The sequence below is a fragment of the Bactrocera oleae genome, chromosome 2 (genome assembly GCF_042242935.1).
Source record: "Bactrocera oleae isolate idBacOlea1 chromosome 2, idBacOlea1, whole genome shotgun sequence".
NCBI classification, from domain to species: Eukaryota; Metazoa; Arthropoda; class Insecta; order Diptera; family Tephritidae; genus Bactrocera; species Bactrocera oleae.
In genome coordinates, this window is record NC_091536.1 from 53,539,868 (window position 1) to 53,602,691 (window position 62,824).

At 35.1% G+C, this 62,824-nt stretch overlaps 2 long non-coding RNA genes across 2 annotated transcripts; both read left to right on the forward strand.

The window, feature by feature from the left end:
* The first annotated feature begins 4,799 nt into the window (after positions 1 to 4,799).
* LOC138858978 (uncharacterized) lies at positions 4,800 to 7,850 on the forward strand. Its single transcript, XR_011398020.1, has 2 exons — positions 4,800 to 5,795; positions 7,535 to 7,850. It is a non-coding gene; the product is annotated as an uncharacterized lncRNA (long non-coding RNA).
* Positions 7,851 to 51,409: 43,559 nt separating this feature from the next.
* Positions 51,410 to 52,227, forward strand: LOC118680011 (uncharacterized). Its single transcript, XR_004975540.2, has 3 exons — positions 51,410 to 51,568; positions 51,655 to 51,852; positions 51,906 to 52,227. It is a non-coding gene; the product is annotated as an uncharacterized lncRNA (long non-coding RNA).
* The last annotated feature ends 10,597 nt before the right edge of the window (positions 52,228 to 62,824 follow it).

Consider the following 62,824-nt stretch of genomic DNA (forward strand, 5'->3'; position numbering starts at 1 on the left):
AGTCATCTCATACCATCCCAGAAATACAATTTAATGTCTCTGGCGTGTTTAGTTCTTGATTTATCGCGCTTTTAGTATTTTTTAACAGTACCGTTATATGGGGAGTGGGCGGAGTTGCCACCCGCTTTCAACTATTTTCACACCGTCAATAGAAGTGCTAAAAACTTTTACTCCCAGTGATTTTGGTTATTATAGTTTTAGCGGTTTGGGAGATATGTACATTAAACCTATTAGGGGCGGGACCACGCCCACTTTAAAAAACAATTTTAACTACAGATGCCCCTCCCTAATGTGATTCTGTGTACTGAATAACAGTATTGTATCTTATTGCGGATCTTAGTTATGGCAATTTATTTGTTTTTGATTAATGGCGTTTTGTGGGCGTGGCAGTGGTCCGATTACGCCAATCTGCAATACCAACAGTCTCACGGTACCAAGAAACATGTCTACCAAGTTTCATAAAGATATCTCAATTTTTACTCAAGTTAGAGCTTGCACGGACGGACGGACGGACAGACGGACGGACAGACAGTCAGGATTTCAACTCGTCTCTTCATCCTGATCATTTATATATATATAACCCTATATCTAACTCGATTAGTTTTAGGTGATACAAACAACCGTTAGGTGAACAAAACTATTATACTCTGTAGCAACAGGTTGCGAGAGTACCTATAAAAATTAATATGTCAGAAAAACGTCAGGGATTTGGTTCAGGAAGAGAGCATACTTGTTGGGTGCATCTTCGGTATTCTTTCAATAAAAATACGGAAAACCTGAATAAAATCCTATAAAGGTTGTTTTTTATGAATAAATTGAACTAGATTGTTAATGTTTTCAATTTGTATCAAAACGGTAAATTTTTTACCAAAATTTGCAAAGAGGCATTCGACCCTACAGTATACATAGTTGGTGAAGGAAGGTATTTATACTCGTTTTAAAATAGTTGCAATTTAGGCGTTAGTGAGTTTAAATCCCTCCCGAGGCAAAAAAAGTAGACTTTTTAATTGTGATTACCAAAAGAAAAAACGTCGCATAAAATGCATACGTTCTTCAACGTTTCATTACGTAAGACTAGTGCCGAAAATAGGCGACGACGTTCGGTCAAACATGACAATATATCTCCACATGAGTAGTCACACAGTTATGTATAAATGCATGTGTTAAACGATAACTTTGTGCAGTTTACTTGGCAACAAAAAATCTGTTAGGTTGCCGCTCAAGGACCACCGTGTATTAAGCGACCGCCTAGTAAACCAAAACATGCTGCTGATGATGAAGCACTCAGAAACATGAAAACAGAAATTAAATAACAACAAAAAACAATGCGTATGAATTATGAAAAAAGTAACTTGGAAAGAAGTCTAAAATGTGGCAGATATGCAACACAAAGAGCGAAAATATAATAATATATTAGAAGCTAAAAAAATATTTCTGAATTAAAATTTTGTCATGAAAAATATAAAAATGAGCATCTACTATACTTTGCTGTTTAATTTGTATGCGACAAACATAGCTGACTGGTGCGGAATGGTCGCATACACGAATGTGGCGAAAGAGTGCGCCAGAGTGGAACGCCAAGTTTACTTACGAGCGGGCAGAGCAGGATCAGTGTGAGTGGGTCGAGCTTTTCGGTTGGTGCGAACAGTTACAATCAAAGCGTTTGCGTGAGCTGTGCGACTTCCCTTGAAGTTGCTAAAGGTGAGATGTCATTGAGGTTGGAGGGCGCTTGGCTTTAATGAAGGATGTGATGTACAACTTTGAGAGTTGGTCGTTTGAAAACGTAAGAATCAGCATAATCAGTAGCACCAACACCAACAACTTTGGAGCCAATTTCATTTGTCGTCACTTCCTTAACGTGCCTCACCCGTCCGCTTTCACCGCTAACTTCTGGCACATTCAACGCTCACACCAACTAATTTATGCATGGCATGTTGTGCCTGTTGGTGCCTGGTGTGTGGTGGGTCGGTTGTCATTGTTCCACCATTTGACAAAGCATTGTGGCTTTGATTTCTGTTGTTGTAAGTGTTAGTACTGCTGGCACGTTTACCACACCCAATGAGGCGGCTGTCACAGCGAATGAGCCACGCGCGTTTGGAAATGTGATGCTGTCAAGCAATTTTGTTGTACATTCCACTTCATAAAAATTATGATTGGCTTTTATTTCGTTTCATCTTTTTTCTTCTTTATCTGTTTCGTGTTTGTTTGGTTTGTGTCACCGCTGACTTTTCCACTCGTGGACAACTTTCAGCTTTCTTTTTAGTTTTAATACTTGATGCTCTTCCACCCCTCCCTATGCTTGTTTGCCTTGCGTCGGTGCCAGGAGAATATTAGCATATTTAATATTTCGTTTGCTGTTGGCACTTTCCGCATGTTAAGGTAAATGAGGTGAAATAAAAGTTTCCTTTTGGAATGTAATTTGCGAAAAGTTTCGCATTTTCCATTTGAATTACTTTGGCAAAGAGTTTTCTCATCTTAAAAATATATATGTATGGTTGTATAGATGTGGTTGTATTTGTACGTTTGAGTGCACAAATGAAATCTTGATATTTGATATCTACAAGACGTTCTGGAACTTTTTCGCATACATTAATAACTTGTAATATTTTAATTCGTATTTGAGTCTTTTTCGAATATGAGATGCATTCAAAGGATAATTTATTCATGCGACTCGGCAATTCGAAGTTTCTAATTGGATAAAGCATCCTTGAAATGTTAATATATTACTAAAGGCGGAAACTACAGGATAGCACATTTAAAGCGTTTGGTAAGCGTTTGGTAAGCGTTTCAAATGTCTTACGAGGCATTATTTTTATATTCAGCTAAACGAGCGGGGAACTTTATGTTCATTATATTATACATATATGTATACAGTTAGTTAATACATATTCAATGAAATTTTATGAATAGAATGAACTCATATATATAGCTGCAGGATGAAATTTTCTGTACTCATCAAAAAAGTCTTGAATTTCTATGAATATTACTTTTTTATTTCGAAATCTGTCATTAATTCAATTAATAAGAGTTGCGTAAAATTGTTAGGTTAGCAACTAAATAACTAGAAAAGTTTGGCAGAGTTAAATATATGAATGAAATATGAAACAAATATTTCAATAAATTTAAGCAGTGATATTAACCGATGAGTTTTTACGTGTAAATATTAAACTTTTCATTATTTTCATATATAGTTCTTTTATGCTTCTGAAACAATATGGACAATGGGCTTTCCTACCATAGGACGCTGATATTACTAGTTTATTCCAATGAATATTGACTGAGAAAAATATGTCGAATGACGTATTCAAAGGATATTTAGAGGGCAACACTAAAATTGTGCTCATGCTTCAAAGATATCAAAGCATTTTACGCACTCTACCACTACTTAAAAATTTGATAAGAGTTGACTCATGAGCGTCAAAATTTAAGCATAAAGGAGGAAAAAACGTTTATGAATGTGGCCGGATACATTCGAAATTTGTAATATAATTAATAAGAATAAAAGAGCTTCCTAATTAATGAAACCACAAAAAACTCAAATTTTTGTGAACTTTTCTAATTTTTAGGTCTTTCTAATGCGGATGAGTTAAGTTCACGTATAATTACTGAAATTTAGATTTAATTTCAGAAACAGAATAAGAATATAATGATAATGATAATGGCCCTTGCATAGCATACTATTTCCACCATTACTGAGATGTCAACCACTCTTAAAAAAAGTTGCTTCGGCTGCACCGAAGTTACAATACCCTTCACAGATGCATTTTCTATAGCATAAAAGGGTATAAAAAGATCATTATCTTGATTTACAATACCCTTCACATGTGCATTTTCTATAGCATAAAATAAACCCTTTAAAATTTATTTATAAAAGATCTTTATCTTGATTTTGGACAGCCAGATTGAACGGTAGCTATATGCTATAGCAGTCTGATCTGAATAATATGTTCGGAGAATGTAGCGTTGCCTTGGGTAATAATCTATGCCAAATTTCGTAAAAATACCTTGTCAATTTTAGAAGATTTCCACGTAAGGACTTGAGTTTGATCGGTTAGATTGTATGGCAGCTATATGCTATAGTGGTCCGATATCGGCGATTCCGACAAATGATCAGCTTCTCGAGAAGCTTGCCATACTAATCATTTATATAGGTTTATGCTTTTTTGGGGCTCTGAGTTCTTCTCGAGAAGCTTGCCATACTAATCATTTATATAGGTTTATGCTTTTTTGGGGCTCTGAGTTTTCCTTCTGTAATTTATAAACTTCGTGGCAAACTCTTTATACCCTGAAATGGTACCCCAAAAATGGCCGCAAAGCAACAGCAACAAAACGTGTAAAGAGATTAACTTAAAATGAGGCGGTGGTGCTGGCGGCATTGACTCGTGAGGACGAAAACCCACCAAAAGGTGTGGCCCGACATAGCGTGTCACTATGAACGCCAGTCAAAGTGACTGCGAACAAATAAACAAACAAATTAAATGGTGAAGCGCGAACATATGGTAAATGTCCTGTGCTTTGCCCAGCAGGATAGCGCGTGCGAAGGTAATTTCCGAAGCAATCGCGAGAAAATCGTTAATATGCGATAACTGTGGCGAAGTTAAAGTGAGCTAACTAACCAGACGGATACATACGCGTTCTACATGCAAAAAGACATTACATAAATAAAACAAGTCAGAAGGCTACGAAAGCAAATTACAATAATTAAATGACTCCTCACTTAATTGGACGAGCTGGTCAAAATATACATCTACATATGTATATACAATTGTACGAATTTTCATATTTATAGAATGCGGGTAACTAGTTGCCAGTAAAATGCGTCAAAAAAGTATAGGAACGTAAGTCAGAGTGGAGAAGAATGCAAAAAAAAAAACTGTGGTGGTTCGATGGAAGACGAAAATAAAATATAAATTAAAATTAAAAGGAATTAGAACTACCTCGAAAATGGATAGCAGTGGTAGAGGAAGAGGATGATAAATATTATATTTGTGTTGGTGCGGCAGAAATCAATGGTGTGCGTGTGCGTAAGGAGCAATTCATTTAACAAATTAGCATAATTGTCCAGAACATAAAATTCAACTTAAGTACAAGCGAAATAAAAATTGTTAATTACAAGCATATATGGTTAGATGACGCATGTGTATATGTTTGGTTGTGTGCGTAAATTTGAGCATGTGTCTATGTTGACCTTTCCTATTCATATGCTGTCCCATGGAGCAAATTAGTGTGTATTCGTTAATTGCGACTTGGCATGCTTGGCGACAATGATGGGCTCGACGGCAAAAAATTTGAAAATTGCTTTGACTTTAGATAAGCGCGTCGAGCAGGGATAGAAATGTGCTAAACTTAAACGGAGACTCAAGTAAAATGAAAAAAATAATAATATGACAATTAAATTTATTAGACGTGCTGAAAAAAAGTGCATTCAGACACAGTGGATCACAAACTCATGCGCCCATAATGCCATATATGTATGTACATATATTTATGGATGTGTGAAAAACTATGACCAGCAAAGCGTGTACTTTCAGGTGTTTGTTGTGTTGGAGGTGCGTGAAAATTAATTATTTTGAAAGTTGAAACTTACCACTAAAAATCACTTGAGACATGGCAATAATGACATCACTTTAGACTGTCACATAACACCTTTCCATGTGTGAGTTCGTGTAATAACAGTTTTTGGTAATGTTTAGACAGTCGGAGAAAGTGGAAATTATGTCATTATGACGGACGGAAAGACAGTCCCCAAATTTGAACGCGTTTCGTCATCTTCGTCATTTATATTGTATATATATGTAAGTAAAATGTTGCGAGAGTATAAAAGCACATAATATTTCAAACTTCTTGTTGTCAAACTTTTAAACTGCCACAGTTGTTCAAGTGACGGCAGATACTGTTATCTATTGTATCATCTATTGTTGATTGTTTCACGATATCACACCGCGATCTCATTCACGCAACTACGATATGTATGACAATAGAATCATTCAGTTCAGCTCAAAATATTCTGTATATCCTACTTTCACGCACAGTTATCGTCGATGAGCCCATGACATTGGCCATATGCGCGGTTCCGTACAAAATACTACGCCTATGTTACAATTTTAATGCTCTGTAATTGATCGACGATAATCGCTGATTTTCAGTTTCTTTTAAGTATGTCCACTTGTAAACGTCACGCAAGAAAGTCTTATTGCCCAGTAATGTTTTTTGCTGTCACCTATTGTCTGTCCATTTGGAGTATTTAGTAAATTGAAATAACATTAATCGACATTAGCTCTGCTTTGTAGTTGCAAAATGGAAGGAGAAAGCACAATACCGAATGCCCCAGCTTTGCTTTAACTTTCTTTTTATGTATAAATGTAAGCGACGTTGAGCTTTAATCTCTTTGCGCTTTATCGACAATCAATTAAGTAAATGAAGAATCACTTGAAAAGAACTTAAGTGAAGGGAACCAATAAATATTCAAAGTTCACTTCCAACAAATGCAATACATATAGATGTATACAATACATACACAATATTTCACAGGTCATCACTTAAACAGGAGCTATTTTCGGTGTCTTATTTTTAAAGTGTAATTCTGACAACTAATTTCAATTTAATGTTACTTAGAAATTGTTATTAGAAAATTCTCTAAATGGTTGTTACTTACTGTTGGAAGAAGTTATGAATCAACATCACTCATTTTTACACCCGAATCGCTTAATGCTTTTTAAAATATTCTCGCTTCACTTTATTGAGACATTTTGAATTTAAACTTAACTAAAGGGATAAATTCAATGTTTGGTATTGTATAATTTTCAACGGTAAATTACACTTTGTATAAAATAACATGGTTACTAAATGTCGTTAAAGTAATATTTACCCATATACCTTAAATTCATAATATCGAGAATGTTTATATTTGATACATGGTGGCTATTGAAGTACTGGACCGATTTTTTAACCCTTTTTCACGTTATTTTTTTAAGATATCTCCAACATTGGCTGATAGTTTCATTGGGTCTAAAAATATATACCCCGATTTCGACCCGTTTTGAATTAGAGATGTCTTGTTTTAAAAGCATTGTTTTTTTCTATTTCGTTCACTTCATTAGTTTAAGTAGTTGTAATCCGAGTTCGATGTCGATTAAATTTAATGCTTCTGAAGTTTTCCGTTAAAGAGCTATCACCCTTCTAATAGTTCCGAAAACAACCAAGTTATAGTGAACTGGTATGACCCTCCGTTCCCTGATCTTCTATACCAAATTGCTATAGAGTGCTAAATAATAAATATACCAAGTTTGTACGAATAGATAGAGGGAAATTAATTGACCACCAATTATTCAAAATTGAAATGGAACACCACAAAATGTACATAAGATTATGTTGAATTGTTATTAGAAATTTACAGTGCGTTCAAAAAATTACGTTTTCGTTTTTGAAAGTGTAGCTAGTATTCATTGGGAAAAATGATGTAATTATAGAAAATACATTGTTTTGTTATAGCTGTTAAAGCAACTTGCAACTAAATTTTCTGCATACTCCACAGAAAGCGACTTCCAGGGACGTTTGATTTACCGATGGAAATCTTTTGTTGACGTTAAATATTTTCTTGATATTTTGGCTTTTATTAAGGATCAAACATTCTCAATTGGATTGGCGTCTGGTGACTGTGTTGGCCGACCTAAATTAACAATATGCTTCGGATCGTTGTCTTCCTGAACTATCCAATTACGATTAGGACCTTTAGGATGCTTCGTTAGAAAGTCCGAATTGTACGCGACAGTTCGCAATTGAATATGTGTTAATTTATAAAAAAATAATAACAGTTTTTCGCGAAAAGATCGCGCAAAGGAAAAACGTTATTTATTTATTTTATTTACAAAAGGTGGAGAATCCCACCGTTCGTTTCTCTTATGGAACGTAAGTTTTTCATTTATGATTAGTATTTGAATGATAGATGTTAAATTAGTAACTGAAACGCGAAAACACTAGTATATTCTACATACCCTCTACCATTTACTACAATTTGTTAATTTAACTACATTTTAAATGTAAACTATTGTTACCTAAATTTCCGGATTCTAGCTACATACTCAACTACTGGAAGAAAGGAAGTAGAAACTAGCAAAGTTGCATGCCAATGCCCACAAAACTCATATCATTCACAGTTTAGCCAAGAACGGAACCAAATTGAAAATCTGATTAGTTTGAAAAGCACTGTATTCAATTAACCTAGCCAGAGCAGAGAATGTAAACAGAGAACGTAGATGAATTTTTCATTTACGTTCTCTGATATTGTTCATGCAACGCACAAAAAAGTGTTGAAAATTTTTTCTTTTAATTACATATTTTATTATAAATTCTGGGACTTTAACCAATAATCCTCTTTTATAATTTGAAGGATTATTTTAAATTACAAAAATTATGATTTTTTGGTAATATGCAAATGTAAATCAACATGCGATAATAATTCATTTTAAAACATTCTTTGTGTCTATTTATACCCTTTTCCCCGTTTCTGATTGCTTTAGAGTATGCATGCTGCAAAACTGCCATTTTTTCTGGGTATTATGTATATTTCTATTAGTCTTTCCAACGTTTTTAAGATGAATAAGGAAGGACTAATTGGTCTGAAATCTTTTGGACTAGTATGTGAACTTTTTAATGCCTTTGATATATGTACATATGTATGTATATATTACCTTGACTTTCCTACATAATGAGGGAATATAGTTTAATTGCAATGTCTCTTTAAAAATAGTTGTTAACCACGTTATTATGTAGTTCTGGGACAGCTATAACTGAACCGGTAATAAACCGTCGGGTCCTGCGGATTTGAAGGGCTTGAAACTGCTTATCGTCCAATATACATTACTTTTGACACTATATCTACATCCTTATATAGCTGGATCGATCGCTCGTTATCAAAAGTTATCATCTTGATTTGGCCCTGGACCGGGATTTGGCCATCAGACATCCGTGCAGAGCAGATTGCCTCCATTTCCATCTGGCGATTTTTCTTTCGAGATCTATCTCATCCCGCACACCAATGTTAATGTGGTTCCGGGCCATATCAGCCCACGATTTTGAGGGCTTCACGGCCTTTGTCTCCGGTCTTTTGACTGAGGGCTTAGCCTCTTCAGATGAACTCTGTCACTTGTCTACCAGTGCTAGTGGTTCAAGCTTAAAATTAGGCAAAGCTTCTTTCGCGAAATCAATGGATTCTTGGAGCTCCTTCGAAGATCCTCATTTGTTGGCGGTTGCAGCTGCACCCTTCTCAGCAGGTAGACAGTACGTCGCTTCTGCGCACACCTTGCCTTCGCATGGTCATCGCCCTTAAAAATAGGCCACCCCTTGGCAGACAAACTAAAAGCAGAAACAATTTTGCATCTCCCTCCCCTCCTTGCTTAGCAGCCATGCTTTGGTTACATAGTTTGATTCCGGCTGCCGCTAGTGTTGTTGCCTTCTTGGAGCTATTCTTAGCTTTAACTCCCTTGCTAGTGCCGCTTTGCACCTATACCAAACTTCGCTCTTGTCCTTGCGCTGGCTGTTTTCGAACTCATTACAAACGCTGTCGTCAACTAGCTCCCTCCGACTTTTTTACAGGAGATCCGGACTCCTTTAAATCTAGTTTAATATTTTTAGTATTTTGATTCCTATTTTGGGCCCACGATTGTAAGGAAAAGCACCCGCTACGCATGTGAGGCTATCTTATGACGTAGGGTGCCAGGTATCCATAAGCTCCGTTGAAGGCTATTTAAGTTCCCCCAGCCGAGTTGATCCTCGCTACGGTCTGTACCCTCAGGCATAGTGAGACTCCCCATATTGTCGGCACCCTCTGGAAGGGTTCAGCAGAGATTTTTGCCAACTCAGATGGAATTTTAAAACTTGTTAAATGAAAAGTGGGCGTAGTTATATTCCGATTTCACCCATTTTCAAAATTTAAGGTAGCCAGGCCAGTATAATGTTACGTAAGGAATTCGGTTAAAATTGGTTGAGTAGATCCTGAGATATGAATTTTCAACTAAAGGTGGGCAGTGTAACGCCTGTTATAAAAATTTTGTCACGGCCTCCTATGAAACCCTTATTACATAACTGTTATATGAGTAGAGGGAGTGGTTACTCTCTATACTACTATTCTACTTACTTTAGTTACTATTTCGCCAACTTACACTTTGAGGAGGTGCAGAAAGAAATCATCATTAGCAAGTTTTGTTGATATAGCTTTGCAAGATTGTGACATACATAGGTATGTATGAACATTAAATAGACTAAAAATTTTAAGCCCACATTTGTCCGTTACTTCTGTGATCCCCTGTAGCAAATTCCAGTTTTATAAATTACCTAGAGGACCCCGTCCACGCGTTGCTGTGGTTAAGGTTAACATTAATTACATACTATTCAATACAGAAAAATTGTATTTATGAAATGAAACGAAACGGAAACGTCAATTCCAATGTAAGAATAACCAAGCGGATCACTTCCAAAGTTGAAAATGATGAATACTAATTTCCTTCGATTCCACAAATAAACATAAAATATAATGTGTTGATTTTTTATTCTATTAATTTTATATTTAAGTATGAACAAAAGAGTAATTTTCAAAGTTGTTAGTAGATAACGTTTGAAATAATGAAAGAGGTTGATCGTTCTTAATTTTTAACAATAATATTTATAGTTTTTAATTATAAACATTTTCAAATTCCATTAATTAAGCTCTATTTGTATCGTACGTTCTGACAGTTGGAAAACGTGGCAAGAGGACTATTTCTCCATTAAATTTTCCAGTCAAAATAGTTGCTACAATAATATCTCTTCTAATCATTTTGATTTTCGAAGTTGTACCGTTGCTTAATTGAGGTGAATTGAAATAGCTCTGAATAATTTTCAACCAAAGATTATGTGATGTCATTCCGAGTATATCTAGATAATTTACGTTTACATTCACATTAACAACAGTAGCGAATTATTTAAAATAGACGATTCTATGCTATCCTCTCATCAATTTAAGGCCAAATCGGTTAAGCCGTTCATAAGTTATAAATATTGTAGCTAACACTTCATTTCGCGCTTCGCGTTGCTCATCAGTTGATTTGCTTTTATATATCTTTGACTTGCAGTATTTCGAGTGCTGCGGCCTAAGTTTGTACGTCTGCTTGGTGGAATTTTTAAAAACGAAAATCCAACTGAAAATAAACAAGAAAAAAATTTAACTTCGGTTGCGCCGAAGCTATAATACCCTTCACAAATAGAAAGGCCCCTTACAAGAACTTGATTCCGAACGTTCAATTTGTATAGCAGCTATATGATATAGTGATCTGATCTGACCAATTTTCGTGGAGAATAATTTGTTGCCTTAAGCAATAGCTCGTGCCTAATTTCGTGAAGATACCTCGTCAAATCAAAAAAATTTCCATGCAAGTACTTTACTCCGATCGTTCAGTTAATATGGCAGCTATATGCTATAGTCGTCCGATCTATACAATTTCTTCGGAAATTAGATTAATGCCTTAAATAATAATACATGCCAAATTTCGTGAAGATAGCTCGTCAAATGAAAGAGTTTTCCATACAAACACTTGATTCCGATTGTTCAGTTTGTATGGCAAACTGAGCAGCTCCGACAAATGAGCAGCTTCTTTGTTAGAAAAGGACAGGTGCAAAATTTCAGATCGATATCTCAAAAACTGAAGGAATAGTTCGCGTATATACAGACGGACGGACAGACAGACGGACATGGCTAAATCAACTCAGCTCGTCACGGTGATCATTTATATACATATATACTTTATATGGTCTCCGACGTTTCCTTCTGGGTGTTACAAACTTCGTGGCAAAATTAATATACCCTGTTCAGGGTATAAAAATTACTCCCTTATATATTCTGTTTAACCATGTATACCAAATTTTAATATTGTGTAGTCATCAAAAGTTACCAAAAATCGATATTAAGCTGTGAACTTACCGTGATTAACAAACACTTATTAGCAAACAACAAACTTCTTAGTCTTTAAAACAGAACAAACTTTATCAAAAACTTAATAAAATTATTGTTAGCGCTATGTTAGGTTATGTGTCAGATTACCACAGATTACTAAATAGGTTATGCGAAGTTTGTATACTGCGTTCTGAAATCTAAGTCATAGTATACATATTTTATTATTATAAAATACTTACAATACATTAAAATAAAATGAACACTGGTATTATTAATATTACAGTCAAAGTCGGTACATTTAATTGTCGCGAGTAATTTTCAAAAATTAGTAAATTAGTGCGATATAATTTAATTAAGTAACCACATTTCCGAACAAACGATGCTCTTTCAATATAGTCTATGGCTGTGAATGACGATGACATTCGTTACGCGCGTTTTTTAAAATATGCAAAATAATATGTAGTTTTTCAATCTTTCTGAGACATTTTCTTAATATTTTTTTCCGTAAGAACCTTCTACGGAGTATTAGAAACCATAAAACAAAAAACAGCCAAATCGGTCTAGCCGTTCTCAAGTTATGGCGTGACAACGGGAAACGGGTTTCATTTTTATATGAGTATATAGATTTTGAGGTCGTGACAGTGGTCCAATCCCACCCATCTGCAATACCATCCTAAGGAACACGTGTACAAGAGATGTGTCAGGGCGATATCTAAATTTTTACTTAAATTACATCCTGATCAGTTATATATAATACTATATCTATCTTGTTTAGTTTTAGGTGATACAAACAACCGTTAGGTGAACAAAACTATTATCTTTGTAGCAACATGTGCAAGAGTATAAGAATGACGTTGCTATAATGGAATACTTCTGAGTGCATGATGAAATGTATTAAACTTTCAAAGGGAGATGCCAGACAACACTAACAAATACCAGTAAAATAATAGCCAACCCTCGTATTTGTATGAAGGATTTGAAGCGTGTGCATGCCGATATTTCCTTTGTGCCACCGTTATATTCCGTGAGTTTGTCTGCTTGCGAAATTTGCATTGAAATAGAAATCAAGACTTGTTTATATGAGTACACACGCAAAACACTGCATCTGAATTGAAATACAATAACTCGATATATGTATGTACTGCATTGCAGCATCCTTGCTAAGGATCCTGTTTGCCGCTTGCTTCGTTCTACTAGTGTAACGTGTGTGTATTATCCGAACGCAAATGTGTGCTATTATGGTGACTCCAAAAACAAAAAAGACCTCGAGCGGGTGATGGCTTTAAAACTCGTGTTTACTCCTGTTTATTTTTTTAAGTCGTGGAATGCCAATATATGGCACGTGAGTGCCTTCCTTCAAATTTTTATACTTGCAGCAAAGCTTAACCTATGTAGCACACTGGCTGAAGAACTGCATAAATTCATCAATAATAATCGTTGTTTTAATTAAACTCGATTGATTAGACAGTTTGACTGTTGAAATTTTTGAAAAATAAAAAGTCGTGAACTAATCTTGTTGGAGGTGAACGAACGTACTACCTTTAGTTAAGTGTAAGTGGGATGATTTAGAAAAATTCTGTGCAATAAATATTATCTACACAAGTTTTAGAACAATAACTTGAAATATCACCTTAAAGTTACTATTTGCGTAACCTTTTGCTCGGATATCTTCGTTAGTGTGTATTTTCTGAATATCTATTGTAATAAATATTAATAAACAACATGGTATTTAGTATTGTGTTATATGGGTAGTAGACTGTATCATAGGAATATTAAGATAATATAATGCACCAAATTGGTAGCACAATTAGTGAGATATAAAATTTCACCATTGCTACGCCAGTTGTCCAATTTATTTACCGATTCATATAAGGACCTTATGTAATTTTAATGCTTCTCACGTGATTCGTGCAAGCGAGAGCAATCGCACTTAAAGACAAGACTCATTAACCGTTGTAAACGCCGTTAAAATTTAACATGCCGATTTAATTTTCACATTTTTGCATTATCAAAAAATGCTCCCACTATTTTGATAAAGCTTGAGTAGTTACATTAAAAAAAAATTTCAAAGCCGATGCTCATCTCTACGGGGAATATCTGTAGAAAATTTTAATAAAATGTGGCTTAGTAATTGCTCTTTATACTTTTTCACTTAACGACATTTTGTGGGTGTGACAATGTTTTTGTTTTCTAGTGGCGGATCAATAGAGGGGGTTTGGAGGGTCAAAATTATAATAATAATTTTAATTTTAATTCAGAAAAATTTACGAAGAACATCAATACTAAAAAAATGTTGGAAAGAATATTTTTTCTGTAGAAGAACCGCCCTACCGCTGCCCAAGAAGGAAATTCTGGATCCACCTCTGTTTATTCCAAGCTCCTCGAAGAACCATTAAATACATGTACCAAGTTTCATCAAGATCAGTATATCGTATTGATCCAGCTCATATTGAGCTGTTAGGCAATCTTTTAAAGGATCATAGATATGGAACAATATATGTTTCATTAAAGTTAAAAGTAGACATGTTTAAGATTTAGCAGCACCAACAACAACAATTCCAGTTTTAATTTATGTTTATACGAAAATTAGCCAATAAAAGCCTACAATATAAAGACGAAAGAAAACTATTTTCATTCTGGAAACTATGAAGTAGTCGAAAAAGTTTTACAACATTCAAACTTTTTCAGAACAGATGTTATTAACATGAGATACCTTATACCTACAAACATTTCATCTGTAGTTCTGTGGGATAATTTTAAAAATCTTGGTTCTAAAAGGAAGTCACTTACTGGATAAAAATTTTAGTATAATAAACAGGTTATCACCGAAACGTGTTAAGGAAGTTGGAATCGCTGGGTCTAGTGTATTGATCTGAGTCTAGGTATGTCGAGGAATAAATGGCTCTTTTTTTTCAAAATTTTCGTTTAATTTTGTAGGTCAAATAATTATTGAACCTTTTAAATAATAATGTATCCAAAGGAATAAATGAATATTTCAAATTATTAACCCTCCCTCGTACTGTATATCTATGTTCAAAAGTCAACTCCTACTAATTAAGAGTAAACAAACTAGACAACCACCATCCGAATCAACCCCAAACCGAAAACTCACACTCACTCTGTGATTGATTTCATAGATATTAAGAGAAGCGCCAACGCCTTGGTCCTAGGCGGCAGTGCCTCAAATGCGGCTGTGGTAACTACTATGTCGGCTGATCGCCTGGTGTACTAAGGTTGTTTCCAGTTACGACGTAATTGTAAAGCGGTGCGAGCGATAGCGAAAACTACAGCGCTTGGGTCAGGGAACGGTTGACATTACAATGTGTACCAAGAATATCATCGACTTCTCAGTATGTAAGTATACACAAGTATGAATGGGTATTTGTGTTATGTTGTGAGAACGTTGCAGAATGTAAGGCGTAAAAGCGTCCGTAGTTACCTTAAAAAAATTAGCCTTGTAAAGTCTTAAATATGCGCTTTTGTTACATGTATACGTGGATACCGCTCTACAAAATATGTTATTTTAGGCTATTTCAAATACCCTCTAAATCACTATGAATTTTTTGTAATGGCTACGATTGCCTTTACATTAGTTATTCACGTAATACTTATCGATTATATTTAACAAAATAAATAATTATTTTAATGCAAATCAGATCGAAGATATCCTCCCAGCCCTCTGCATTAAATTTCCACGTGACTGTATGTTCGTACACACATCCTACGAAATCAACCCCAATTTATTCGCTCTCAGTTAGTAGGTTGCCATGGTGTTACAACTGAGACATACAGTTACTCACTACCTTTAACCTCGATGGGTGCGCAAATGCATACATCCCTTACTGCGGTACTATTCACCATCTATGTACTTGTATGTACATAGGTATGTGGATATGTAACTGTCGCGCAGTACAATAGACTACATGGTATATCGCCGATACCACCTCAATGCTGCCGGCAGTGGAGAAGTAAACGAAGCATCGAGCTGGTCGCTTCTGTGCGCCTAGTAAACCTTGGGCGTTACCTTAAGAAGGGTTAAATAGTGTTGATGGACACGTGTCTAATGTAACGCAGCAGTGCAGCGGCAACACGTTTTAACAAATGCAGCGTAACACTTCTTTGAAAACAACAAGGATTCTTTAGCAAATTGAAATCCATTCAGAGTACAGAAGAGCGTGTGGGAGAGAGCGTAAGGTAAAGTGGTTTGTAGTAGAAAAGATTTCTTTAATAAAACGAGTCAATTATTGTTTAACATACATTTGTATGTACACACATATGTACAAGTATGTATATAATGGATGGCTTTGGAATTGCTGAACGTTCTTGTTACAGATATTAGCAACTGGCTGAGAGGGGAGCAGAGAGAGAGAGAGAACGATATGTATGAATACAGTACTTGGTAAACTAATTTAGTTCCACCCTTTGGGTGGTACCACCACGATCTGTGTCTAACATAAAAGCGAACCAGCCTACTTTCCGTATACTCTCATTGTATTTTCGTTCGCACATATTTTGTACAATGGTGCAGTGAAATTTTCTCTTAAGGGGGGCGATACATGTAAACGCCTGAATTTAGACCAATTTTTGGAGGCTTATTTGAAATGGATAAAATTAATGAATGATAATAAAACTTCAAAAAGTCGAAATGTTCACCCTTTTTCCGAAATTTTTTGGGTCAAAGAGGGTTATTTTTGAAATTTTTGGTGGCATTTTGGTGGTTTAACTAGAAGCTAAGACTACAAAGAAAGTGTGTGCCAATTTTCATAAGAATCGGTTGAGAATTTTCCGAGTTATCTTGCACGCCAGTTTTAAAAAAAGTCGTTTTGAGAAAAACGCGATTAAAGTTTCAACCATGGCCAAGCGTCGAGTTGAGACGGAACTATTAACTGCATTTTTTCTTACTAAATAATGCGATTTTCGTTCCAAAAATTTACAGGCATAATTTTAAGATGTTAAACTAACTATTTATGAAATAAAAAAATCGATTTATTTTTTATATTACATATATCGCCCCCCTTAAAGAGGGTGTACAAAAATTATTAATGGGAGACGACGAATATTAAAAACATTGCATTGCATGCATACTGAGTTTTTATTATAACGGGTTCTCCAATAAGAGTGATGTGATTAAAAAACACTCTAATTGTTAAGGAAATTCAAATATTTTTCGTTTATTGGAATGTTTAAGTTATTAAGTTCGACATCTATTGCAGGAACGAATTTGATGAACCCAATTTTCGAGTACTTTTTCGATAAATCAAGTCTTATGTCAAGAATAACACGTTCATTATTAACTTCTAAAGCTTAAAGAGAGTCTAGTTTATTGCTAAAGACCAATGACTTGAAATAACCCCACAAGAAGTAGTCTAATGCTATTAAGTCACATGTAACAATTTCTTCAAATTATCGAATCTCCAAACTTTTCTAGCAACAATTCGGTTGTTACAGGAATGTGAACTTTAATATCCGTGTGTGTAAATATTTTCTTCCCACCGTTAAAGATCGCCCTAACTTCACCAGCGTATTCTACCTTTTTCCTTACCGATTTACACGTAATTATTTTAAACGGCTGCTGAGAATGCTGAACGCCTGTTGCTAGATTTCAAATCAAATTCTATCGGGCTAGTAGCAAACTTATCTTTCAGCTAATAGTTCCCTGCAAGCAATTTTATAAAGTAGTTTAGGTTTTAGCAATTAAAAATTTTTTTAAAATAGTCTATGTATAGATAGATATAAAATCGAAATCATAGCATTTCCTGCCTGTTTCTACAAGTATGAAATATTTTCTTCGAAAAAAACTTTCATTATAACAGAAAATAGCACCGCCGAATACAAATATTCTCTTTCGATATCTAAAAAGTGCAATTCGAAGTTGAAAATCAAAGTCACAGGATTTTTTATCCAAACATGTCCGTGCGCACAAACATGGTTTACTTTTTCGGACATGAAACATAGATGGCGCTCTATGTCATTCTGAAAATAGCTTATCTCGGTCATAAACCGCTGGACAAAGTTTAGGAGCACTGCTATATATATATATACCCAGCTTGTCATTTATTCCAATACTACGAAACATTCAAAGACTTTAATTTAAAACTATGTGCACACGTACATATGTATACGCAAAAGATGGTGTATTGTATACAAACATTTACCCTAGCTCTCCTCGTATTTAACTCTCAATGAGAGAAAGGAAAAACAATTCTAGTGCTTGTTTAGAAATCGAGATTGAAATCGAATTTATTTTAAGGGAAATTCCAATGGGCAATAATGGAAAGAAGTACAAAGAATATAACTTCTTAATATGTGGCATGATATATCACATCAGTCTAAGCTATTACAATCCATCAAAAACAAAAAGGAATTTAATGTTTTTTTTATTGTATCTAAAAGTTTAACAAAGGGATCTTCATGTTTTTATACTCTCGCAACTTGTTGCTACAGAGTATAATAGTTTTGTTTACCTAAAGGTTGTTTGTATCACCTACAACTAATCGAGTTAGATATAGGGTTATATATAATATTTATAAATGAAGAAACGAGTTGAAATCCGGGTGACTGTCTGTCCGTCCGTCTGTGCAAGCTGTAACTTGAGTAAAAATTGATATATCTTTATGAAACTTGGTACACATGTTTCTTGGTACCGTAAGACGGTTGGTATTGCAGATGGGCGTAATCCGACCACTGCCACGCCCACAAAACGCCATTAATCAAAAACAAATAAATTGTCATAACTAAGCTCCGCAATAAGATACAAGACTGTTATTTGGTATACAGGATCACATTAGGGAGGGGCATCTGCAGTTAAAATTATTTTTAAAGTGAGCGTGGTACCGCCCCCTAATAAGTTTAATCTCCTATAGCACTGAAGCTATAATAACAAAATTCACTGGGAACAAATGTTTTTAGCATCTCTATCGACGGTGTGAAAATGGGTGAAATCGGGTGACAACAACATTAAATAGTGGGCGTGGCACCGCCCACTTTTAGGTGAAAACCCATATGTTGGGATCTTCGTAACCGATTTCAACCAAATTCAGTACATAACATTTTTCTCATATTTCTATATTATAGAGTGAAAATGGGATCGGGTTACAACCATGCCTATTTCCCATATAACACCATTTTAAATTCCATCTGATTCTTTCACCTACCGCTATACAAATCAAGTAACAATGACTGTATCGGGGTAAAACTTTGCGTGAATAATGCGTTCAAAGTATGCCACCTTGTGACCAAAAATTGTCTAAATCGAACCAAAACTGTTCAAACCCCTAGGTACTGATATGTGGACCCCCTGTCGATAGAGGTGCTAAAAATATTTGTCCTGAGGTTAATATAGCTTTCGCGGTTTAGGAGGTAGTTAAACCTATTAGAGGGCGAAACCAAACCCACTTGTTAAAAAAACAAGAAAAACCGTTAACTTCGGTTGCGCTGAAGCTATAATACCCTTCAGCAATATGATCTATACAATTTCTTCGGATATTAGATTAATGCTTTAAATAATAATACAAACCAAATTTCGTGAAGATACCTCGTCAAATGAAAGAGTTTTCCATACAAACACTTCATTCCGATTGTTCAGTTTGTATGGCAGCTATATGCTATAGTCATTCGATCTATACAATTTCTTCGGCGATTGGATTAATGCCTTAAGTAATAATACTCGCCAAATTTCATGAAGATACCTCGTCAAATGAAAGAGTTTTCCATACAAACACTTGATTCCGATTGTTCAGTTTGTATGGCAGCTATATGCTATAGTGGTCCGATATCGGCCGTTTCGACAAATGAGCAGCTTCTTTGTTAGAAAAAGACGGGTGCAAAAATTTCAGATCGATAGCATAAAAACTGAGGGACTAGTTTGTATATATACAGACAGACGGACAGACAGACAGACGGACATGGCTAAATCAACTCAGCTCATCATGCTGATCATTTATGTATATATTTTATAGGGTCTCCGACGTTTCCTTCTGGGTGTTACAAACTTCGTGGCAAACTTAATATACCCTGTTCTGGGTATAAATATTAAGCTATGTATATAATAAGTGAGCTGATATTAAGCTACAGATGTCCCTCCCTAAGTGGTCCGATTACGCCTATCTGCAATACCAACCGTCTTACGGTACATGTGTACCAAGTTTCATCAAGATATCTCAATTTTTACTTAAGTTACAGCTTGCACAGGCGGACGGACAGACATTTACCCGGATTTCAACTCTTGTCTTCATCCTGATTTATACTACTATACTCTATATCTAACTCGATTAGTTTTGGGCTATACAAACAACCCTTAGGTGAACAAAACTATAATACTCTGTAGCAACATGTTGCAAGAGTATAAAAAGGGAGTTATACTCTTCATGGCATTATAATTTTTTACCCAAAGCGATTTGCTTTAAAATATAATCCTAATTGATCAAATTTCGAAGTATCGTTAATACTTTCGTGTAGAAAGAAATTATAACGATTTTTGTGATTTGTAGTCAATGTATTTATGGTATATTCTTTATTATTTAGTTATTTTCTTTCGTTGAAGAAAAAACGATATGGCTTTTTATATGATAGCTGCAACCCTTTTGTTGTTGTGTAAAGGAACAGAATTGATCAAAAAGTAAATTATTTAATTAAAGCAATTTTTGCAATAATTAATAAGAAATTATTATTTTGGAACAATTTAGTGAGTGTTATTGAATGAGAGACTGACTTAAAAGAAAACGGAGCGCCATTACGACGTGGACACAGCTGGTAAGCTTCTCGAGAGAATGCTGAAACCAAGGATAGAAGACGCAATCGCGACGGCAGGCGGCTTACCACCTAAACAATACGGTTTCAGACTTGGAGGAACGTAGAAGAAGCGCACAGAGGATGCAACAAACTCAGTCGAGTTGTTTTACTTGCTACCCTTGACGTTCGGAACGCTTTCAACAGCGCTCGATGGGAAAATATTGTTGAAGCATTAGAGGAAAAATTTTAAATACCCATATATCTCAGCATAATAGAGAGAAGCTATTTGGAAGACAGAGTCTCTTGCTGTATAAAACTTTTGATGGACCTCGACACTTAAAGATCACGTCAGGAGCTGCGCAGGGATCAATCATCCGCCCAGACCTCTGGAAAATCAGTTACGACGGCATATTAAGCCTCGACATGCCCGACGATTTTTACCTAGTTGGCTACGCAGACGACATCGCCGCAATAATCACTGAGAGAGACACCGAAGATGCGCGCAGGAAGTTAAACCAAATGTGACTTGATGTGAGAGGTCTCAAACTTGCCACTGAAAAAACCGAGCCGGTACTGCTAACAAAGAAACATATTCCCACTATAATAGACATGAGAACAACAACAGAGACACTAAGGACACAAAAGGTTGTCAACTACCTGGGGGTAAGATTAGACTCCAGGCTTACCTATTGAGCACAAATCTATTCCGCTGCAGAAAATGCGTCTAAAATAACTTGTCGCATGAGTAGGGAAACGGAAACTTTTAATGTCGACAACACTAATTGTCTTGCTCTACGGACCAGAGTTATAGGCAGACATATTGAAGGAAAATAATCGACGCGAATCCCTTGAAAAAGTGTATCGCACAGCTGCTCTAAGGGTAAATATCGTACAGTCTCGGGCGAAGCTGTAATAAGTGGAAACACACCCATGAACGAACGAAAGAAAATGTGGACGTTGAAGAAACAAGGAACAGATGCTCCTACTACAAAAGAGAGAATAAAGAACGACACTTTGGAACAATGGCAAGCTCGCTGGAACTACGGACGCCACGGCAGATGGACGACCTGGCTAATCCGCAACATAAAATAATAGTAAGACAGGAAACATGGTGAGGTGGATTTTTACACTACTCAGATGCTATCCGGACACGGATATTTTAGGAAGTATCTATATGAAATGGGAAAAGTCGAAGAGCCGTCCTGTATAATCAACGACGCGATCGCGGATGACGCTGAACACACATTTTTTAAATGCACACGCTGGCAAACGCAGCGAAATAGGCTCCACACTTTGGTCGGCCCCCTGAATGCGGATAACATCATAACTGTCATGCTTAAAAATAAGGAAAACTGGAAGGACGTGAAAAATTATATAAATAAAAAACGGGACCTGGACGAAGGTAAGGACATGTAAGTCTTAAGACAAGAAATATGGATAATAAGTTAAATGGTATATTCGTTTGAGACTTCTTTATATATTTTAATAATTAGAAGTAGGAACTGTTGCCTTAGTTATTTACTTTTCACTCACAGTGAAAATAATTAGAGCAATTTGTAAACTAAATTTACTCTAATTATGAGAAATCGTTCTTGTGCTTATTACAACTGTATTGAGAAGTATGAAAAGAAATCGATTTTGGACAATGAATAACATTTTTTATTTATTAAATCGATATTATTATACATGTTTAGCTTAAAAATAATAAATATTAACAACTTTAAAAATAATATAATATTATTATATTAATTTGTATATAATATTTACAATATGAAACATAAATTTTTGTAGAGATTCTTATACATATATCCAAATTATATTTCTTTTTTCCTTATACTATTTAATTTCTATCATATATTTATACAATAATGTCATATATAATAACAAATTATATATATAATTTAAATTTTCTTAATGAGATTATTTACATATTTTTCTTAAAATTGTCTTAAAAACTACTGTCTAAATTCCTATACCATTCCAATTCGATTATATTTGGAAAAAAAAAATGAAGAACTATTGCACTAAGTCTGAAAACTTTAGTTCGAAATAGAGACACAAATACTTTCATGATAGCTGTGTACTGTCTCAAAAGTAATTGCATTTACACGGGAAGGATCCATGTTTGAAAATGCCCAATCAATTTGTGTACCGGCAGGTGTAGTTGAATATTCTGCACCAAGCAGGGAACTTAAGTTTTTTTCTTGGAGCAGATTTCTTATTGCAGTCCCTGTAGACATTAAACAAATGTTAAAATCTCCAACAATTAGCACATTTTGATTGCCTAACTCAGAAGTAAGGACTTCCTGAAGTTCTATAATTAATTGTCTGACAGCTGAATTTCTATATAGAACCAGAATATTAATATTGAAACATTTAAACAAAACCGCTTCTAAAACTTTGCGGGCTGAATAAATTTTCTTTACAGCCTTTGATTCTACAGAGCAAGCAATACTATGCTTTGCATATATTATAATGCCCGTTTACTTCTGTTGGTTGTTTCCGTGCTATCTATCCTCAGCTCGGTAATTAGAGTAAATCCTGGTATATCAAAACTTTCGGAAGGATAACTCCAAGTTTCTACAAAACATAAAATATCTGAAGATAGCATCAAACAGTCGCTTTTTATATCATTAATGTGAGCGTGAAGACTCTGAACATTATGGAATAAAATTTGATGTCCTGATGTTCGGGAAATCATAAAATTGAAACTTGTTGTCAAAGCTTTATTTGTGTTCAATTCCCTCAGTTCCCTAAATACGGGATCCGATTCAGAAAATTTGTTAGGAGCAATAAAATTTCCTATGATGAATAGACCTTCTGCAGAAGTAGCTCGACCACAAGCGACATATATTGAAGCTCTAGGCATTCTGAGTCGAGTATGAACTACAACTTTATTATATGTGGCACCCTGACTTTTATGAATAGTTATTCCCTCAGCCTGAACAACTAGAAACTGATTTCTTTCAATTGAAATTTGTTCATTTCGTGCTATCAAACCAACAGAAGGTTCCAAAAATTTAATCCACAGAATTGTTGGAAAAGAACAATGGAAATCAATTTGTATAAGTTGTCCAGCTGCCCCATTAACCAAGTCATCACACGTGTTTATGTTCACTGTAATCATATATTTGGCGAAGGTTTTTAGTGTCAATTCAAGTCAAGCCCCTGGCAGTCTCTGCGTTTCAGAAGTTTTGAAAAGTTTAACTCTTTCCAAAATATTCTTGTTTTCACTTATACCAATTCCTTTAACTGAGTCTTTTGCAGTTGAAAGGAAAGCTTCTGTTGGGATTCGACTGAGCTTAAGGGCATTGAAATTATTTGTCTCTTCATTGGACCAAAATAAATGTATGGCATCATCGGGAACTTCTTCGAAATTAACTACTCGAGTTTCAATGAGTGATATGTCCTCATTTGTCATAGTACCAGATGCCATATGATTTAATGCAATTGCAAAGGCCTGATCCTCCCGTTGTCTCATTATCTCTGTTAGTTCAAAGTATTTAAATAACTCCCACATATGGGAACCAACTAAGGTGCTGAATGCATCATTGCGATAAAGAGAGAATATCCACCTATCTCCAACAGGAGAGAATTGCTTCAAATCACCAAACACTATCGGTATACCACCGAAGGGGCTATCTGTTTTGAAAATTTGTTTTAATCTCGCATCAACAGAGCTAACCATACGAGCACCTACCATCGATATTTCATCAATTATGATTAATTTTAAATCGATAAGTCTGGAATACAATGAATTAACTGTGTCATTGCTAAGTGGCCTCAACTCTCTATTCAACTGATTAACAGGTAAAGAGAATATTGAATGAAGGGTCATTCCACCTATTCCGAATGCTGCTTTACCCGTAGGTTCGCAAAAAAGAAGTTTTTAGGAACTTGGATTGGATCCAGGTGTAGAATTGTAAGGATGGTTAAGAGCTTGAAAAATTGCAGATATCAAACGACTCTTTCCTACACCTGCACCGCCGCCAATGAACTCATAAAATGGGAGATTTGTTTTTAGGTGGTGCATCAAATGTGTCAAATAGGTTCTTTGCCTAGTATTTAGACTTTGAACTAAAGAAAATAATTCCGCAACTGGAATTAAAGGGGGTAGTTTAATAAGTCTAATATTGCAATCAGATTCAGTGCCATTATCTGCTGAATCTTCGCCATGCAAGTCCAGCAAATTTATATTTGGGTTTATTTCTGGAAGTGCCAACACTCTGAACTCATTTTCCACGATAGGTAGTTCATTTTGAGCACCTTCGTCCAAGTCTATTTCATTTTGAAGGCTTTCTAGAACATTTTCAAGTTCTCTTTGCTCAAAAACATCATATTTTCTTTGATTTTCCTCAATTATAATGCGATGTATTATGCAAGTCTGCTCATTATCGTTTTCAATGAGATCTTGCTGTTCATTCCGCCAAGGCCAAATCTGGGTTAAACCTTCTATACCGAATAATACAAGGTTTGGTACGTTTTCTAACAAAACCGCTACCGCTTTAAGAGGCATGACAACCCCGCTTTCTGGTAAATTATCGTCTTCCCTCTCTTCTTCTTCATGATCACTATCTTGTGCTCTTCTACTAGATTTAAAATATTTATACCTAGATGCAAAATCAGCTAAACAAAGAGTTTCTAACTGATCGGATCTTTGAACATAACGGTCTAAAATACCAGCTACGAATATTTCAGTCGAACCTGAAGGAAGGTTCTGAAGCTCCGCTCTAGGTTTTACCATTCGAACACGTTCCTCAGGTCGAGAGGTATTTATAAATATTTCTACATTACTTGCTTCCGAAAGATGGAGCCCAATGCAGCAATATACTGCTTCTTGTGCAGATATTTCTGTGCCTGATATAAATTTGTGACCTATATTTTTAAGTTTTTGCTTAACAGTATAATTTCCAGCATTTACCTCTGATATAGCTTCATTTAAGAGCCTAGAAATTCCCCTGTTAGACTTGTTCATATAATTAATTATATATGAACAGCAAGCATATGCATCCAGTATATATTGGATATCCATATTTGCTCTATGAAGTTCTAAAATCAGAGGATTATAAGCGTTTATAAAACGATCCTGTAATTTTCTTTTTAGTTTTGTTAAACTTGACCTAAGGGCTAACAAATAGTCATGTAAAAGACATATTTATTCTACTATCAGACAGGCAGTGTTCAAAATCGTTTTAATTAGAAATGTCTTCTGTAGTCATATTTGAATTTGAAACGTTTTGAATTTTGAAAAAGTTTTCCTTGTGTCTTTCTGAATTTTGACTTGTTTCTGAAAGAGGTAACAGTATTTGCGTTGAAGGAATTGGTGGATATGGTATACCAAAACGACAAAACTGTTGTCCTCTTATTTCCCTAGTACAAGACCGACTGTGGTTATGCTTTTGATAACCCAAATAATTTTCTAAGTGGCTGATCTAAGCATCGGTAGAAATATAATTGTCAATAAAACTAATGACATCAGGGAATGTCTGAGGATCTTGAAGGTTGATCCTGGGAGCATTATTAAGCCAATACATGCCATGTAGATGCGGGGAACCTCTCTGTTGAAACTCCACTCTGCAGTAGAAATTTGTAACAAAATGCTCTCCAAAAATCTAGCACAAGTAACCGCGTCTGACCGAATTAAGCGATATCTGGCTTGGGTTATTAAACTGTTGGCTTCCTCTACCGAAATATCTTTAGAATCAACAGTTTTAGAGAGGATGACCAAAAGCTCAACCCACTGAGATTCTGCAGCCGATAAAGTGATAAAGAAGGTTGGAAGCCCAAATTGGTGAATCGTAGCGATTGCCTTTTTCTTCTCAGCTTCCCAGTGCGCAGGAGAGGATCTAACGCCTTTCAAAACCTTGTAACCATCATCGTGTTGAATCAAGTTTTGAACAAAGTTTTCGTTTAATACATTTTGGACCGTAACTCGGTTGCGACCTGAAAACTTTCTAAGGCAAATAGATGTACTATTCTTAATTTGTAGCAGTTCTAATTTTTTGTAATCATAGAACAACTTTGGAATGGTACACGCTCTTCTGTCAAAACAGCGAATTTCAGAACGTATTATCTTGCTATACGTTTCAGAGCATGTACGCTTCTGCCCAACGTATATTGTTCCAAATGACAACTCTTCTGAATTATTATCTTGAATTATGTCAATTGGTCTTTGTCCTTCACCTGGCGCTATAACTAAACGGTTATAGTCTAAGTTTTCTACAGGAATATTGTCCAAAAGAGTTTCTTGACCGCCTGGATTTAGCTCTGAAGGTAACAGACCCGTGGGAATATTATTACCTAAGGGATTATCATGAGAAGTTTGTGCCGCATGAAAAGATTGAACCAATCGGGAATCCTCTGCAGATGCAACAAACGGAACTTCTTCTTGGTTATTAAATTCTGAAATCCAGTTTTCGTTAATATGTATATTGTGCTCACGATACAGAAGGGTATTCACTAAGAACTGCAAAGCTTCCATAATCTTTGCGGGGCGTATGGTATCGATCATGTAATCATGATTGTATTCCAAACGCCTTTTTAAGTGAATTTGTATAACATGAGCCTCATCAAAGGACCTTGGTAGAGAGGTCACAATATTGTTAACAGAAATTGGTATATTAACAACAGCACCTTTGAGCAAACTCTGACCTTGATATCCTAACGGACGGATTGTCATAAAACGCAATCTAGGCATTATTAGACGTTCTTCAATTGGGGTTAAACCTTTCAAACAATCCGGTATTTCAGGAAAGTCTAGACCGTTAGCTAAACATATTTTTGGAACGTTCTTTTTAACAATCGCATTTTTGCAAGTAGCACAAAAATTGTAATTTCCATCTTCTGAAGGAAATTTTTGCATTAAAAAAAAGGCGGATGCAACATTCGGGTGACTTTGCGCAATAGTTTCGAAATTTAATTTGCGAACTTTGTGTGAAAACCATAAGTAAGCCCAATTTCAGTAGGGCCCTTATTTATATTTTGGAAATAAATATTTTTGAAATCTGTTAAATTGCCACTATTATCAGTTTCTATAACATTATTTTCTCTCGTTAATCGGATTCGTTGGGACTGCCTTTGGTTTTCAATTTGTCTATTGAGTGGGTTATCTCTACGAAGGCGAACTTGACCTTGTCTAAGACGTCTCTGATTTCTTCCGTCATACCCCTCCTACTAAGCTGTCGACGTTGTGTTTCTCTATCACGCTCCTCTATCCTTATTTCAGGATTTCTTCTTGCATGTTCCCTTTGCATTTAATCACGAATGCGCTCTAAATTCCTATGCTCAGAATTTCTTGCGCGAAGTTCTCTATGATCCCTAGTGTTCCTACTTTGTTCATCATCATCGAGTATTTCTTATTTGCTCTTCAGAGCGAAATTGTGGATCTTGCCGCCTTGTTCTATGTTGAACAGTATTTGCAACTTGCTCAACAGATCGAACTTCGGGGTCTTCACGCCGAGACCTATGACCTCGAGTATCTCTTATTTGCTCTTCAGAGCAAATTTGGCTATTGCTCGTCCCTGTACACTGTACTGTGTAATACACTAAAATTAGTTTGAATTAAGCACTTTTCTTGTAAAGACATCTAGTGAAACTGAAACTACAAACACAGTGTACTGATATTTATTATACTCTTGCAACATGTTGGTACAGCTTACGTACTTTTATATATCTATATATTACTTAGCTATTCACTAACATAATAATACATAATATTTAGTTATATTTATATTTTAGAAATTAGTAGTTTATTTCATTGTATTTAAATTAAGTTCTCGGAAAATCCCTCCGTAAATTACTTTTGTTAAACGCTTTCTAAAACAGCGGGATCTATGGTACCTATTTTAAAGGGTCTACCCATGAAGGCTAAATTAACAATAACTTACATATAATTAAGCATGGTATACACATATGTAGAGCAGGTATGTAGATTTTCTTTTTCTGTCTTAATATCTAAACCTTTCATAAGCTGCCAACGGCGCTAGGTAAAAATGTAATTTTCTTGAGTTTACAGTTCACCTCATGACCTTCATATTAAAATGTGTCGCAAAACTGAAATAATAGACAGTAGCATGTAAATCGATGGTCGCAGTTTATCTATAACCACATAAAAAGGGTCTTTTGCCCTTTCGATACTACATTACTAATATTTATTTCATGCAATTTTTTCTAGAAAGATTTTTTTGCTCTATACAAAGTCCAGCACTCTAAGAAACTTTTTTAGCATTGTTGACTGGTATATTTTATAATAATTTCAACATGAACTGAGAAAATATACCTAACCACTGATTATCACCAAATATTAGAAGAAATATATGTATATAGAAATCTATATCTATCACTTTAGGTGATGCAAACAACTCTTTGGTGAACAAAACTATACTCTGTTGCAACATGTTGCGAAAGTATAAAAATGTTGCGAAAGAATTCAACATTCATTACTCGATTATTATTTGGTATCTTATTAACTTATGTTATTGATCATAGATTTATTTTGTGTCAATACTATTTTTTTCTCCGAAACTCAAACATGGTATATGTAATATAAACTGAACCAAAGGGGTTAGATTTAATATGTGGGATATATGAGGTTGCTGTTGTACCAGAGGAGCGGAAATCAGTATATTAGGGTTATAAGGTTTAAACAAAGTCTAGACCAATTTCATTCATATGCAGCGATATACATTATTTTTAAGAAAAACTGTCCATTTAATTTCATTAAATTGACGAAAAAATTATACCATAAGTAGTACATGTGAGCTGGGAAAATCAAAGACCAGAAAATTCCTCCAAACCGTATATTAAAAAATGTTGAATTAAACATCCAATATTAAATGATACCGTGATTAAATTACAATCAAATTTACTTAGTCTCAGTGTTATTGCTTGAAGTGAGATATACATAAGTATGAATGTGATATTAACTCCACCAAAGTGGCTAAATTTTATATTATAAGCTTAGGGGGCAAACGTCAACCAGAGAATCGGAATTCATTATATGAAGGTGTTAGGTTTAGACTTAGTATATACTAATTTCATTCTAATTCAGCGTCAAACCACATAATTTTTAAGAAATCTTTTCCACTTAATTTCGTTAAAATATCACGTTGATCCACCGTAACGGCGTAAAGTCAGGTGGAAAGACGGAAATCATATATATATTGGGGATAGAGAAATATATTAATTTTGACATTGCTCAGCTATACTCGAGAACATATATTGAAGCAATATTATATATAAAAAAAAATATTAATACTCACTGACCGACATATTCGGCATAAAACTGGTTAGAATAACGAAAAGCATTATAAGTAGTATATGGAATTTGAGGGCAGTATTAACCCGATTTTATTAATTTTTTCCAATACCACATACTACTAACATGCCACAGACTAATAAAATACTCCCACTGTTTCATTAAGGTACCTCACATACCATCACTAATCATATGGAGTGAAGTCAGACGAATGTTCGAAAATCCTGATATTAGTTACATGGGGACTAAGGAAAATTTTCACCCGATCTGATCTTGTTATGAGTAAAACACGCTCTCTCATTTTCATTGAGATAACTCACATATGCGGTATAAAGTCACGCGGAAGTTCAAAAATATTTTTATTAGATATATGAGGGCTACAAGAACTATTGATCCGATTCAACCCATTTTTGAAACAAAGACATACTATTATCGATAGTTTCATTTATTTATTCTATTATATGAATTTCAATTATATATCTTACACAATGGCCGATATTTACGGTAAAAAGTCAACTATAGGTTCTGGGGTCCACATATTCAGTACCTAGGGGCTTGAACAGTTTTGGTCCGATTGAGAGAATTTTTGGTCACAAGGTGGCATACCTTAAACGTTTTATCAGACACGAAATCAGATGGAATTGAAAATGGTGTTACATGGGAAGTAAGCGTGGTTGTAGTCCGATTTCGCCCATTTTCGCACTATGACATAGAAACGAATTTGGTTGAAATCGGTTGAGCAGATCTCAAGATATGGGTTTTCACCTAAAAGTGGGCTGTGCCACGCCCACTGACTAATTTTGAACGCGGTTCCTATAAAGCCAATTTATACCATCTCAGAGATAAAATTTAATGTCTCTGGCATGTTTAGTGCTTGATTTATCGCGCTTTTAGTAGTTTTTACAGTACCGTTATATGGGGAGTGGGCGGAGTTGCCACCCGATTTCAACTATTTTCACACCGTCAATAGAAGTGCTAAAAACATTTGCTTCTAGTGATTTTTGTTATTATAGCATTAGCGGTTTAGGAGATATGCACATTAAACCTATTAGAGGCGGGACCACGCCCACTTTTTAAAAAAAAATTCTAACTGCAGATGCCCCTCCCTAATGTGATCCTGTGTACCAAATAACAGTCTTGTATCTTATTGCGGAGCTTAGTTATGGCAAGTTATTTGTTTTTGATTAATGGCGTTTTGTGGGCGTGGCAGTGGTCCGATTACGCCCATCTGCAATACCAACCGTCTCACGGTACCAAGAAACATGTCTACTAAGTTTCATAAAGATATCTGAATTTTTACTCAAGTTAGAGCTTGCACGGACGGACGGACGGACAGACGGACGGACGGACAGACAGTCACCCGGATTTCAACTCGTCTCTTCATCCTGATCATTTATATATATATAGCCCTATATCTAACTCGATTAGTTTTAAGTGATACAAACAACCGTTAGGTGAACAAAACTATTATACTCTGTAGCAACAGGTTGCGAGAGTATAAAAATGCGGGTTTTAACCCCGCCCACTCCCCATAAAACGGTTTTGTTGAAAACCATTTAAAGTGCGATAACTCACGAAATAAAATTGTATATATATCAGAAGAAATAAATTACACATTTTATATGGTACATGAGGGCTACATACGATCCAGTATCAATATTTGACAATTGGCGTTGCACATCTCAGGAATTGTTAGATCAATTTTAATCAAATTTGACGTTGTTAAAATGGGCGAAAGCGGACTATAACCACGTCTACTTCCCATATATAACAATTCTAAATTCATCTTGAATTCTGATTCTTCCATTTCACATTTTATAAAACGAGAGTCAATTGGGTTTGTAATAAAAATCTCGCGTCTAAAAGTTGTCGAAGTCGGACCCTAACTTTTCAAAGCCCCAGATACCGAATATTTGGACCACGGTGCGTACGACTGCCTTTTTGTCGAAAATATTAGTCAATCTGTGAGGGTTACTTTTGGAATTCTATGAAAACTGTTTTCTGATAATACTATGCCCTTAATGGAAAAATGGGTTAAAGCGGGTAATACTACGGGAAGTCCCCATATACCTAATATAACGATTTTCGAACTTCCGGTTGACATTATCGAGTATATATCGGTAAATATGTAAAATATCTTAATGAAATTGAGAGAAAATGTCTTTATATAAATAATGTATCGCTGTTTATAATAAATTATATTTAAAAGAAATTTACGGGTAGCGTCTTAAATCGTTATACAAATGGTGAAATCCGTCAAATTCATCTTGTTTGAGCGCAAATAAAATTACCAGATGTAAAAAAGTACACATGTATGAGTATAAAAGCAAAGTACGCGCGGAAACCAGCGCTGAATCTCGCGTCCACTTTGCGGTACCTAAAATTGATCAGCCCTAAGGGTGTCTGCAGAGTGGATGCTCAAAGCCGAGCCGTGCGCAAAGCTACGAATGCGACAAATCAGCTATAAAACTGTGCACGTACATTTTCATACGAAATCGCACAGGCGCCGCAAAGTGGAAGCCGAGCGTAAAGTTGATCAAGGCCAAATTTATGACGGCAATTTTCTAATCTTTCGGAAAGTATTAAATTCCGATATTTTTTTACGCCCAATTTTTTTTCTCACAAAACATTAATTAATTAATTACATTTTTCATTTAAAAGAAACTGTTTCAAACAAGAAACAGAACAGTACCGGAGCAGTATAATAGCAAAGTACGCGCGGAATTCAACGCAAAATCTCGCACCCAGTTTGTGGTACCTAAAACCAACCAGGGCTGATGGAAATCGCTCGGCTCGGCTTTCAGCGTCCAATCTTCAGGCACCCTTAGAGTTTATTTGCACAGTTTTAACAACATTTACTACGAATGCAGCTTGCATATACCACATATAATGATTTTCGTTATTTTAACAGACTTTGTGCCGAATGTATCGGTCAATGTGTGAGCTGTGTATATTAAATTGTTGTTAAAAGTGTGTTCAAGTACACTTGAGTAATACGGAAAGGCAAATCAATTAATCCAAATGGTCCCCTAGCCTATATAGTGGTTTCTAGCCGGTATTTTCATTTGACCTTAAAGCGATTATGACGGTTTATACCTGTGACATAACAATGTAGTTAAGTGTAGAATTATTCTGAAAAGTGATTGGTTTAAACCACATATTCGTAATATATTGATCTCTGATCCTCTGGTTGATGTTTTCTTCATATACCCAATAAATTAAATTTAGTTTGTATCATATATATCTCATTTAAGATGACTCGAAATTTGATCGTAATATATTTACGAATTCGTCGAATAATGAAAGTTGGTCCTTCGCAACATTTTCACCTAACGGTTGTTTGTATCACCTAAAACTAAACTAGGGCTAAAATTTTTTGCAAAATTGAGCGTGGGCCCGCTCTTAATGAACATATCTCTTAAATCACTAAAGCTATAATAACCAAATTCGCTTCAGGATAATACCTGGACAATGTCAAAATTAATGCAATCAGTTCATCCCTTTCTCTCTCCGTAATATAGCATATATTCATAATCTTGGTATCATATCCTATCCGATCCTCTCGTTGACGTTTTCCACATCAAAAAAATTTATTGAATTTAGCCTTTTTGGGTTGAGTTTATGTCACATATATCTCATTTGAATATGATTTTAATATAATTTTAGCTGACATGAACTAAAATATAGCAATAAAACTGAGTCGAAATGTATGGCCTTCAATATGTGAAAGTCAAGAAGATATCAAATTTGATTGTAATTTATTCACGATTTCGTCGAATAATGCATCTTTAATTCTTTCGCAACATTTTTATACTCTCTTACAAACTTAGCTCTCCCTTACTTGTCAGTTTTATGTCCGATTGCTTTTATTCCTCATCTCCAGCTAAAACTAAGTAGATAAAAGTTCTTACAACTAAGCTTGTCTTATGTTCAACGTCAATAAACACAGAGTACAGAGTATGAAAGATGGAAACGCGATTGCTACCAAGTGTTGTGATTATCAAAGATAAAATGATACGACACTCTCCTTAAGTCTCTTTTGAAGAAAATACGTTTTATGTGAAATAACTTATATATAAATATTAGAAAGTATTTTTTAAACATTTGTAATATTTACACAGAGAATAATATTTTTTTACCGTTTGTTCGCAAAACCTAAAATTATTCATATATCAATCAAACTAAGTTTACAGTTTTTTTGCTATCTATCTTCTTATTTCGATGTGAAATTGTTGGAAACATACCTAGCTTAAGGACCCACCTTTCGACCTACTTCTGATATCTGTTTAACTTTATCGAAAGCTATAATTGGTACTTACTAATGTTTGTGTAGTACCTATTTATTTATGAAAACCGATTATTCTTATTCCTAACTGAACGCTGCTAATTTATCAATATAAGTAAAATAATAGTGTAGGGGCATAATCTGCATTCGTGTGGAATTCGTCGAGTCACGAAAGGCAAGAGAGTTTTTAAGTATCTAGATCTAAAAGTTTTCAGCTACAGAAACAAAAACTTCAACAATTGAGATGTAAAATAACGTTATAACAATTTTTTACGATTTTATTTATTAACAGAAATAGTCAGATAAATCAAATGTGCTGGAATGAGAATTAAAATCATGACATATACGGCGGAATATCTTGACATAGGTATACCTCAAAATTTGAGGTACATGATTTTAACCGTAAGGGTCTAAACTGCCTCGATAAGCGAAACAGGATATTAAATTTAACTTCAGACAAGAGAAAAGAACTGCAAACTGTCCGATTCAGAATTTTCATTAACAACATTATGCTAAGCATTTCCATATGGTAAGTGAGAGTAGGTAGATTTATAAGTTTTAAACGATTAGTGTGTGGAGAAAGACTTAACCTAGAACGCCATCGAAAATGCCCGAAAGCGAAAATACATAAATATAGGTTTTGAACATACTCTAAGTGTCAGAATGGATTTGGTAACTAGGGTCTATTAAAGTAGGGTAAAAAGGCCTATTAAAAGTTTTTAAAAGAGCTTTAGTGACATACAGATCTCTAAATTTTTAGACCAACGTTTGGTATCAACATAAAAACTATAATTAAACTTAGGGTCCAAAGTAACTCCCAAATCCACAAAGTCTAACACTTACGTAGGTTGCCTTTTATATTATATATCGGGAATTGGCAACCCTAGTGTTGCAATCTGGAAACTCACAACTTTATTGTAAATTTGACCTTTTTGATGTTATACATAGTCAGAACGTTTTGACATACGAGCCTATCGTGTGATTGAAACAACTATAGGTATTAGTGGTCCAGCATACATATTAAATAAACATTTGATTGTAAAAAAATGTATTCCCGGTGGATGCCACACAATTTTTCAATCGCGCAAAATAAGGCTCGTGTCGATTGGTCAAAAGAAATGTTAAAAAAATACGAAAGCGGTGCTTCGAAACATGGATTTATGCATGTGAGCCCAAAAGTATACAGAAGTCGACTTTATGGGTGTTTCAAGATGAGCCGAACCCAACAAAAGTTGTTCGCGCACGAAGAATTTTTGTCTGTTTTTTTAGAAAAACGGGACTTGTCGCAACCATACCACTAGAACAACGCAGAAAAGTAAATTCTGAGTGGTATACAACCATTTGTTTTTCATGACTATAAGACTATTAACAGCTATATAAAAGCTCTGGCTATATGGAATATATTACAATTTCTATCACTGAAAATCTAATTAACCCATAGTCGCCTCAACAACACGAACTATTCCATAGACGAAAGTAAAGTGCAAAGAATGGAAACGTGCAACACATAGTAGTGGATACAAGTGTTTCCGCTTACCCCTCATCACTTTGTACAACTCTGTGCAACTCGAGTTTATAAGAAAAATGTCATCTTTTTCGGTAAAGTCTCATTGGCGTGTGTGCTCCTACTGCTGGCATTTATTCTGCTTGCTAGGAAGAAACTGAACACAAATAGCCTCAACGCAGCAGCTTACAAATTGACAAATAATCTAATTAGCCATCGGCGATGAGTTTCGGATGTCAAAAGAAAATCGACTGCCGACAAGGGAAGGTGACAATCAGGCGCTCGGCAGGGAAATGAACAAATGCAATCTAAATGTAAGGGTATATAAATATGTAAGTTCGAAGTAGAAACGAAAAAAGCAACAATAAGTTGTTATGTCAAAATGTCAAATTGAGTAGTAATAAATTTTAAAAACAACACTTAAACATATGTATGTACAAGTACAGTAGTGGCTACGAATGTCCTACTTCTTTCTAATATAACAAGACAAAATTTCGATGAATAGGTGCTCGTTGTCAAGTTGAGACATTTTCAAAAACCAGAAAATGTATTTTCAAAACTTTCCAGCAAACTAGAAAATAAGAAGTACCGAGAAATCAAATCATAACTGGTTTTTCTAAAGTATTAAAAAAAAAAAAAAAAAACAATCTTATTCATAACTCCCCCAATATCTGGGAGCCAAATATCCTCAGTTGGGGTTGGTCAATAATCATCATTTTTCGATTTTCCCGATCATATTTTTTAGTGCGACACATTGGCTTCCAGTTTTATCATTGTCGCTCCAGCTGTCTACCTCCGTCTGCAATTACATGCATGTTAAACACTTCCGTCTTCTATACATTTTGTGAGCTTTTCCACAAGATATTACACGCATTATTTCACAATTGTAATTTAACTTGCATCCATTTCATAACACAGCTGATTTTGATTGACACTTCCCGATCAGCCGATCAACAGGTTACCTTATATATTAAAATTCAGGTGCACTTTTAAGACTTATTAGCCCATTGGGTACTTTATAACTCATCGCATATCTCAGGTATGCTGAAAGTTACAAACCAAAAATTTCGCAAAGCAACTTCTATGACCTTTATAAATTTCCCATTAATTACAAAAAAAATCATACGGCGGGATCGCTTGGCAGGAAGTAATGGATTGTGCTTATTGTGCTCCCACCTAAGCACCATTTAACTCTCTTTATTTGATAATATTCTTAAGTTTTTCCACTTCAGCTTAGAACATTTTAGATTAGAACATTGGGAGAAATGGAGATATACCATCTCAACTGGCTGAAGGAAGGACATTCGATGAAGTAATGATCTAAGGTTTTAACATCGGCAGATCAGGCTTTGTATTCTGCCATTTTCACTTTAGCAATTCTCATTCGTATGTGTCCTCTGATGACCCCTACTATATCCCTCAATTATATTTTTCCTAAAAGTCGTTCTACAGTAGTTCTGCAGCATTCCTTTTATTGGTGGTGCTCCTAAAACTGAGATATTCCTTATAATACATTGCTTCAGGAAACCCTTAAAGGAGCTGAGCGGTTTTGTGTAGTTTATTGGAACTGCGTTTCCGGTCGCATCATAGCGGGCCAAAACGTAAACGTTTTTTTTATATCTGCACCTACAAGATGTTTATTGAGCTTACCACTAAATGGCTATTAACTACTCCTTTACACAATATTACCCAGTGAGACTTCGTGTTGACCCACAGGAGTTTCCACAATCAAGGGATCAATTCGAAACATAAGATAAGCTCAAAAGTTAATACAAGTTTTCTCTGGTTTTGGACATTTAACTTTGCTTAACAAGACAACTTGTGTCGAAACTTGGTTATATCTTTTTTCCTGTCACTGCTTACAAAACAAAATACTAAACAAATTAAGTTTGGGAATGTTCTCTCATCTCCCCTGTGGATAGTCCAATCCAATCCAAAATTTGCGCATTGGGACGAGTATTTTTGAACTCACCCACATAATAGAATATATGTATATGTACCCATATATGAAAATATTTTAGCATTAATGTACGTCCAAGCAATGAGGGTGCTTCTGAATGTCGAAATTTTTTGTTTTCCAAATGTTGAGAATTTTCTAGCATATTGCCCATTGAATGCACTGCAGGTCAATTGTCGTGCTGACATCTCTGCAGAGGATGTGCCTCAGTAACACTGGGTGATGACACGTGCACATTTGGAGCTGTTTTTTATCCTCTTCCCCATGCCGTTGATGCAGTCGGAACTGCTTGCTCGTATTTGCTCAGTATTCTAATTAGCTGCATTCCTCATTAACCGCGACCACAGTCATTTCGACAGTTGCTCACTTCATCATTTAAGTCACTCAAGTCGACTGCCGCCACCGCCGTCGCTTTGCACTGCCATATAGTATGTAGGTATGTTTGTAAGTGTGTAAGAAATAAGTAATTAACCTTCCCTTTTTGGAGAGTTTATAATTTATAATTGAGCAATTTGTTGTCGCCTCTTTGAGGAGATCAAAGGCAGGAACCGACCCCGTATCATCAGAGAATAATTAAAGTACTCATATAAACATGCAAAAAGTGCATACATGTCCAATTTTACAAATCATTAGCTTTATCAATAAAATTTTTCAAAGTATAAAACCAAGGAGAATAAGTCAGTTCGTTGGCAATTTATAGTAAGCTTCGAAAACAACATTATCCTTCCTGAAGGCACCTAAATAATGAACATAATTATTTATTATACACTGTGTTTTCATACACTGGAATTCCATCAGTATGAAAGAAAAAAGTAAAGCTTTTTCATTAACGAATTTATTGATAGAACCGTAAGGTTAAGAGTTCCATAGAAATTTGGTTGATATATCGAAAATAACCACAACATATTATACTAAGCATAACCTTCGCTGACGACGAGAGTTAACGACGGTGAATACATTAATAAACGATGTATTGTAATATTAAACACTACTAAAAGGCGACAGCTGTTTAATGAAATGCGACAGAAATCTATAAAGAATGTATAGCAGTGTTGTATATTAATCGGTATTTGGATAACTGCTGTAGCATTGTCAACTTTTAGTTGAAACCTCATAACTCAAAAAAAAAATACGCGTGGCACTCGAGGACTACCGCGGTAAAGCTATTGCATAGTATTTTTTATCCACTTATGCAATTATAATTATTTTTTAAAATTGTTTTCTTTTATTAAATAAATAGGAAGTAAATATTGTTAAAATATTTTTATTATCTTACAATATATGTTGGCTATTCAGGAATTTTTATCATTGAAACTATAGGTTTATGGTAACTGAAATAAGAAACATAAGCTTGATATTCTCTAAATATCTGGAAAATACCGCGTCAATGGTGGTCCAGTATTCTGTTGTGGATTCTTGTGGATCATTATTCATTTTCAAATTCAATTTTCACGAAATAAAAGTTGTCAACCGCTTCGATATTTTATCAGCGATGTTAAAACCGACAGCTAAGATAAGTGGAAACTTATTACCATTGATAATCCGATTGAAATTCCTAATTACAATTGTATTGTTCAATTCAAACGACATAATGTTTCAAAAACTGTGCGTAGCTATTCACCAAAATAAAAATAATGTTACCAATTTATGTATTTGTATATAATTTTTTAATCATCCTGCTCTTAAATTGATTTGTTCCGCTTGAAAATGCTAGGTTTATTTCCTTTACGGATTTTTTTTAATCACCACGCTCAAAGCCCGCTATAAAATCTAAGCAATAGGTTAAAATATATAAATTCTTCGTTAACTCTTAGACAAAAGAAAACTAACAAGGTAGATGCTGAACCGGTTAACTTATTAAAAATTAATTAATAGGGATTTGCTATTTAAATAGCAAACATTCTAAATAAGATTCTTGTATAAAATTGTGCCAAATAGCTCCACTTTGCGGTTATTGATTCAAAAACAAGTAAGGAAGGGCTAAGTTCGAATGTAACCGAACTTTTTCTACTCTCGCTAAGTCTAATGGTATACTCGTTTGAGATTTCTTTGTGAATTGACCGATATTTTCGGTAGAAGGTCAACTATAGGCACTGTGGTCCACATATTCAGTACTTAGGGGCTTGAACAGTTTTGGTTCGATTTAGACAATTTTTGGCCACAAGGTGGCATACTTTAAACGCATTATTCATGCAAAGTTTTATGTCGATACAGTCATTGTTGCCTGATTTGCATAGTGGAAAGTCAAAGAATCAGATGGAATTTAAAATGGTGTTATATGGGAAGTAGGCGTGGTTGTAATCCGATTTCGCTCATTTTCACACTATGACATAGATATATGAAAATAATTTCATGTAGCGGTGCCACGCCCACTGACTGATATTGAACGCGGTTCCTATAAAGTCATCTCATACCATCCCAGAGATAAAATTTAATGTCTCTGGCATGTTTAGTGCTTGATTTATCGCGTTTTTAGTAGTTTTTAACAGTACCGTTATATGGGGAGTGGGCGGAGTTGTCACCCGATTTCACCCATTTTCACACTGTAGGTGAATTTTGTTATTATAGCAATAGCGGTTTAGGAGATATGCACATTAAACCTATTAGGGGCGGGACCACGCCCACTTTAAAAAAAATTTTAACTGCAGATGTCCCTCCCTATTGTGATCCTGTATATCAAATATCTTGTTGTGGAGCTAAGTTATGGCAATTTATTTGTTTTTGAATAATGGCGTTTTGTGGGCGTGGAAGTGGTCCGATTACGCCTATCTGCAATACCAACCGTCTCACGGTACCAAGAAACATGTCTACCAAGTTTCATAAAGATATCTCAATTTTTACTCAAGTTAGAGCTTGCACGGACGGACGGACAGACAGTCACAGAGTATCTAACTCGATTAGTTTTAGGTAATACAAACAACCGTTAGGTGAACAAAACTATTATACTCTGTAGCAACAGGTTGCGAGAGTATAAAAAGAACGAGAGTTAAGAGTTTGATCATCGAATTTCGCCAGCCTTTGTGATAATAATAAAATGTATGTATGTATATAGAGTACTCACTAATTTTCTTTCACTAATTTTTTATCACTTTCTTCATTAAGAAAGGCCTTTTGTTTATTCATATTTAAAACACTTTATACACACATTTTACGCTTACTCCCCGAACATGCGTTTGCCTACAAACAACAAAAGTAGACAGATATGCAAACATTACGAGTGTTAGGTTTATTTCCGTTACAAAATTTCTTGATTCAGTCCCCTCGCTCAAAGCCCGCGATAGAAGCTATGCAATAGCTTAAAAATTTGTCGAACATAACATTTTCTTGACATTTGAATATTATTAAATTGAAATAGCTCCGAAATCATAACTGGCCGAAAATATCAGTCAATATAACAATATTATAAATGTTAAATGAAACTAAGTGACCATCTTTTGCTGATCATAATGCGGTCTGATGTGAAAAATAAATAATATTGGACGAAAAAGAACTGCTTCAATTTTTGTTCCGCATATATCGGCCAATCAGCGAGTTATCTTAATAGATTTATAGTGAAATAGTTTCCCAAGCATACTTCAGTTTAATGTCAAATGGAAATGAAATAAGTCTTTCTAGCCATAATTTTGTGTTATTTAAATTAAATTAAGAGGGCAAAAATTAAAAAAATAGTCCAGACCTATAAAAACCCCTTAAACGAATTATACTGTTTTTTGCTCTAACTTCATAATTCAAGTACTAAAAATGTTATTTGAGATATAACAAATAAATTTATTAAAGAAATCGGTATCTATATCATCCTATCCTCGTACATCGAATATCCTAATTTCTATCAACGCGTTTGATTAAAAAATGCATTTCGAACCCGATTTCGCTCAATCTAAACTATTGCTTTGTTATTGGTCTTGAGTTTCGTGTATTTGGGAATTATTAATTTTTTAAATCAAAATTACTTTTGGTTAGTATACCCCACTTGTAATTAGATCATGGAGCACATACTCTAAGGGGATATATAAATACTTAAAACATAGACCCATGAAAATTAATTATATGAAAGAAATTGCTTTTCTGCAAACGAAAACATTTTTTTGGCTTTAGAACTGACACAAAAACGTAAAACTGTTTGCGGTCATAAATAAGTGCTAGTCACGCCTAAATACACCCGGTGCGCCTACAAACTCGTACTTACAAATGTATGTACGTATCATGACATGTATAAGCTAAGTATATATATATATGCGCTACATGCATACATAGATATGTTGCATCCTGTGCAACAGCAAATAAGTGAAAAGAAAATCTCTAAAGAAATGAGAGAAAATCCTCACAATTCTTCAAGTGATTAAGAATCACAAAAATAGCCGCTGCCGTGTGTGTAGGTGTGAGTGTTTCATGTATGGTGTCATCTGCCATGCTCTACCACCATCACCGACCAGCATCTGGCCTCCACAACACAATTTCTGACAATTTGTATCACAGATTTAATTAGTTTCGATCGGATATTTATAACAAAATGTAAAGGGCCGACGCTAATAGAAAAGTATATTTATTGTAGTAGAAATTATATTTTCCGATGATTTAGTGTGACACATTACATATTTACCAGGGCGCCGCACACCCCCACTTGAGGAGGGATCCATATTGTTGGCGTTTTAATTTATTTAGAGTGAACTTTCCCGCAAACATTTATGTGGCTAGATGTATATACAGACATACAGAAATACATATGTGTTTATATTTCCAAGCATTGTGTGCGATACTTAACCATTTCGACAGTAAATGCTAAGTGGAGCTGTGCTTCTAAGAGAGAGCATCTGTCGTCACACATACATACATATGCACACACTCAGTCGCTGATTTGCTTGTCCACATTTATTTGTTGTGGCAGTGTGACAAATTCGAAGTCATTAGTAATTTTAAGCAGAAATGTCGTAAAAATATTATGCGGCAAATGTGGCATTACAAACATACATATATTATAATATATTAACATACGAGTTCATAGAACATGTGCACATTGTTGCCACTGCCACACAGCCATTACCAGCAAATTACAATTAAATTCAATCGCGAATATTTACCTCAAGTTTACGGCAAACTCACAATTATGCAAGATGTGTATGTAATGCTGCAAATGATTCTAAATGTAATTAGTTGCAAGTGCTCGCCTCACATGTGTTCAACAATGACAAACATGTGGCAACGATGGCGAACAAGCGACTGGCAATTGCATTGGCTTGCAACGACTGACTGCAATATTTTACAATTTGAAACAATTATTTCTGATCATTGTTGTTGTCGCTATGTATTTAGTTGTGCATAGAGCAATGCAAGCAATTCTTGACTTCATTAAGTTTTATACTCGCGTAATTTTTAACGAGGTGTTGACTGAATTATGATCGTTTCGACTGTAGAGGTCCACACATGTATACTTACGCAATGACGTATGTATGCATACATACATAACATACATACCATTATCCCTTTAAGTAAAGTGATTGGATATTTTACTTGAAATAATCTGAATCATAACTTATAATTAATACTGATCTTATTTAGTAAGTAGTGGAATATGTGACACACAGTATTGGGTGATAGCACTAATGATAGAAATAGAGACTACGACAGTTTTGAACAGTTACTTTTTGAGTACGTTGAACAGCAAAACCTAACGAACATGAACTATTACCTTGCACATACAAGGGAATATAGTGAAAGCTTCGAACCTGTGGTGACTAGACTCTAGACGTAGAAGATCTTGGTACAAAACTACTCTTGGAAGCCGTTTTTAATAACAGCTGCATCCACTATTGCTTTGCTTTATGACATCTAACATATGTGATTAAGTTAATCATATAATGGAAAATAACACACTCTGTTCTGTAGGGTATATACATACATATATGTGTACATGAATACATGCCATATGTATGTATATGGTATATTAATATACCGATATATTCTGTATCCTCGTCTGTGGGCGGACAAATTAAATTTTACTCGAAAATAATTTTTATATTACTTTTTAATGTGTGCCGCATTTTTGCAAATTTGTGCAAAATATAATTTTTTTGTGTTTGCTACATTCTGTCACCCATTTTATCAGGCAATTACAATTGTACAAATTTCAAGCCAGCAGGAAGTACTGGTTTTTTTCATTGCATTTAGAAAAGTCATATATTAATTTATAATTTGGATAAATTGTTGAGGGACAAAGTTCCAGTTCCGAAATGGTAAACAGTTTTCATTAGAAAAAGGTTGTGGTCTTTCTCACTATATTTCTTTGGAAAACACGAGAAATAAAAAAATTTTTTGGATACTTTCTAATAAATATGGTACTATCAACAAAGTTGTTATACTCCTGCAACATGTTAATACAGAGTTTAATAGCTTTGTTAATCTGTTGTTTGTATCCTTCAAAAATTATCGAGTTAGTTATAGGGTTATATATGTTATATGTATATAAATAATCAGGATGACGAGACGGGTTAAATTCCGAATGACTGTCTGTCTGTCCGTGGCTTAATTTAAAATAGGTATTCGGCATATGAGGAAAAGTAGATGTACCTTTCACCCTAGATAATGTCGTTAAAAATATCAATATAATTTAGCAATAAGTTCAGCTATACACGTATTTCTATGTATATATAACTAGAAAATACACCTGCATCACTCTTTAATGGAGCCACTTAAACGATAATTCACTCGGAATGCACCACGTGCAGTGTTCATTTATTTACATACAATATATAAGTATGTAATACATTTGTTTTGGTAAAATTTAATCACAAGTGGTAACAATATCTTTAATTTTGTTGTTGTTCTGTGTGTGTATATACATTGATATATTGAACAGTATGTACAAGCACGCGTCTATAAACTGTGCGCCTTTGTGGTTGTTGTGAAAATTTATGGCTCTATTTTTAAGTGGAGATATCTCAAGATTTTGATGAGACAATGCAATCAGACAAGGCAATTCAACAATTTGTCTTTGGTGCGTATGAAATGAGGCGACTTCTTCAACGGCGTACGGGCGTAGCACAAGTGGCTGCGCTGGAAATTTGGTAAAAATGTGTAAATAAATTAATTAAGAATTAGAATGTACCATACTTAACGGAAACAGGGTGTTGCGTATGCAAACAAAATAAAAGTAGTAAGCAAAGTGGTTTCAGCACTAAGAGAAAGAATCACAGCAAAGGTTCGTTAGCCTACATTGAACTATTGAATAATAACTACTCTTGATAACCAACCTCACTTCATCCAAGTAGGAAATCGCTCTATACAATCACTTCATCATACTTGTAAATACAAGGTGCGTTCCAAAGTAAACAGTAAGAAAGTAACAAAGTAAAGTCTAGTGGCGCCATCTATATGTCGATTAGTGCGTTAGAATCTGATATCTTTTATCGACTTCCAGTAAAAATTTCATGACATTTCATCTATTAGAAGTGAAGTTATTGTATCAGTTTTAAGTATCAGTATGTTTTTGTTATCGGTGCGAAAATAAGCTTCGAACAAAGAGCCAACATTAAATTTTGTTTTAAAATTGGTATAACTTTTACCGAAACATTTCAATTGATGAAACAAGTTTATGGCGATGATTGCCTATCCCGTAGCAGAGTGCACGAGTGGTTTCAACGTTTTCAAAGTGGTCGTGAGGACATAAATGAGAAATGAGCCAAAACCCAAAAAATCGCGTCTGGAGAAGTCAAAAGTGAAGACAATGCTGATTTGTTTTTATGATTTCAAGGGTATTGTCCACAAAGAATTTGCTCCATGTTCCAATTTGTTTTGTTGTTTGAATATCGCGAAGATGGAAGTTGGCGTTTGTTGCACGATAATGCGCCGTCTCATTGATCGACGCTTGTGGCCGATTATTTGACCAAAAATTACATTTTGACAATCAACAACTCCCCGTATTCACCTGATATGGCACCGTGCGACTTCTACCTTTTCGGAAAAATGCAATTGCCGATGAAAGAAAAGCGTTATGCAGACGTGGAGGCCATTCAAAAGGTTTGCACTGGCATACTGGCGGTCATACCGGGCAACGAGCTAAAACACTCGCTCGTCATGCTTTTGGACCGTGCAAAAATCTGTATTAAAGCAGAAGGAGACTATCTTGAATAAAATTAATTGATTTTGCCGATAAAACCATTAGTTCTGTCTTTTTTTAAAAAGTCCTGTTTACTTTGGAACGCACCTTGTAAAGCAATATTTTGTGGAAGTCGAAAATAAATTCATATCTAAGTGGCGTGACAATGCGTGAGAACTATTGGTACAGCAAATTTTTGTTTTCAGGAAGAAAGGGTATAGCTGGCACTTATAGTTTCCTTGATTTTATTAAAAATTTGGTTGTTAAATGTATCACAAACTTGTTCATATTTTTTTTAAGATTCATAAACATATGTATAGCATTTTATAATTTTATTAATGTTAACATAATTCAAATAATGATTTTGTCGAAGACAGTGTGGAAAGCAATGCACTAGGTTAATTTGATGGGAAGACCATACAAAAAGAAAAATATCAACCAAAATGTGTAGATTAGAAGTTTTCAACACGAATAGTTTTTCTCACCCATTTCCCTACTTAACTGCGACTGCTTAAATCTGATCTCTCACCAAATATCACCGCAACAAATCTCAATTAGTTCACGCTTCACAACATCAAGCGACAAAGAAGCCGAATACGAGAGTGCCACACGCCCTTCAAGTCCAATGCACCATGTAAAAATATATATAACACATAGCTACATACATATAATAATTTTTACAGATGCGCATTCACCAATAAGCAGTGCACAGCTCGCCCTTTATGAAGAAATCGTGCACGTAGATATTACATGACGGCAGACTCTTAATGACTTGACAACATCACAGACGTAGAGGCACTCAGCCGCAACAAGCACGCCTCACGACTGCGATGAGGCGCAACAGCCAATATTGCTAACAACAACGTCGAAGACGCCAGCATCCCCACACACTCTGTTGGTGCTGCTACAAGGCATGTATAGTTTCTAGTAGCAAAGTGATGAGTGCGAATCGATCTTAAAACAGAGGGAAAGAAGTGAGCTGAATTTGTGGTTAGTCTGCAAGTAACAAGTAGCTATGTCTTGGCATAACGAGGCTGAAGATGTTGCTGGTGGCGGCGGCATCACAATAACAACCAAAATGAATAATTAATTTGTAACAAATTGTAAATGTTGATTATACGAATTGAATTAATTAAGAGGAGAATAATTGCGCGTTGGCAATCACACATACACACACGCGTTCTCTCACTCACACATGTAACATAAGTATGTAAGCAATCATATATGCGTTGCGAAAAGCGGAGTTCTGCAATTTGAAAGTGAAAGCGAGCACGTAACCGAAGTATGCGAGTTTGTATAGATGGGTGTATTGGCAAAATGAATATTCTTTGTCGCCTAGTGAATATTTTAGACACTTGCACAAAACATCGTAAATGAAAATGTCCGAGTAATGGGTATAAACAAACTAATTAAATTTATAATTGTTCGGGAGTTTGCAAACTTTAAATGATTTATAAATAGATTAAATTGATGTTTGGAAGACGCTACAATTGTTCGGGCCGAAAACAGGAGGCCGTGAGGATCCAAAAACTGATTTCGATCAGCGCTGATCGATTTTAGCTACCGCAGAGTGAATACGAGATTCATATATTGTTCTGTTCTGTTTCCTGTTCGTAACAGTTTCTTTTAACCGCAGAAGATTGAGTTCGATTTTAATTTTATTTTAAGCAATAAATGTAATTAATTAATGCACGATTTGTGCGAAAAAGAAAGAAAATACTTGTAGGGCGTAAAATATACGGGTATTTATTATTTTTCGATAGATTCAGTAATTCCCGTCATAAATTTGGACTTGAAAATATTAATAGCGGGTACTCTAAATATCGTTCTTTCCCATTCATGGTCATTTCTTGTAAGCAAAATAGTAGACGACCATACCAACATACAAATGAACTATGCAACACCCACTCCGAAAAACGCTTAAAAACTGTTTTCTCGCATTGATCATCTTCGGCTTCGGTTTTGAAGATGATTTCTCGCATTCGTCAGCTTTGAGCTCGGCTCCAGCGTCCACTATGCATTCACCCTAACAGTTGAGTGTAACATCTAAACTAATCGAGATAGATATAGAGTTATTTATATCAAAATACATGCCATAAAATCATATTACATGCCCCAGCCTATACATTTAAGTATACTATAATTTAATGCCCAAAATTAGTGAAATTTTTCCATGATTTGCATCATCGTCACGATTTTCTTTATTCTAGCAGACTACCGAATATATTGGTCAATGTGTGAATCACCTTAGTAAACCGAATCGCACTAAAAATTGGTAATGGTCCCGTTCCCTAAAAGGTTTAATGTCTATATCTTACAAACAACTAAAGCTACATGTTAAAATATGATGATAACCCTAGCCACTATTCATTTAATGGTTATATTGGAAACTACTAAATACGATAACTCCCTAAACAATAGGTCAAAATTTTAAATTAAGGGGGTATTCTGGTTTAGAAGCCCGAAGTTTAGGTTCTTTTTCGGACCAAAAAAAAAAAGAAGCTCCCAGTCGCTTTTATCGGCGCATCACAAAATGAGCTGTAACTGCGAAAAAAATTGAAATTTCTAAAAATCTTTTTAGGGGCATATTCTTAAAGCATTATACTACAATAATATGCACAAAACAAAATCGATTTTTTTAATTTCTAAACCAGAATACCCCTTAAGTGAAATCTCATATCCCAAGAACAGCTCGACCGACTTAACATTTCCCGAATTTCCTATATTACGGACCACCACGCCTACTTCCTACATAACACTAGTTTAAATTCCATTTGATTCTATCACTTTAGAGTATACAAATTAAACACCAATGAATATAACGGGATAAAACTTTGCCCAAATGGTGCCTTTAATTTCTTATCTAAAAAGTGTCAAAATCGGATCTTAACTTTTCAAGCCCCCAGATACCGAATATATAGATCCCAGTGTCTATGGATGACATTTTATCGTTCAGTCTGTGATATGTATAAATGAAATTCAGAGAGAAGCTTTTCCCAATAATAACGTGCCGTTGGGTCAAAGTGATTAAAATCGGTAGAATATTTTCCCTAGTTCCCATATACCTAATATACTTGTAAGTATTTTCAATCATCCGGTTGACTTCATACCGCATATACATACATACTTGTATATGTAAGCTATCTTAATGAAATTCAGAGAGCTTCTCTTTCTAAAAACTGGGCATTCTGGTGACTAAAATGGATAAAGTCGGGTGAATAACTAATATATTTTCATGCACCCAGTTGACTTTATACCATATATGTATATTGGTCAAACTTTGAGGTATCTTAATGAAACTCAGAGAGCATTTTTGTTTGGTAATTTTATGTCGTGGTGTCAAAAATTTATAAAAGAGGGCCTATACTAAATGTAACTGTCATACACCTTATATAATAATCAGAAATTTACGGTTGGCTTTAAATCATATATATCATGTAAGATATCTTAGCAAGATTAAGCTTAATATTGGATATAATATAGTTTAATGGGGAAAATGTGTAATATCAGTCCCTAAATCACTCCAGCTCCTATATATACCTACATACTACATATAATGATTTTTATTAGTCTAGCAGACTTAATGTCTAATATGTCAATCAATGTGCGAGTTATCTTCATAAAATTGCGTGGAAACATACTGATTAACATCGAGTACACTTAAGTAATGCCCGAAGTAAATGCTATCAGTCCACATCTTTCTCTACCCCCTTTATACCCTATAGAGTGATTTCCGTTTTTCCGCCTGACTTTAAACCGCTTATGTGGGACAATATGTCGATACTTTTATCCTATGATTGTAGCCTATTGACAGTTTCTTCGAATAATGAATGTTGAATTCTTGCAAAACATGTTTTATATAAACCTGACACATAATTGCGACTCTATAAAATATTCGGTTACACCCGAACTTATCCCTTCTTTACTTCTTTATAAAATTAAGCGATTTTTGTCCTTAATTCACAAGAAATAAAAAATTAACACTTTTAGCTCCATTTAAGGTATGATATCAACAATATGATACTGTGTATAATAATTTTGAAATAAGAGGTATACTGCTGTGCCAATATGTAATGTATGTAAGTGTTTACAAATGTGCTTTCAGCTTTAAATAAGATCGCATCAAATACCTGAAGAAGATTACAGCTTATTTGCAAACACATTCAGTTCATAGGTATGTATATCGTTGCATGTTCATGCATATGCATGTGAGTTAAAAGCTCGAAAATCCCTTTGAGTGCCTCCACTCCAGCAAATGTCAGTGTTACTTAAACCACCAACCAACCAACAAATCCAGCCGCACAACCACAAATGCCAACCATTTAAATTGGCAAGGAAAAGTTGCAGGAAGCCAGAGGAGCACATAATGCCAACAACAAAATATCCAAACTAAGTAATAGTAAAATCGACTGGAATATATTATAAAAGAAAAAATAAGAAAAGTGAAATTTCGCAATTCATTCGCTTCTATGTTGCTCAAATAAAACTTACAAAAACAAAAAGCGTAGGAAAAAATTCAGCTAACACACAGCTGCATAGCGGAAATAGCATAGATGGCGGGTGATAGCCAAAGTGGCGGGGCAGGAACAGGTAATGGCAGTGGTCGTATAAAATATTTAGAAGCGCTCACACGAGCTTAGATTGCGAAATGAATTTTTCATAAGTGCTTTGCCCACAACAAAAATGCAAAAAAAAGGAAATTATAGAAGAAACAAACTAGCCAAGCGTAGCGATAAAAATGTGTTACAGCGCGTGTGTATCAATGTGTGATGTGGTTGTTGTATGTGTGCAAACGCGTAAATACCGTAGAGAGTATTAATGGCAGTGCAAAAGGAAAAAGTAAACAGAAAGCTAGAGATCCGGTGTTCGCGCAGTGCAGGTGGGCTCAGTTGGTGCCAGTTGCGGGATGATTCAAGGGAGGAAAAGAGAGGGCTTGGATATTTTAACTCTATCAAATTTGTTGAAACACATTTTTTCTATGCGGCCAACAAAGAAAACAATAAGTCAGTGGCAACAAAAACAACAACAAGAAACACCACAGATTCACGGCTATTTCGAGTTTCATGCGAAGCCGCTGATGTGTGCATATGTGATGTGATGTCAATCCATCTTCATTTGATTTGATTTGGCAATTCCGATTTGTTGCTTTTCTTGCTTACAGCGAAATACTGTTACGAGTATTCCAAATTCGCCCAAAAATAAATTCGTCGTTTCTTATGGAGCTAGTTGATGGTGATGAATGCTGAGCGCGCCAAAGCACAAAATTCCATACAAATACAATACATTAGTTTAAGCGTACATACGTATATATTTCATACATATGTATGGATGTATGTATATATGTATACATATCTATATAACTTATAAAACATGTATTAATAATTAAAATTCAAATAAGCATTTAAATTGTTTTTTATAATTGACAATTACATTTGGCAATCGGTTTGTTTCAGCAGCAGACCTCATTGTATTTATTAGCTAACGTTCACTAATAATATTCGTTTTGTAAAAAGTATTAAATTTTTGATCACACAGTGTAATTGAAATGACAAGTTTATTTTGACACTGAACAAAGATCAAAATTGTTTTATTTAAAATCCAGGTCCCACTAGATGGGGCAGATTTATTAAAAAAAAATTGTATTTATGTTTCGAAATGGGTTTACTGTATGCAATTTTAGAAGAAACAATATGGAAAAAACGTCAATTTCGCACCGAAATACAAAAGTTTTCCATACAAGGACTTGATTCCGGTCGTTCAGTTTGTATGGCAGCTACAGTAGCGAGCAATACTGGACAAATGTTCCTCAAAATTCAACGTAAGATGCTAGAAAAAAGTCTATAATTATTCAATTTGCTTGAAATTTTTAATTTGAAAGGTTTATTTATTTCTTTAAACGTAAAGAAAATCAAAAAATTAGAACAACAGTCATCTCAGTACAAAAAAATAATTTGTCGTCTTCGGGCAACTCTGGTGGTCGACCTAGGATATTGAATAACAAGGATGCGCGTCATATGTAACGGTGATTTGTAAAAACCCTAAGGAGGCTAGTTGTGGATAGCCAGAAGAGCATTGCACAAAATGTGTCACTACGTGAAACATGTCCGCACCATTCAAATTTCAAGAAAATTTAATAATTATTGACTTTTTTGTAGCATCTTATGTTATGCGTAGCATATGCGTAGAATTTCCGACCTCCCTTTGACGAAATGTTGAATCGATAAGTCCAAGAAGCTAAATTGTGTGCTTCGTTGTTTTACATCTCGTTAATAATTGATACATTATCACTTGGTTACAAAAGAGTAGAAAGAGCTTGAGCACCTAAGAATAAGCCTAACCTACCATCTAATAAGCAGATTCATTGAACAAATGCGAGTTAAAACTATATATATTTTATTTGTGATTAACAATTGCAATTTATACATATACATGTGTAAAAGTACATACATAATCTAATTGTGATTCACTTCTGTCAGATCTCCTATATGCAATAAACGAGTAAGTCAACAAATAGTCTTTTATTAAAATCAATTAAGTTTTAAAACAAAAATACGTCTCCAAATAAATACTAAGTAAGGCGTTAATGACGAGGGTTTCCCCTCATCCTCGTCCACCTGCATGGGTAGCAGAAAATAAAATACTGACAAAGACTTCCGCAATTAAGCGTGTCCCAAGTGATTGTTTTGGTAAAGAGGAATTTGTATAAAAAGACGTCTACAAAGTATTTATTCTTTCATTCTGCACCAACAGTAGGGTGACAACTACTTTCGGACGCTTAACAAAGCCATAATCGTCATCAACACCTTGGAGCAACGATTGGGAATGACAAACCAAAAAGAGTTGAACGCGCAAACAGTTTTATGGTGTGAGGACGCGAACTCAAAAACAAAACAAAAACTTACAATGTAACAAAACAACAATAAAAGAGTTTCAAGTAAGGAAGTCTTAGTTTCGTGTTGCATTAAAATGTATATGCGTTGGGATTATATTCGTATAACTCTAAATTACGTCCAAAAAAACAAAGAACAAGATCTTCTAATTAAAGAATCAGTAAAGCTAAAAAGTTACTTCACAAGTAGCATGTTGTGTACGGGTATAAAAAGGTGACGATCAAAATAATCGTCACATAAATTCAATAAAGTCAACAAGAGCGCTCATCGACTACAACACCTTTCTCTAGACACCATCGGCAGTCCTTTAGTACAGCTCATTTGCATTGTTGTTTCCACAGTAAATGACATTTTAAAAATTCATATTGTTGTAAACATAAATTAATTTCATGGTTCATAAAAAGCTGTCTATTTATTTTCTTTTCAGCAGAATTGTGTGTTCAGCTAGTCCCCCTAAGTTGTTTGTTCTTTGTGGTTTTGAATTTATAGCCGCGACATTTTATTTCCAATTTTTTGGTTTTAGTCTATTTTTATAGCCGTCAATCAGTTGTCGAAAGCGCGTCAATGATTTTATATATATATATATATATATATGTGGCATGTTTACATATACTGTTACAATTTTATTTATGAGTGAGTTGCTCAGCTGCCTCGGAAGCATGGAATGATTTTGTAAGCTGTAAATCTTTGTATAAGTACATAAAATCTCAAAATTAGCCATCTAATAAATAGTGTTTGTCGAAGGAAAATTAAAAGGGGATGTGTCATCAGATATGCTGAAATAGTCAGGCATAATTTTAGGCAACAAGTATAACAATACATATACATATGTAGATGAATGTACGTAAATCTGCCCGATAAAGTATGATAAGCTTCAATTTCGCCAATTTCAACATTAATTATAAATTGAGTTTTCCCGAATGCGGAGTATTATCGTGAGCTTGAGAGCGGGCTCGGATGAAATTCATGAATGTTAAGAAATACAAGGTGTGTTTTTCTACATGATATATGTATGGCCCATGGGATCATATTTTTGTTCTCAGTTAGCACGGAGAAGCAATGGAGAATTGAGGCCAGCTCGAATGTTTAATCGTACGGGATAAAGTTGACGTCACATTAACTGACAACGGGTAAGTTGATAGTATTAACTCTCTTACATGGTTTCCTTGAGCAAAAAACTACCTATAATTTTTTTGGTTTTTATATAAGAATTAAATATTTTATTCGCACTTTTTAGGATTCGAAAGGCACATATTTTACAAAGATTTTGTGAAATTTTCAAAGGAAAATATTCAAAACATGGCCATTGCATCATTTCCGTCACGCCCTCAGAACGCAGGTGCCATCTCGTTGACAGCAGTACTTCTTAGAGATCATATGAAGTAAAAAGAAAAACATAATTGTTTTAATTAAGACCATAAACTAGGTATTGGCCGAAGGAAAAAAGGCCTTAGTTCAAAATCTTGTAAATTATGTCTTGAAGGCCTGTGCAAAATTCCACTAAGATCGATTGAGTAGTTTGCGAGAAATCTTGACAACAGAAGTTGGAAATAGTTTCGAGAAAAATGTATTTAAAGTTTTAAGTGACTTTATAGCTGACCTCGATAGCGCAACTTTTCAAGGCTGCATCTCCAAAACTATTACTCGGATCAACTTGAGAATTTAGGACAATATTATAGCGATGTTATAGAATTAAATAATACATTAAAAAAATATTTTTTTTTAGAAGTCGTGAAACCCATGCAACCCCCCCCTCTTAATCAAAAATAAGGTATGCCATATATATTCTCAGGCCTAAAAATTGATTTTAACTTTATTGAACACTGTTTACTTTTTTTTGATGCGAAAAAACAAGCGTATTTTTAAATGAAGTAAATTATTTTTGGAGTTGTTTAGTTTTTGTTCAGAATTTATACTAAGTTCAATTCTTATAATATAAGCCTTGCATTCTGTAAAAAACCCTTCTTATTGTTGTTTTAAAGACTGCAGTGTAATAACAACTTGAGCTAATTTTAAGGACCAAAATATGTGAACTATTACCTAAAAAGTAGCATTCTTTTTGTTTCATATGTTAAATGTAAGCAAACGAGTCTTCAACATGAAAATACAAGTTTTACATTTCAAGAAAGTTTTCAATAGACAACGCATCACGTTTTTTGATTTACATACAGTCGAATCCCGATAATTCGAAATGGCAAGGAGATGTCATTTTCAACGAATTTCACAGGAATACGATTTACCGAGATTTCCATTTATCGAGGCTCGAAAAAGAAAAATGCGAATAAACGAGGATTTTACAAATTTAATAAAAATTAAAAATTAAACAGAAACATAAAATTACAATAACAAAAAATTAAGCGATAAAGAACTCTGACTTGTATGCACGAAAACAGTTTTGCTAATATATTTCCACGCTTTATAAGCAATTTGTATAGCTGTTAATATTGTTTTTTCCGGAAATTCAGTATATTTTTGCCATTCTAGTTTACTAGAAGAGGATACTTGCAGAATAAACTCTTTTTTTTGTAGAATTTTGTTCCATTATCAATGGCTAAAATAATGCTTTGTTTTTGCGTTTACGGAATGATGTTACGCTTGAAAAAAGCCAAAACAGTCTGAGAAACACAAAACTCAACATGCACAGCGTGCTAATGGCGCCATGGCAGTCTGTAAAGCCTAACGGTGATTTAACGGCAAGACATTTCAAATTGCATTACGAATCATAAGAGGTTACGAAGCAAAATTTCGATTTATATGAGGTTGAACATTGTTTTCGTTGCGAAAAATATACGAACTAGCGAGGCGACCGAAATGTATGGAATCTTTACGAATTAGGGATTTTTTTTACGCATTATTGAGGTTTTAGATTTAGCGAAGGACGAGTTATCGGGACTCGATTGTATAAAGTTCGGTTACTTTTGGGACACACCTGGTACGTAAGTAAAAGCAGAACATTTGGACGGAATACTCTCTGAACTTATATATGTGTGTATGTATTTATTAAGTTGAGCAGCGAATGGCGTCAAAACTGAACAATTCTGTAATTTTATAAGGTTGAATGTACATATCTCCTAAAATATACAAATTATCGTGATAAAATACATTTCATAAACGGTGTTTTTCAAGCTTAAGAAGTCAATAGCTGTCGTTAACTTTGGTTGCACCGGAACTATAATACCCTTCACAAACCCAAATGATTCGTTCCAAGAACTTGATTCCAATCGTTCAGTTTGTATGGGAGCTGTGTGCTATAGTTAGCCGATCTGAACAATTTCTTCGGAATTTGCACCAATGCCTTAGATTATAAGCCATTCTGAATTTAGTGATATATCGTCAAATGAAAAAGTTTTCCATGCAAGCCATGTCAATTATACCCTGTTCAGGGTATAATTACATATAAAAGAAACATAGTTATCGAGTTGAATTCGTATAAGAGAGTATGCGAATATCTCATTAAAGTGGTAAAGCCGCTATCTTTAATGTTACCAAGTATTGTTTTGCATATTTTAAATCAGTATTACTATTGTGGAAATTTGTAGAAAACAAATATAAAGTATTACAGCAACATTTTTTAACGCGAAAAAAATGTCTCCACTAAGAGAAAATAACCATACTATTGCGCATGCGTCAAAAGACGTATTAGCGCAGGGTTGCACTACAAGTGCAGCCCGTTTGTTTGAGCATCTGGTATAGTTTTTTCGATTCGCTAAATAGTAAAGCTTGGCGAAGACAGCTGCGTTTATTTAGAAAAAATATGAATAGAAAATGGAGACGGGTAAATAAGCAATATACTTTTCATATGTAATTTTAAACGAATTTAAAATTTATTTTGTACAAATGCATAGAAAGGTGAAAAACTTGTTGAACATGTGGAGAAAATACCAAAACTGGACGAGACAAGCGACAATATGGAAGTAAGCATAAAATGAAGCGACCATGGGAAGTGTTTCGAACATAAAGAGTCGACCCAAGCTACTATTCCTAGAAATATACATTTTGAGAAAAATTAATATTTTGAAACGTTTTGCTCCTCTTTAGTTATTTGGATTTTAATCCACTACGCACAAATTCGTTGTTCAATAATACCGGTAAACAAAATTAAACTTTATTTGTTTTATGAAGTTTATAAACTGTTTCTTACTAGTTTGACGTCATGATTTCCAATCTACGCAGTTTCTTTCCAGCAGCTCTAGTTTTAATGTAATTTTGTATTCTGCAACAATATTCCCGGTTTGATGGCTTTAATGGAATTAACAAACTATGATCCAAGAGATTCGCGTTTATTTATTGATTCGTCGAAACGTAGTTTTAAATGTGTACTCTTGCATAATGGAAATAAAATGGGCTGTTTGCCTATTGCACTTCAAAATAAGTTAAAGAGGAATATACCAAGGTATCCTTGGTTATGGAGAAAATAAAATACATAGACCATAAATGGTAGGTTTTCTTTTGGGTCAACAAGGTGGATGTACCAAATATCCCTGTTTCATGTGCTTATGAGATAGCCGAGCCAAGACAGAATACTGGACTAAAAAAGTTTGGCCGTTTTTTTTTTCCGGGGGAGGTTGAGAAAAATGCATTCCGCATCGTCAGTGTGTCGTCACTAAAAAACACTCCTCTAGGGAACCGTCGCCCACCCTGGTACCGCTTTCGAATTACTTTAGGGTGGCGTGTCCTTACCTTCGTCCAGGTCCCGGTTTTTATTCCGTATTACGTTTTCTATATAATTTTTCACGTTCCTCCAGTTTTCCTTACCAAACGACCAAAGTGTGGAGCCTATTTCGCTGCGTTTGCCAGCGTGTGCATTTGAAAAATGTGTGTTCAGCGTCGTCCTCGATCGCACCGTTGTATATTAAGGACGGCTCTTCGACTCTTCCCATTTTATATAGATACTTCCTAAAATATCCATGCCCGGATAGCATCTGAGTAGTGGAAAAATCCACCTCACCATGTTTCTTGTTAGACCATTCTTTTATGTTTCGGATTAGCCTGGCCGTCCATCTGCCGTGGCGTCCTTGCTCCCAGCGAGCTTGTCATTGTTCTAAGGTGTCGTTCTTTATTTCCTCTTTTGTAGCGGCAGCATCTGCTCTTTATTTTTTCAACATCCACATTTTCTTTCGTTTAAATGCTAATAAGTCGATGGGTGTGTTTCCGCTTATTACATATACAGTTTTGCCCGAGACTGTGCGATATGCCAATGCTACCCTTAGAGCAGCTGTGCGATACACTTTTTCGAGGGATTTACGTCGATTTTTTTTCCTCAATGAGTCTGCCCATAACTCTGCTCCGTAGAGCAAGACATTTAGTGTTGTTGACATCAAAAGTTTCCGTTTTTCCCTGTCTCGGTTCTCCGATATTAGACATCAGTCTGCTCAATTGACTAGTTATTATGGACGCTTTTTCCGCATCATGTTGAATTTGTGCTCAGTATGTAATCCTGGAGTCTATTTTAGGTAGATCACAACCTTTTGTGTCCTTAATGTTTCTGTTGCTGTTCTCATGTTTATTATAGTGGGAATATGTTTCTTTGTTAGCAGTACCAGCTCGGTTTTTTCAGTGGCAAGTTTTAGACCTTTCGCATCAAGCCACATTTGAGCTCTGATCATCACCTGGTTTAACTTCCTGCGCGCATCTTCGCATGCCGTCGTAACTGACGTTCCAGAGGTCTGGGCCTAGGATTAATCCCTGCGCAGCTCCTGACGTGACCTTCAAGTGTCGTGGTCCTTCAGAGGTTTTATACAGCAAAACGCTGTCTTCCAAATAGCTCCTCCCCATCATGCTGAGATATATGGGTATTTTAAAGTCGAGCGCTGTTGAAGGCGTTCTGAACGTCAAGGGTGGCGAGTAAAACAACTCGTTTGAGTTTATTGCATCCTCTGTGCGCTTCTTCTACGCTCCTCACGACATTCTCAATAGCCCCAGTGTTGATTTAAAAGGTCTGAAACCATATTGCTTCGGTGATAAGCCGCCTGCCGTCGTGGGCGGCTTTCGGCGATTAACCCGCCTGGTGCGGGTGCTTTGCTGGGTTTAAGTTTTTTTGCCGCCTTTTGCAACTCTTCAATGGTGAAGAGGGGTGCGTCGTTGGTTTTCTTGGCGGGTATTCGCGCTCTTTTGTGTCGCTGGTGTTAGTTGTGACACTGGCGATCGCAGAACCCTGCTGCTTTTAAGAAAAGCATTGTTGTATTCGACGCCTCTGTTGTTCTGTTGTCTGTGTTCTTGTTGTGATTTCTTTTCGCTGTTGTTGTTTTTTTTTTTGTTTTGATTTTGAGTGTTCATGTTCAATTGGGTCTCAGCTTCAAGCCGATATCGCCGCACGTTGTACAGTCGCCTTGCCAAAGGGCCCGTGGTTGTCTACACTTGCGGTAGGTCACGCGAGGGTTGACACAGGTCCTCAAGAGAGATTGTGTTTAGAGCCAGTCAGACGCTAATCACGAGTTCTCTCAATTGAACCTGTACGACAATTTAATGGTGACTTCTTCCTCTTCACCAATTTAGACCGCTTCCTAGAAAATTTAGGTGACATAAGCAAAGAACAAGGAGACCGCTTTCAACAGGATATTAGCACTATGGAAGAGCGATACCAGGGTTGTTGGAATGCAAATATGAGGGCTCATTACTACTGGAGCATTCAAAACAAGACTGATGTTTCTACTCAAGCAAGAAAAGCACATAAAATAAAGTTTTTATTATGTTAAATGAGAGCAATATATTTTTTAATTCTAAAATTGTAACATTTTTGGCTAAAAATGTAATATGTTCATATTTCGAAACCTAGAGTTGCTAGAGAAAAACTGACTACAGATTTGGAATCAGCGTAGTAAAATTGGGTAAGAAACTTCATAGAACAAAACTGCTGTTTCCCAGTATAATATTTAAAACCTCCTTAACCTCCATGGATATCGTAGTTTGCGCCAGCCCAAAGGTAAAATCATTTTAACTGCATTTTTGATACCGTCAGCAAGGAAACGGTATAACTGCAATAACTACATTGAATTGGTTTGATTTCTCGTTTAAAAATATTTACATCTTTAATATCTGTCAAATCTTAATTTTTTAGTTTGGTCACACCTCGTTGGTGACTTTGACTAAAAATAGTTGGAGTTCGTAATACCAAAAAGAGAGTTGGGTTGATCTGAAGTTGATTTGCTTTAACTTCAATTCAACTGAGTTGAGTTGAAAACAGTAATAAGGGCATGAGTCAACGGAAACCTACATAGGCGTATAAACTTTTATATAAAGATTCGTTTTGGTTTTCAGTTGAAATTCCATAAATTTTTACCGTAGCTAATTATATATATGGCAATATATTTTCTACAATAGTTTTATACTCTCACAACATGTTTCTACAGAGATTAATATTGTAGAATATAATCGAGATAGATATGGAGCTGTATATACATATGTTAATGATCAGAATGACACAACGAAATTTGCTATATAAGTTTTTGGCACCGCCACGTCCACAACGTGCCTTAAAACGAAAATTTATAAAAGGCCATAACTAAGCACTGAATTAAGATAAAAAACTGTCTTTTGATATAGGGGATCGAAGTAATGAGGGATATCTGTGGGCTAAAGAGTTTTTAAAGTGGACGTGGTCACGCCCCCTAAATGAATTAATGTACATACATATCTTGGGAGGAAATTTTTAGCTCTTTATACAGTGTGAAAAAGGGTAAAATCAGATAATGACGACACCCACTCCCATATAACGGTTTTGTTGAAAGCCACTAAAAGTGCGATAAATCAATAAATAATTGCGCCAGAACTATAAAATTTTACACCCGATATGGCACGAAGAGGCTTAATTATAAGTGGTGTAAGAACTGGACACTGGGCGTGACATCGCCCACTTTTGTGGGAAATCCTAAATCTCAGGAACTATTCTACCAGTTTTAACAAAATTTTGTAACCTACTTCTCATATATCACCATTTTAAATTCCTTATGATTCTTTAACTATATACTATATATATGCTGTAAATAAATCGGGAGCCAATGAAGGTATCGAAATAAGACTTTGCACGCAAAGTGTACTTTAGTTATGCCATCCCACGTCCAAAAATAGTCGGAATTGGACTATAACCTTTGGAGTCCCCAAATACCGAATATGTGGACCTTAATTTTTCAATATTTTCTGCTGTTCTGCCAATAACAACTTTCGTTCTTTTCAAGCTCTATATATACCTTATTAAAGTTAACTGAACATTTTACGAATATATTGTGACTATACCTAAAATAAATGAAATCGATTAAATATTGGTTGAAGTTTAACATCCTTAATCATGTTAAGTTTTGCATAAAATAACTTCTTACAAAAATAATTAAACTCGAAATTCTAAAACACAATATTTTTTAACTCGTGAACACCAATAACGATAAGTTTTATATTTAAACAACTGTCTTGAACTCCAAAAACTTTTGTCTATGATATGAAAACAACAAAATATCATATAAATTACTTAACACGGAACCGCCAAAAACCTCATAATAAATATCTCAGTTTTGCGACAGTTATTAATCTGAAGTTAATGAAGTTAACGGCAATTTCAATACCAAAATGTTTCAAGTACCTTCATATCAATATTACACATACATTTTTTTAGGTTTCTTAGGTAAAAACTGGATTTACATAGTCAGGCCGTTGGCAGCCCATGAAACGTTTAGGTATTAAAATCCATTATTACATAATATAATGTATACGAGGTGTATTGAAAAGAAAAGGTGAATTTTGTTCTTGCGCGGGCTGTGTACATTCGATTATCGATATTTTGTTTTTGTTATAATCGGACACATATGGAAAGGTTAGTCACGTTTTGGTAAATTTTGAGCGAAAGCAATGTCGCATTTGTATCGCTCAGAGTTGTTGAATGACGTCAACAATGATCCGGGTTTACTCAAACTCAATAATTTGGCGACTTCTTCCTATCCCAAAACTGAAGAAACCAATGAAAGGAAAGCGTTTTGCCACATTTGATGAAATCAATTCAGAATCGAAGAAAGAGCTGATGGCCATACCGCAAAGGGCATTACCGAAGTGCTTCGGGGATTAGAAAAGCTTTGGGAGAAGTGTATTATATCCGAGGTGGATTACTTTGAAGGGGACAAAACGATTTTGAGGAATAAATAAGTACTTAAGCACATAGGTCTCGGCGCGAAAATGCCGAGGTTCGGTCTATTGAACCGAGTCGAAATACTGTTTAGCTTAGCTTAGAACTGGGCGTCAAAATATCTACGTACGGTCTGCTGAACAAAGCTTAAATACTGTTCAAAACAGAACTAAGCAACCAAATCCTCAAGTTTGTTCTGGAAAGCAAGCAAGAACACTAGGAAACACAGGGAACTTCGCGAATGAAATCCTGAGAATAGAGATGAGAGCGCAAGCATGTTCTGATACAAAGAGAACAAGCGAGAAGAAATCGCGAAATAAGGAGAGAGGAACGTCAGAGAGAAGCACCACGTCGACAACTTATCAGTAGGGGTACGAGGGAAGAAATATTAAATCTAATGCGTGGCGAAAAAGTCAGATTTGCCTTAGAAGAAATAATTTAGTCAATCCGGGTATACAAATTGAAACGAAAGGCAGTCCCAACAAATTAGATTAAAGAAAGTGATGTTGTAGAGTAGAGTAAAGATATACTGACAATTTGACAAATTTCAAAAATATTTATTTTCAAAATATAAAAAATGGTTTTACCGAAATATGTATTTGCTGCGGGATAATTTGGTTTTCGCACCAAGTGGGTAAGTTAAATTTCGAAACTTTCCTGAAATACCAGTTTGCTTAAAAGATTTAACTCCAATTGATGAACGCCTTATAATGCCTAGATTGCCTTTTATGACAATCCGTTCTTTGGGATATCAAGGTCAGAGTTTGCTTAATGGTGCTGTTGTTAATACCTAAATTCCTGTTAGCAATATTGTGAAGGCGTTTGGAATACAATCATGATTACATCATCGATACCAGATACCAGATTATCGAAACTTTGCAATCCTTAGTTAATACCCCTCTGTATCGTGAGCACAATATACATATTAATGAGAACTGGGTTTCAGAATTTAATAACCAAGAAGAAGTTCCGTTTGTTGCATCTGCAGAGGATTCCCGATTGGTTCAATCTTTTCATACGGAAAATACTTCTGACATTAACCTTTCAGGCAATCGTATTCCTATAGCACCTGTAC